Source organism: Empidonax traillii, unplaced genomic scaffold, assembly GCF_003031625.1.
Source record: "Empidonax traillii isolate 1590-97213 ecotype Southwest subspecies unplaced genomic scaffold, ASM303162v1 scaffold657:size717538, whole genome shotgun sequence".
Lineage (NCBI taxonomy): Eukaryota > Metazoa > Chordata > Aves > Passeriformes > Tyrannidae > Empidonax > Empidonax traillii.
In genome coordinates, this window is record NW_020955850.1 from 452,924 (window position 1) to 525,012 (window position 72,089).

At 41.9% G+C, this 72,089-nt stretch overlaps 1 long non-coding RNA gene across 2 annotated transcripts; it reads left to right on the forward strand.

Moving 5' to 3' along the window:
* Positions 1 to 4,290: 4,290 nt before the first annotated feature.
* On the forward strand, positions 4,291 to 10,858 carry LOC114065413. 2 transcript variants are annotated; one of them, XR_003572956.1, is made up of 3 exons: positions 4,291 to 4,318; positions 4,481 to 4,579; positions 10,767 to 10,858. It is a non-coding gene; the product is annotated as an uncharacterized LOC114065413 (long non-coding RNA). The 2 variants fall into 2 exon arrangements; XR_003572957.1 differs by having other exon boundaries at positions 4,300 to 4,318; positions 4,477 to 4,579.
* The last annotated feature ends 61,231 nt before the right edge of the window (positions 10,859 to 72,089 follow it).

Below are 72,089 nucleotides of genomic sequence, written 5' to 3' on the forward strand. Positions count from 1 at the left end.
GCCAATCCTAGTAATCACACAGCAAAGAGACATGAGTGCCAAAAGATTTACACTTCTTTCATCTGCTTTTCCACCCTGGTATTATGACCAGATCTGTAGATATTTCCCTCTTATTCTTAGAAAGTAAGTCAGTTCCTTGTCTGTTGCCTTTCATTTTACCTTCTGTGAAAGTTCCAGGTCTAACCTGATGCTCAGGGGTGCATATCCTCACTCAGTAGGAAACAAAGGTGCCATTTAAAGCTGTCTGCTCTGAATGACAAATCTCACACTGGAAACAAGACACAAAAATCCTGACAGTGAATTCTTCCTATTCCTGTATGTGATAAGGCAGCAGGCTGATAGTAATAGTGATTTCAGTTTCCTTATCACCTCCTGGGCAAGCTTTGCACAGGGTCAGATTTTTGTGACCGTTTTCCTTCCAGCTGTGCTGTTATTTCAGTGTTTCATTGCTGTACTGTCCACACTTTTTTAACATGCACTGTAATTTTCGTGTTTACTCCAGCTTTGCAGTAACATTATAAAGGCTACCAAATACTGCAGGATGCAACTGTTCCTTAAACATTTTAACATTTTTATCAGCCTTTTTTAGTTATTTCCCCTGACTCTTCAGAAACTCTTCTCTCCCTAGAGAACCACAGTAGCCAGTGTCAACCTTAAAGAGCAGTATACCTTCTTACCTTCCCAAACATTCAATACCTGATACAGCAGTGCCTGTGGTTCAACCTTACAGGGGCTCCTCCCCCCAAAAAACCCTGCTTTTCTAATTTTACTTCAGGTACAAGATAATTCTTTGGCTAACCATCACAGATTATGTGCTCAATCTGCTTAAGGGAATCGTTTATCACCATACTCTGATTCCCAGGTGCATAAGACAGAGGAACTAATTATGCTTGTAACTTCCAACAGTCTTGATCATTGCACTGCAACTACTCAAAAAAAGTGGTGAACCACAGTGGGAAACAGCTCACTTCCTGCAGCAATACTCAATATGCTGTATTGAGTGTAAATGTTACTGTATCCCACTATCCTTCACTGAAGCCTTTTCACTTGAGCCAGTTCATCTGACTGAAGCAGTGACACACATATGCTGATGCAACCTGGTGCAATTTATCCCTGCTAAGGCTCTGACATAGTAACTTCTATATCAGAAATCAATAGTGTATGTTTTCTCATTCTGTAATAAATAGAAAATATTCCAATTCACAGTTACAAGGAAAATGCTGAGAGAGGTGCTTAACCCGATCCTTGCATCCAGCTAAGCTGTATTCAGGGCAAAACTAAAAATATGCATTGAAAACCACTTTGTCAGCTGCTCCAAGCAACAACAGCTGGTAAAAATCCTTCAGCATCTCTCTGAAAAGGAAGTGAAAGCTGGGGCATCATCATAGCCAGCTGTTCACCATCTGGGATTTCCCTCACATTGGCAGGAACATTGTATTTCAGGTGGCTTTGTAGCCCCCTTGAACAGACATATATAATCTAAGACAGAACTAAGGTGCAGAAGTCAGAATAGACTGGTCATCTTTTGGATCCACAGCTTGCTCCCCCAGGTCTGAATGAGCAGTTCAGTGATTTGGTCTAGGCACTGCTCAATTAGCTCTTTTCCCCTGCTCACCTTCCTCTTCTGTCCTCCCATCACCTGCATCTCCCCTCAGCACATTACAAGGACAATAAGGTTGCCAAATTTAGCCTCAGAAACAACAAAAAACCCCAAATAAACCAAAAATCCAGACTCAAGCAGATCCTCAGGTATGGAAAATTCAGTTCAAAAAGTTACATGCTGGCTTTCTCTTCAATTGTTCACAACAGAAAGTCTCAGCAGTAATAAGCAATTCTGGCAGCCTCAAGAATAGTAAATACTTCAGTAGTGCTGTGCATACACACACACGCACATCTATTTTCATACTGTGCACAGATTTCCTGCACAATAGACTAATTTCAGTTTTCACATGCTTCACAGCTTGGTTTTGATCAGTTACAGAGAAGTGGATAAAATACCAGCGCTGAATATTTATTTGCCAGCTTATTTCATTTCTGTGGTTAAGGGGAATAGCGCATGGTTTCCTAGACAATACTTTCATCAAATTGCTTCTCAATTGGTCTGATGTCATCCAGAGTTAATGTGTTCATAATGAATAATGCATTAGGAAAGGATATTTTTCACAGATACAATAAGGAAATAATTTTAACTTCATATCAGCACCGTTTCAGACTTTTCAGTATAATTGCACAGTCAGGGGTTTTGTTGTTTGTTTGGGGGGTTTGTTTCTCTGGGGCTTTTTTTGCACGACTGCAGCATGAACAAGCCAAAAGAAAAATCTGTGTTGCAAGATGACAATACCCTGAGCTCAACTTAATCAGTCTGAAAGTTTGTGGTTTGAAAACTATACGTCATGGTAAGCTCCTAAGAGCTGACTGCAGAGGTTTCTAGTCCTAGACCTCTGTGCATGAAATCCTGTAACTCATAAAACCACTGCTGTTCCTTCTCATTTATGGAAATCCAGAACACAGATTTGGTCTCCCTGTTTATGAAGCATTCTCTGAAAACAGCTATTTTCCTTGTGAAATAATTCATAAGCTGTTTTAAGGAGCTTCTGCGATAAAGGTTTTTCCTTTACAGGGAAAGTGTTCATCACAGTTGAGTTGGATCTGACACTGACACGTTGTTTTGGAATGACAAAAGATTAAACTCCACATTTCTCAGCTTATTCCTAATGTTTTAATTCCTACTCTCTAGAGTGTCTACTTAAGAAGAGCTAGAGGCTGCAAGTTATATGGGCCAGCCATATTTAAAGGTACTCCTCAGAGCTGCAGCGAGCATTTGATTTACATGTTCTTCGAATAAAGCAGTTTATCCAGACTGGCTTTATATCAGCCAGAGACTTTCTGTATCTCACTGAGCAACTGAACTCTTTACAGCCATCCAACTAACAGCAACAGAGTCTGAGGTGCTTGGGCCCTCCAATCACACTGCAGGGGCCTGCAAACTGTTACTGTCCTTTTGAGCAAAGATTCTTCCTGGAAATTCAAACAACGTAATTCTGTTCCTCACTCTGATTTTTGTGTCACCCTTTTAACTTGGCCATCCCTAAGTGATCCATCAGAGGGGTGATGGGAAGCTCTGAGTACAGGAGTGGAGAAGGTCACAGGCTGTATCACTCTATGAAGGTCTCTCAGTGTCAGAAATTGTCATCTGGAGCTTTCCTACTCTAATACGATGGGAAGCTGCAACAATTTTTTAATGTCTTTGGTTTTTCTCACCTTTATTATAAATATAGATGTTTCTGAAGAATTCAGTCACTTTCCAGTCAAGTGTTCTGCATTTCATAAATAAAGTGATGCCTCTCGAGTAAGCAGAGACACATTTGAATGGCTGAATGTATCCAGACTAAGGCATCCAAATCAAGGAATCATTTTTGGGCACATTTAAATCCTACCAACCCCCACTGCAGGTGGGTTTCATTCACCCATAACCTTTATGATGACCAAAGCAGGGTTCCGAGTCTGTTCAGGTCCATATCAAGGGCAATCAGGATCTCCTTAAGTGTCTGAAAGCTCAGTTATGCTGGTGAGCAGGTGATGTGTCATGTACCTGTTTCCCAAGGAGCTGCACACGGCAGAGCAAAAATGTAATCATTTCATATGAAAGCAATCAAAGCATTTAAACAAGCAGAAATATCTTAGCAGCAGATGAATAAATAGTGAAGAATAAACTACAGCACCAAGCATATGATACAAAAGAAACCTTAATTTAGATGCTAATTAACCCAAACGTAAGAATTACAGGGTTAATTAAGCAACACATCCCTCCCACAATTTTATCAGCTGCAGACACAGGTGAGATGAGAAAGATCTTACTATTTGATCAAATTAGCTACAAGCCACAGTGGAGAGTTCTGATAAACATTTTTTGAAAGCATTTAATTATGAGCCCTAAGTAGGATGGATTCTGCATTGCATTACATCCATTTTTATTACTGGACATGAAATATCAAATGATCAAGAAAACAGCCACTACAACAGCTATGTAATAAATGCTTCTCCTGCAGCACAGTTGTTAAAACAAAACATACTTTTAATCAATTTAGTTATAACCAGTATGCAGGAAACTCATTAAGTTTAAATTAATTCCTTACTTCAAGCACAGTGTGACCACTCTTGGTACAGTGACTTGTTACATGGCAATTTTCTTTTAAAGCTCCATTCCGAGTTATCCTTTTCCTTGTCTGTGACACCACAGCTACCTGAAAAGCAACAATATCTGCTTACACTCAGGCAACCGGTTTGTTAGTTAATAGTAAGAGAAGCCTTCATGTAGGTGAGATTCCTGACTAGACTAAGTTTATTCCTTGGGAACTGGGAGAATTCCATGAAGATGAGTTTATTACTATCTTCCTTATTTGAGTATTGATCCTGCAAGAACCATCAGCATCTGCTTTAGCCTGTAAGATCTAAAGACCTTCCTTCCCCAACGAGCCAGTCTGCAAACAGAAGACTTGTTGCTGGGAGCAGACTTCAGGCATGTCTTTCTAGCTGACAAATCTCCCTTCTCCATTTTTACCAGCTCAGGAGTGCAAAGGTAAAGCAGCCAGGCAGGAAATCTTTCACACCTTGATGGCACCCAAAGGTGCACACTATGTTAAAACCCCCATGAAATAACTAACTAGAAAAATGGTTAGAAAAATATTGTAATTACAGGCCTTTAGCCTCAGCTGATATCAGGAATCAGGTGGCTCAATATTTTTTAAAAATAAGATCTAGAACCTAAGTTATTTTCTTCAGCTATTTAATTCCAGAAATTTAGCAAAAAAGGGCCCTGGTAGAGAATTCAAATCACAACTCATTGCTCACAAATAGCACTATTTTATCAGCACAGTAAATTACATGAGGAAAAAATATCCTCATTAAGAATATTCAGAATGCTGCACAGGATTTTCAGATTAGTTGAACTTTCATATTTAAGCAGTAATTGCTGAATTTGGTTTATCAATACTTTACCAAATGACAGAGGCCTAGACTCAGGATGCATTGGGGATTTACAGAAAGTCAAAGAAAATACCTCATCTATTATGTACCAGGAAAATTTACAAGTTGCAAGCCAGCTCAGTGTCTCCACTGCAAAACCCATCTTGGTAGACGGACCAGGTTTAAATAAAGCTACAGAAACAATAACTAATTTTCCAAAGATCATCCTGAAATAAAAGATAAAGTAGCATTTCTCCTTCATGGGTTCCAAATCCAAATATTTAACAGGATATTTTTGACCATGCCACTGTCCTGTACCAAAACAGCCAAGATAGGAAAAAAACCAGATACATTTTATTTTATTTTTCAAATCCGCTATATATTTTTTGAAGCTGCTCCTTAACCAGTCTGTTATCTTTGTATATTTAAGCTGGAAAGTTCTTTAACATAACACTAGCAATTCTAGTTTAGTTTCCTGTGTTTCCTGGAAATACCATGTTCTGCAGAAAGGAATCAACAATATTTTCACTGCTGTCCCATGGAACAGTTGCTTCAATAGTGTGCCCTGAGCTTAAATGCTAAATCACTGCTGTCTCCAGAGAACAGCCCTATTTGAGAGTTTATGCTGCAGTTACTGGTTCCCAAAGTAACCCAGATTAATGTCTTTTCAACTTAATGCTCAAACTACCACAAAGTGTCACACATAAGCTCACTCCAAAAGACTTAATGACAGAAAAACACTGAACTGAAAATTCTTATCTGTTCGATAAAAAAGCAGGTCTTACACCGGGGACAAGAGGAGAATCAAGACACAGTAGACTATGCCATATTTTTCTTTCAGCACTTCAGAGCTTGCAAACATTTATCTACCCATTTTATAGGGCTCGGTCACTTCTCAGAGCTCTCCCATAAGATAGCCACTTTAACGTTAACCAAATATTGAGCTCCCTACAAGTCAATAAAAACATTCATTGACTTAAAGATTCAGTCTATAAACACACACAATTAGAGGACTTCTGTTATAAAAGAGTGACAAAGTAGGAAGAGAAACTGGCAGGTAATGGATTTGACATGAACTTAAAGAAAAGTAATCCTTGGGCATTACTCTTCGTAGCATGCACACTATGAAGCATAATACTTATATTCACTGCAATAAAGCTTATCTAGTATTAAAATAGACATGGAAAAGTGTGTATTTACAAAGGCAGCACACGAGGTTCTACTCTGCAAACCTTAGGAAGAAGTGATCCTTGGCTCTTACAGTCACCCTCACATTGGTTCACCCGAACTGTTTATGATTATCCACTTGTTTATCATTCATATCCCATAACAAGGTGACTCGGATGAAAACCCTCCTGGTCTATGTTGGCAGCAAGGTTCTGCAGCTCTTGGGGCTGGGGGATGTCTAACAGACCCAACACCCATTTATGTTCATCAATCACTTGGGGTTTTTTCAGTACATTTTTTTCCATTTCTGTTTTTGAGACTATAGAGATTGTTGTGTGGTGCTCCTGGAAAAGGGGGCTGCTGCTGCAGCAGCAGAATTGCATTTCAGCCCAGCTGAAATTCCAAAGAACAAACCCCACATTACTCTCAGTAAGTGCTGCAGAGCAACATCTTCCTGTTATACACGAAGGCATCACACAGACCTGAGAAGAGGCTTCTAATGACTAAGAAAGTCTGCAACAGAGCATGAAAGGGAACCAATGTCTGCCAAAAATCAGTTTGGTTTTAGCTAGGGGGAAACACAAGCTCTTTCCCATAAAAACTTACTTCCACTCCTAACTGGTCCTCTTTATCAGTATTTATTAAAGCAAAAATTTTTCCCTACAGTTGAAAGGGTCTCTACAAATAAACAAAACAAACCCTCCTCTCTTTAAAAACAAAAAATGAAGTTACCCTTCTCTGTTGAAGGACCATTTTTGTGCTGTGAAATCAATAATTAACAGTAAGGTTGTGTCTGATTGTTTCAAAAAGCCACAGATATATCAACATGGTTACAAAAATGTAGAGCAGCATTGTTCATTCAAGTTTTAAGGTCATTAGAAAACATTATCTTAGGGTGGATATATTTAACTATGTGCTTTTGCTCTATCTAGTAATTTCAGCTTTCTTTCCTTCCTAAAGCCACACAGGTACTCGTGACAAATAATTTTCAGAAATATTTGGCAAATTTATAATGAATATGCACCAACTGTAATAAAGGGAAAACATTAATTGGTGTTTTGGAGTCCAAGACAGCATGAACCTAGCCATGGAGAAATTAGAAGTTCGTTGAGAATTAAAATCTTCCTAATTCACTTGTAATAGCTGCATAAAAGTTACTTGAACTTCATTTGCAATGTAGATTCCCATACCCACTGAGAAGCTGTATAGATTCCATATGCCAGCAGTAAAATCAATATAACATTCTGTAATGCATTGGCAGTGAATCACTTACTCCTCTTGCAAACATAATTCATCAGGATTCTGACAGCTTCCAGCCTCAGAGTGGATTCCATTAAAACAAGGATTCATGTTTTTCCTCTTCAGAGTACTCAAGGTCTATTCACATTTAGTAAAACCCCACTAAGTACTCTCGGGAGGGGCAGAGGAGGGGCAGGCACTGAGCTCTGCTCTGTGGGGACCAGGGACAGGACCTGGGGAATGGCCTGAAGTTGTGTCAGGGGAGATTTAGGTTGGATATTAGGAAAAGGTTCTTCCCCCAGAGGGTGTTTGGGCACTGAACAGGTTCCCCAGGGCAGTGGGCACAGCACCAAGGCTGACAGAGCTCAGGGAGTGTTTGAAGGATCCTCTCAGGCACAGGGTGTGACTCCTGGGGATGGTCCTGTGCAGGGCCAGGGGCTGGACTGGTCCATGTTCTGCAGAATCTTCAGTATGAATGCAATATCCTCAATTATATAACACATCAATCCTGTCTGTAGCACTTTTTTTTTTTTTTGTTATTTATTATTAAATCAAGTAGCTGCAAAGTCAAAGACAAACAGGAGCCACTTGGGGCAGGAGCCACTAGATGAAGTGGTAGTGAAATGAGAATGGGAAAATTATGACCTTAAAAGGCCATAAAGCACACAGTTTTCCAAAAAAAAAAAAAAAAAAGCCCAAACAGATTTCTTCATCTAATAAGCTTGTGTTGTCAGTGTTTCATGTGGAGTCACTGAAGGTTAAGGTAAAAAAATTGCTACATACAATAGCTACAAAAGAACTATAGCTTTATATTACTGGATATAAGCTTAATAATGAATCTTGACAATGAATTCTTTCAGCTTTACACATGATTGAAATAGCTCCAGCTTTATAATACTGATGAGATAATTAAAGTAATTAGAAATTACACCTTGAACAGTCAGTCAGTAAAACCACCTTGAATCATAATCAAACCTTTTCTTTCCTAAAGGAAGAATCTTTTTTCCATATTGCAGGTTTTTCATTGCCTCTTATTCATTTTCTTCAGACAGTGATTAGAATAAGCCTTGTCAGTGGTTGGAGAGAACACATTAGGAATGATTTTACATAGATAAGAAAAAAATCAATATCCCATTCCTGGCATTCAGAACCCTTTACAGCTGACCTTTTACTCCCCAAATATGCCTTCCCTTGTTTCTCAGAAAAGCTCTCTTTACAGAAACATCTGTCTTAGGCAAGACATTTGCTCGTACACTTAAAGGTATGAATTTTATAATACAGAACACTACAAGCCAGTTCAACAGAATTCATTTGCTGTGGCACTGGCAAAGGCTTAGTTACCACTGCTGCAAACGAACCTCCTGAACACTCCTTCTCCAAGCATCATCTCCTTTTCTCACCAGTGTTACTAAGGCATGCAAGGAATATAATTTAAGACAACTTGAAAATTCTAATCTCTGAAAAATTCCATAAAGAGTGCAGCAACTAAGACTGATTCAATGCAAGAGCAGACCAGACTAATTCAGCTCTCAGATTAAATGCAGCTAATATTTCATGTTCTATTCTGAAGTTCAGAAAAATTCCATCCCCTGATTTTTCAGTTTTACCACTCTTTAAGATGTCAGCTTCTTGCATATTTTTTAAATTTATTTTTCATTTTTGTTTCTGGTCAAGAAAACCGGTTTGCTAATACTTCTACCATACTTGTGTAGAGAGGTGCCAGCCAAATCGCAGCTTATTTACACTGAGTGCAAACACCCAATGTTTACCGAGCAGTTAAGGGAAAAAAATATACATAAGGGGTTTTACTGTATTCAATTTGAGAGCACTGAACACATCCCAAATTCCAAACAATCTCTACTGAAAAGCTTAAAAGTTGGCCAAGATTTCTGTAAGTAAAAGCCAAAGCCCAGAAAAAGCAAAAACAAAACAAAACAAAACTCCCCCGTTTCAGCAGCAGTTTTCCTTTTCTTACCACAGGTAACCATTTGACTGTGAAGATGATTTGACTTTGACAAGAGTTCAATTACAAATTCGCCTTGATTATTGAAAACTGCCAGACACCAACAATTTTCCTGGCCCTTAAGACAAGTTTTTCCAAATTAGAATGCTGTATTAATATCTCCTCCCATGAATCCATTACGGAAAATCACTATTAGGGTCACGCGACTTTAAAGCATTTTTCTTTGACCTTTCACACACAAATGATTGAAACAAGGTCTAAGAGACATCCTTTTCAAGCATGTAAGATTCCTACTAAGAAAAGCCAAACAAAATTGTTTTGCATTACATGCAACTTACTACAAGGAAGCCGAAATACTCGAACAGAGCTGCAGTCTGACGACGAGCGATTCAGAAATGAGGCATACCAAGTCCGGCTCCTGTCCTTGCTAATTTCTGTCTCAGTTTAAAATAATCATACGACACGCTAGCACGGTAAAAGCCACGTTCCTCAATTAAGGCACCTGTTTTTTTTTAAAAAACCCCACGGCATTCAAAGCCTTTTGCGCGGGTTTTGTACCGCAGAACCCTCTGCTGGGCCGTGAGGGGCCGCGTGCGGAGCTGCCGCGCGGGAGGCGCGAGGGCTCGGTGGTCGCGCGCCCGTTTGTCTGTCTGTCTGTCTGTCTGTCTGTCCGGCCGGCCGGGAGGAGCCTCCCCACCTTCCCGCTCCCTGAGACAAAGGTCTCCAGGGCTCGTGCCCTGCGGGGCTCTTCTGGGCCTCGCGGCCCAGCCCGTGCGGGGTTGGGCGGTGTTCCTGCCCTGGGCCGCACCGCAGCGGTCGCGCTCTTGTCCCGGGACAGGGGGGAGCTGTGCGGGGGCTGCGCCCTGAGGGGCTCCTGTCCCCACACCGGCCACAGACGTGAGGCTGGAAGCTGTTCTGTAGCTATTGCCGACTGACCTCGGGTGGTGTGCTGCTAGAGGAGTATCAGCTGCATCGAGGCCCCTGCTGAGTTATCCCTGTGGGAGAGAGCAGGGCCGAGGTGAGCAGTGGCATTTTCCTGTATCTGAAGTGAATTCTGCAGTCAGTGATGTGGTTTGGCTTGTGCTGGGGCAAATTGCTGTGGTCTCTTGTCTGGAGGATGGGAGATGGCCGAGTATTATATATTTATTTATATATAAATATAATTTTATTTGTTTATATATTTATTTTTATTTATTTATATAATTATTGTAGCCTAAGTATCTTTATTGAAGGCAGTGTAACCAAGAGCTGTGGCTGAAGCCCTACACTCTCTGGCACTGTCCAAATACAGTGTTGATGCTTATCAGCTTTTCCACTGTAGTGTACTGGAAAGCAGTGAAGTGTTTTACAACTGTCAGTGTGATACATTTGATGTAAAAGTGACTGCTACTTTTTTCCAGTGATGAAGAGTGCTGTTTTGACTTAATTGCAGGTTTGAGTCATACTTGGACCAGAGCTCCCAAGCTTGCCTTGCTCAGATCATGAAGAACAGCAAGAAGACACTGTTGTAGCTGTGGCTAAAAGGGTAAGGTGCTCATAGTGTATTTCAGCCCATGTCCTTCAGAAAGGGAAGAAATAACATTTTAAAGTAGCAATTAGCACCAACTGTAAGTTCTACTAAACAGGTGGCACTCATCTAAACTCCTTGAGGGCTACAGGTAAGTTGGACAGTCTTCTGAAGTGCCTTTATTAAACATGTGAGCAAGTGGACCAAACCACAGTTGCCACTGCATGGTTTGAATGTATTCCAGTACGTCACACAAATAAGACACTTATATATTTTCACTTATTATTCTGGGAGAGATTTTTCTGCCTTTTTTTTTGGTACCTGTATGGAGTCTAGAAAACATGTCTATTATTCTACTGATGTGGTGACGAGATAAGGAGCTGCTCTGCACATTTAATTCTTGGTCTTGCAAACTGGTGAGTATGCGAGATCTAGTAAACCATGCATATAGTTCACTGATTTACTTATTTGGCTGTGGTTTTGCGTGCATTTGTATAGTGTGCTGAACTGAAATTGCCCTGCTGGATAATCTGCATAAGAAACATATCTTTTTGAAAATCAGTAGAAAATGTTGACCAATGCTACTTATCATTCTTGAAGGAGGCACTGAACACTTCCAATTACATCAGTTGGGTGATTTTAATATCAGCATTAAGGGTATTAATGTCAAATGATGTAGTTATGCTACTGCAAGCAATATGATCATTTGAGTTAATGCCAGGGAGATCTTCCCTCCTTCCGCACCAAAGCGCATCGTAATCACACCCAGAGCTATGCATCTTTTATATGGTCTAGTTCACGGGTATTCTGCCTGGAAAACTAATGGATATGGGTTTCTGCAGTGCAGCTTGCATATCTCTGGCAAATTCTAATTTTCATAATGCAGAAATGTAACGATAATAGGGTGTGTTTGGTAATGTTAGCGACTACATTCAGAGTACAAAAATTATGGTCTAAAACTGAGGTTGGAAAGAAACAGGTTGAAGGCAGTGGAAGGAAAGGTCTGCCATATCTGTGAGAGCATTACATTTTATAATGCATTCGTGCAATTTTGGAAACTCACCACCTCTATTTGGAAATGTGCAGTGGTATAGTCCCAATATATTATAAACAATGATTAGGTAACATCCCTTTGGAAAATGTAGTTTGTGTTGATTGAGAAGTCCTAAACATGTAGAAAATCCTGTAGTGATTGTCATGTGACAGCTGTTATTTGGTGCACGTAGAAGAACTATTTCTAAACCAGAGTTGTTCTGATAACTGTCTATGTTACACTCTACCCTGTGAGCAGTGGTTGAAAGATTGCACTTTAGCACTGCCTACAAATGCATGGAACTTACACGTGCAGCTTTTTGTAGTCATTTTTTTCCAGATCATGATGAATAATTTCAGCTTAACATTTAATAAAAGTAAAAAGCGCTTAACAGACCTTTCTTGTATGCCTTTGGTACGACTGATGGAATTCAGTAATGCTTAAAGGAATTTCCTTTTTTTTTTATTGTCACTTTATTAGCTGATATGAGAACTAATGGCAATTCAGCTGCATAGTCTTAATGGCCTAATCATTAATTTGTATGGGAGTTACTTTAATAATAATTAGAGAGAGCTCATATGTTATTAATGTGGGGGCAGTGAGCATGACTTTAAAATAATAATCCAATTAACATGCATTAAGTGGAAATTTTATAGTTACCCATGGCATGAGTGGCTGCTGCTGTAATTTGAAAATAGTATTTCATGGCACCAGGCAACAATCTGAAACAGCTCCTGCCGGGTTAGCCTGGCCTCTGCGAAGAATTGCTGCCAGCACAGCTGGAGGGTGGGCATGTGCTCTGCAGAAATGCTGCCCTTACACCCACCCCCTGACTTGGGACAGGCAAGTGGTTTGCAGCCTCACGAGGTTCCTCTTGTGCGTCTGTGTTAGTGATCTGACTGCTGGTTGTGAGGGGTCACGTGGAACGGCCTGTGTAGGGACCAGCAGCCTGAAGTCGCGGTGCTTTGAAGAACAAGCCAGTGAATCCTTTGGGGGGTCAGGAGCAATGTGCTAAGCTGGTGGCAGGAAGGAGGAACCAGCACTGATTGCCCTTTGTGGGAAGTTTCTGCAGCGCTTGTTGTGTCTCTTGAGAGGCTGCAAAAAGGCATTTACTGAGGGAAGCATAATCTGTCCAGGTATGACGTGTACAAAGTACTGCTGAGGCAGGAGGGGAGAGTAATTGGTGAATTGGAAACTCTGTATTGATAAGATGATAATTCAAGCTTCTAGGCTACTCACTCAGTGAAGCAATGGTGTAAAGGCAGGCTTTCAGCTAGATTTGCTGGCAGGTGACCATGCTTTTCAACATCCTGTGCTGTTACACATTAGTACAACACTGTTAACTAGATGGGTAGGTTGCTGCTATACTACAGAATATAGCTGGATTTCTCTTGCACCATTCCTGATTTTTCTTTTATTTAATTAAATGGGAAAAATAACTTTTATTTGGATGGAAAAAGGCTTTAAAATGAATGGTCTTTTTCTGAATTTGTGTCTTGTGATAGTTAAAATTGTGAGAACTCCTGCTGCCCCTGCTATCAGTGCTGCCTTAGGTGTAGGTGCTGATGCTTTCAGCTGACTGTTCAAGGAAGGAAGGTGTGATGTACCTTTTGTCTTACAGTAGAAAACAGTCTGGAGTGATGATGTCGCCCATACCTTAAAAGGAGACAGTCTTGTCTAAATCTAGACAGATCTAGAAGATCATTGTTTCCTGCAGTCACTCCTCTGTGACCAGATGTGTGCTGAATGCCACTGGTCAGGACACCTTTAGGAAAAAGAGGTCACAGCTCATTGCTTTGCTGATGATCACATGCTTTGTGTCAGCTGGGAGGAGGAAGGTTCCTCTGTTAGTGTGGTTTGAGGTGTCTTGCAATGACAAGTCCACCTGAAACATGAGGGGTTTTGCTGTTACATTTGCCTCTGGCCCTTCCCAGTCCTGGAAGTTAAAGCAGAACATCATGTTAGCAGGGGATATCAAACAGGGGTGGTGCAGTCTTATGGGAATTAAATAAACCTCTGAATGTGGGAGGTTTTCTGGGGAAGATGCCATTCCTTATTCTGGAGCAATGAAAGAAAAGAGGATAGGAAGTTAGAAGACTACACTAACACTCCTAAATATTTGGTAGAGTTGACGTGTGGCAATACCATTTTTAATAAAGACTGGTGGTATTTCAGGTTAATTATGTCCCTGAAGATGAAATACCTGTGGGAACTCTTGCTGTTTTCAGCATTCATACTGAAAAGGCATGATTTTAGCTAGATGGCTAAACTCTGGGGGAGATAATAGAGGAAGAAATAATGTACAAGAGTCATAAATGTTGATCTGTCTCTGGTGGAAACTGGTGTGTGAATTTAAAGAAAATGTGCTGCCCTGAGTCAGGCTGAAATTTTTACTTTTCCTGATAGAGATAAATACTCAGCCTTGATGCTTCTACTTTCTCATATGCTGCCTTTTTTTTTTTTCCCCAAGAAAGAGATAGGCTAAATATCAGAGCCTTAATATATTAAAATTTCTCTAGCCTTTCCTATGGCTGTGAAAAAAAATAGTGAGGAAAAGGTGCACAGGATGAAAACACAGGCAAGTTAACCTAATTTTATCTGAGGCCAGCAGGGCCAGTGAGGTCCTGCTTTATCCTGGTGACAAAGATAAGCTTTGCTGTAGCATCTTTCCAGTGAAACCACATTTTCCTGTATCTTAGTACCCTCTTCTATGCTGGAGAAAATGATAGAGACTCCAGTAAGTTTGAATAGGGTGCTCTGCTAGTAGTGGCTGAGCTAAGCTCGCTGTACTGTGGCATTGATAGCACAACATGATGCAGCCTAAATTAATACTTATTTCTTGTACAGTTTTGAACTGTTCTGAGTGTCTTGAACGGCTCAAGATTTTGTGCTAGTCAGCTTTCTTAATTTGGCAAGTACTGAAGAAGCAAAGGTGACAGCAAATATTGTTTGCAGGTATTTAAAGTATGACTACATTTAAGGTCTAAAGTGTATATTTTGAGGTGGACTGGATTTCCACTGTAATTACTGCTGTAATTTAGCATCAAGGTCTGTGAACAGCTTTTTCTGACTGTAGAGGAGTCGTAATAGGAAGGACACTGGAAGTGAGGCAAAATAGTCATCCTGGAGTTCTGTACCAATACCCCAGGGAGCTTGTTCAAAGTGGTTTGACTGATTGCAGTGTGTATATATATATAAAATAAAACTTGCACAAAGGCAGCTTGAAAAATGGCAGTGAGAAGGATGACAAGTTCTCGACAAGTGGCTTCTTACCCACTACAGAAATTACCTTTGCTCACAAAATTTAGTTGTGTTACTAGGGCTGGCTTGAAGGCTGCTGGTGGTGTTCTGAAGGCAGCACGTCAGATCTGTAAAGCCTTCTCAACGTACTTTGTGCTGAAAGCATATTCACCTGGGAATGTTTTACCAAATTCTACATTGCCCCAAGGCAAGTGGATTATTGTTGAAGAAAGGGGAACTATTGACATAAGCTGAACAATAAGAGTCAAGAGGAAAGGTGGTCCCCAGGTGGAATGAAATATTTTTAGTCCTGTGTCAAAATCCTTGGGTATTGAAAAAATTCAAAAATTCTGTTTCATGGTTCTTATTCAAGAGGTAAGTGGAGGTGTTCAACTACCTTGTTGTTGACCTAGGAACAGTGCGACTTTGTTACCTATCCTCTTCTGTCTTTTAGATTTGAGAATAAAATAGAGGGGACTTCTCCACTTGGGCTACTTCACTTCTGGAGAAAAGCACTTGAGAGTAGAGGCTCATCTGAATCAATCCCATGTGTTTTCTATGAGGCTGAATAGAGACACTGTATCCTGCTCAGCTGAAAGAGATAAAAGTGCTGTTCCTCCTGTTGTATTTATCATACCTCTGTCATGCTCTGTGAGTGCAGTAGTGAAAATACTTTTGGTTCCTAGCTTATTAATATTTGCAGCAGCAGAAGCAAGTACATCTTGGAACTGTGTAGCATTCCCAGAGGATTTTTAGGTAAAATTGTTGTGAGGGTAAGTACGCTCTGTTCTACAGTAACCACCCATATCTCCTCCTTGAGTAATCTGCCATTTAATTTGAAGCTACGTTGTTGCTATTACTTGCTAGAGACTAGGGAGAAATGAGAAAGAAGAGTTAGCTGTGGGCCTCTCCTCTGTCCAGTGGGCCTTTGAAATTGTGTGTAGTGTCCAAGCCAGGAACAAGGTGACTTTGCAAGCAATCACCCATATCCATTCCTCTTCTGGAAATTCACAACCTTAAGGTGAGGCTTTAGTGTCTTTGTGCTGACCTCACAGGAAGCTTGTTTGTGACCCTTTTCATTGCTAAATTTAACATGGGAGTGGGAAGGTTTGCAGCTGCACCAGTTTATGGCTGTTAACGGGTGATTTTGGTGATTCAGACCAGTGTAAAAGACTAACTTCTTTAATCTGCACATCAGGACTGAATATGCAGAGATGGCATTTAGGCAGTCACAGAAGAGAACAAAATCATGTAAGCCTTTGATATTCACAACCTTTTATGACAGTGCATTTCAGTGACGTTATTAATAGTATCAAAAAGTGCTTTCTGAATTTTTAACTTTTCCGTGATGATAGAATAAAATGCATACAGCAAAATCAGAAAAAACTAGTTGTGCCTTGTCAAAGTGTTGATGATGTAAAATTCTCATATCCTTTTTTACCTTTGTAAGACATGTTTCTAGTCTCTAATCTAGCCTCATACAGGAATTGATACATATCTTTCATTCTTGTTGCCTTTCCTGTACCAGCTTAGTTCTGTTATACTCATTTTGAAATAAGGAGAACTGGAAAGGCTCAAGATAAGGTTTACTCCATGAATTGATACAAAAAACATTAATATGTCACTCCATTCTCAGTTGTTCTTTATTCCTCACAGCATTTTTCAGATCACTTCTGAATACTTTGAATAATGCATGTTCCAACACGGGTCCATCTGGGACCACACTGGTAAACTTCTTTTATCATGAAAAATTGCTTTCCTACCTACTTTGTTGTTTATCTTTTAGTGGGTTATTAATGCTTGAAGGCTGCTGCCTTTTATCTGCAACAGCTATACTTCTTTAAGAGCCTTTGAGATATCTTGACACAACCCTTTGAAAATCTGAGTTTGCTTTTACCCTTGTCCACAGCTGTCCTACTCCTTTAAAACATATCCTGATAAACTTTGTTTTCTTCCTTTGGCAGGGGTATGCCTCTTTTTACAAAGTTGTTTTAGCAAAGATATCTGATATAATGCAGAATAGTACTGAATAAAGGCTTATGGTATTATGTCAGCATTTGGAGTAGGTGGGGAGGGGGAGTGTTACCCTCAGAACTGCATGAGTATCTGGTAAAATCCGGAATAAGAGCAGCCAGAACACAGCTCTTCTTTCCTTTTACCCTTTACCATTATGGTTTGCAGCTTTGGTTCTGCTAGCCTCTTTCCTTGGGACATCTTACTAGTCATATCTATCACACGCTTTTTCCTTCCATCTCTGAGACAGCTGAACCATCCAGGAAGGTCTTTTCTGTGGGCTTCTCTGTACTGTCCAGGTTCTTGTCATCTGCAGCTGCCTTGCTGTGAAGTTCCTGGGGTAGCTCCCAAAGAGCTTTGGAAAAACACAGTAATGCTCAACAAACACCTGCTTTCATAGTGGAACATTCTGTGCAAACTGAATAAACAGCCAGAGTTAGAGGGTGTTAGTCTCATCTTGGGTGCTGTTACCAGAACATGGAGCTGTGGGTAGTAGTTACACTTAGCCTTAATAAAAATTACTGCCTTTATTGAGTGACATACTCAGCTTTCAGTTCAGCAGAATCTCAAGACCTTAAAACTAGTCCCTCTGAGAAAGTAGTACCTAATGGGATACCTCACCCTTTACAACTTGTTTTAAGCTGGCTGTTGATGAAGGAATCTAATCCTCAAAGGCATCAGGCTTCAGCTAGAAGTTTAAATTCAGTCTAAATGTCTGGCTGGGTAAGATAACTGGGTGCAGAAAGCAAGGTATTTGAGGCTTACTTTCAAAGGGCTGTGCAAGGGCTTTGAGGCTTGTTTTCAAATGGTTGTAACTCAGACTTATAGCTCTGTGGGTTTTTATCCATTAACTCATCACTTTCTGGTGGTACTGGCCTAGTAGTATATGTAGTTCCTTATCAGATTTGCCATGCAGATCATGTCTTGATATTTTTGGCATAATGCACTGTTCCCTGGAGACTCCAAAGGTTGACTCTATCCTTGTTGCTTTGGGTTGGATGAGTCTTGTTTACTGATCAGATTCTTACTAGAGGCCTCAGCTCGGATATTGAGGCAGTTTTGGGCACTGCAATATAAGAAAGATATTAAGTGATCAGAGAGTGTCCAAAGGAGGGCAGTGAAGATGGGGAGGGGCCTTGATTTGAAGCGTGTGAGGAGCAGCTGAGGGCACTCGGTGTGTTCAGATGGAGAAGAGGAGACTGAGGGGAGACCTCACTGCAGATACAACTTCCTTGAGTGAGGAAGAGGAGTGGCAGGCACTGAGCTGTGCTCTGTGGGGACCAAGTACAGGACCTGGGGAATGATCTGAAGTTGTGTCAGGGCAGGTTTAGGCTCCCCAAGGCAGTGGGCATAGCATCAAAGCTACCAGAGCTCAAGGAGCGTTTGGATGATCCTCTCAGGTACAGGGTGTGACTCTTGGGGATGATCCTGTTCAGGGCTAAGGGTTGGACTTGGTAATTCTTAGGAGTCCCTTCCAACTCAGCATATTTTGGGATTCTGTAATCACTAAAACACCTTCAGATTCTGAGTCTGATCATTCTTCCCTAAGAGACAGCAGCCAGAGGACTGAGCCTGCCTGCTTTTGCTATATTTTACAAATGTTCCGTCATATCTCTGGCCAGAGCTCTGATTGCTTCCCTTACTCATCTCATGAGGGTGTATCACACTGTGACATCACCTTGTCACATAAACTTGATCAAATACTGAATGGCGGGGTGTCAGTCTTTAGGGTCTTTTGGAGTCTCAGCAAGTACTCATATCTACTGAGGAAATATATTATTATTTCCAAGATGGACCTTTAGTTGAAAGTAAGTTATAATATACCTTCTGGTTAGGAAGCTTTTCTTGAGTGTGTTGTGCAGTGAATATTGATGTTGGCAGATGTTTATCTATAGGAGAATTGATGAAACATCTTTTCAGAAGAAAAAGTGATTTGCTTACGTGCAAGACCAGCATGTTCACTTGCCCTTGGAGGCAAATAAGGAACCAACCTCTTTGATACAGAGCTATTTTTGTCTTCCTCTGAACACTGCTTATCATGCATTATGCATGTTTTTTTTAAAAACGCTGTCAGCAGATACAACCAGCCATTAACCTCAAGTACTTCCTATTTAAAGATAGCACCTGTAGTCAGTTCATTCAATTCTGTGGGACAGAGGCCATAGGTCACTTGCTGATGATGGCAGAGACCTGATCGTGAAATGGTATGTCAGCGTTTTGCATCCTGTTCTGTTTGGGAAGTGCAGCTCCATAGATCTGGAATCTCCTTTGGTCAGGATCTCCCTGTTCTCAGTACTGCAGTGAGTTTTTTCAGTGTTGCCTCTTTGTGTTACAGGGATAGGAAGAGGGGGCTTGTTTATCAAGCAGTAGATCAAGAGGTGGTAGGAGTAGATGTGCAGCCCTCGGGCAGAGTGCCCTTGGCAGAGAGGGAACAGTGCTCCTGATTAACGTAGCATATTTGCCACTGGACAGTGGAAGCGCCCTCGTAGCATGCAGCCAAAGTGCAGCTGGAGCTGAAGTTGGCCAGAAATGTGGGGGGCAATTAAAAAGAGTTTTTTTCAAATATATTAATGGCAGTAGGCGGTATAGAAACATCATTGGCCCATTCCAGGATGAGGATGGTCACCTCACAAACAGGGACAAAGACAAGGCAGAGGGTTTAAGGCTTCTTTGCCTCTGTCTCCACCACTGCTGACAGACCAAGGGGGCCTCAGTGCCCTGAGCTGGAGGACCATGACTGTGAGAACAAACAACTCCCAGTCAACCCTGAACTTGTGTAGGATCTGCTGCTTCGGCTGGATCCCTACAAATCTATGAGGCCTGATGGGATTCATCCAAGAATCCTGAAGGAGCTGCTGATGTCATCACAGCCCCTCTCTGGATGATTTTTGAGTGGTCTCGGGAATCCAGGGAGGTCCCAGCTGACTAGAAGCTGGCAAATGTTGTCCCAGTATTCAAGAAGGGCAAGAAGGAGGACCCTGGAAACTACAGGCCTGTTGGTCTCACTTCAGTGTCTGGTAAAATTCTGGAGGAGATTATTCTGGGAAGCATTGAAAAACACCTGAAAGACAACACAGTCATTGGTCACAGCCAGCACGGCTTCAGGAGAAGCTTATCCAGCCTGATTTCCTTTTATGACAAGGTAACCCACCTCGTTGATCAAGGGAAGCCAGTTGTTGTAACCTTTTTGGATTTCAGTAAATCTTTCAATCCTGTCTCTCCTAGGATCCTTCTGGACAAAGTGTCCAGCCCACAGCTGGATAAACACGTCATGTGTGGGGAGAGCAATTGGCTCATGGGTTGAGCACAGAGGGTAACAGTGACTGGGGTGACACCAGACTGGTGACCTGTCACTAGTGGGGCTCTGCAGGGCCTGTGCTCTTCAACAACTTCATAAATGACTTGGATGCAGGACTGGAGGGGACACTGAGCGTGTTTTCAGGTGACACAAAGTGACAGGGATGGTCCTGTGCAGGGCCAGGAGTTGGACTTGGTGATCCAACTCAGCAGATTCTGTGACCTCTGCTGGCTAGGCAAGATCTGTATTGAGGCCTTGTGTCCTGCTGTGTGAGGCTGATAGGCTGATGTAGCTGCTTGAATGGTTTTTTAATGTAGAAAAGCTTAGGCCACTTGTATTTAGAGAGATTTGCTTAGAGACTAATATCCACATAACTGACTCACTGTGAGAAAGGATGGTGGTACAGACAAGAAGGTGTGAGCAGCAAGGGAACGTCATCTGCCTGAGCATTTGTTGCCTAGATTTTGAAAATACTGTTAGTTCCAATTAGAGCCATCTATTCAAATTTGTTTCTCAGTATTCTGTTTTGCCTCGTGTTAACTAAATTCGTGGTGTAGACTGACAAGATGTTTAGCGGTCCTGGCAGAATTGTGCTTGACTGATGTAAACATTTCCTGCCAGCATATGTTGAATAGCTTACATTTGTCAAAGTCAATTCATCCTGGTCTCTTCCTGTCTGGATCAGTACCAAAGCAGAGTCTGTACTTGCAGGAGTGAACAGCTAGTCAATCTGCGAGAACTCTGTGTTGCACTGCATCTCCTGAACTCTATTTGCTGCTGCTTTGTTGAAAGTATGCTCTTGTTAATTTGGAGGGAGAAGACCCCCTTCTGTTAAAATTTAGAACTGTTTAGTATAATTCTGGGATTTTAGAGTTTCACTTGGTACATTTGTTGGCAGGTGAGCAGTGTGTAGCTTTGTTTGGTGTCTCTCTACCTTGCACCAGCTGGAGCTTGACCTGATGAGTAACAGACATCTGTGCAGACATTTTAGTCCAAGCTGCTTATGTAAAAATTTCAGAGGGATGAAGCAGTTTTGTCTTTACAGCTGTTGTACCTATGCACGTGAAATATGAACAGGCCTTGAGTGTGTTAGAGAATGGATGTTTTGGTAAATTCATTGCACTGGATTTTTAAGCAGTATAACCTGCAAGTCCTACCAACTGGGGTCGGAGCTTGGCCGTGTAAAGCTGTCTAGAGTTCGTCGTGAGGGAAAACACGTTCTGAAGTGGCTGATAGTTAATTTCTAAGATAACATGCTTTGATTCTTCCCTGTGTGGAGTGGATGCTGTTTTATTTGTGTTCAGTACAGCATTCACTGTTACATCCGGGATTGACTTTAACTCAGTGTATGTGTGTTGTGGCCCATCAAAATCGTGTCATACAGAGACAGCTGGTAAGTCCCCCATGGTCCTCATGGCTGTGTGTGAGTTTCTCAGATCTTCCTGAGGCCCTCAGCCTTTCAGGCCAGGCTGCAGCTAGCCTGTGCTCTGACAGAAGATCAGTGAAATGAATTTAAAACAAGCTTTCTGTCAAAAAGTATTTTGCCTGATGCTGCTTGTAGAATCAGCATTATGCAAGTGGAGGTACAGTGAGAGTAGGCTCCTTTGTCACTGTTCAGCATCTGCTACATTTTTCCTAGCAGTCTCGGTAGATACTGTAGCATCTGCTTACATGAATTAGCAAAAGATTACAAAGTTTGCTTGGGAAATTGTATCCCAAATACTAATGCTCTAGTTTGTGTTCTGCTTCCTCCTCAGTTTGTTAAAGCTGTAACAGGAAAATTTAAAACTACCCTCTCTTGCAGCGGAAGTTGCTTTTTCTGAATAATGGATCTAAGTGTAGCTAGCACTTTCTGGCTGCAGCGTGCCTAATTCATCCTGTGATTAGCAGAAACATGGTACTCAAGCATGCAGACCACTTTACTACTTGCTTTCCCCCAGTTCTGCCCTCAGAGGGATTGAAAGTGGGCTCTCATCAAGCCCATTACAGACTTTTCCACTGATGTTTGTTGAAATGCCCTTGTATTTCCCAAGTTACAATGGCCTGGTAGTCACCTGTTTCTGATACAGAGAGGCCGGAATTGAAGGTACGGGCAGCATGACCAGATTGGGATCCTCAGCTGCAGGGCCATTTCCTTGCATGGGCAATGACAAAATGCTCATGTCCATAGTGTTTGGATCAGCCTTAGCCAGCAGCCAAGTACCACAGAGCTGCTCACTCGCTCTCCCTCCGTGGGGTGGGAGGAGAATCGGAAAAAGGGCAAAATCTGTGGGTTGAAACAGGAACATTTTAATAACTGAAATAAAGTAAGTATGCTACTATTATTATTACTACTAAGAATAATAATAATTGCAATGAAAATGAGAGGAGAATAAAACACAAGAAAAATAGCTAATGCACAGTACAAATGTTTGCCACCCACTGATTGATGCTCAGCCTGTCCCTGAGCAGCAATTCACTCCTGGCCAAACCCCCTGGTTTACATGCTGAGCGTGAGTTCTGTGGGATGGAATATCCCTTTGGTCACTCCAGGGCAGCTGTCCTGTCTGTGCTCCCCCCCAGCTCCTTGTGCACTTCCTCTCTGCCAGAGCATGGGAAACTGAGAAGTCCTTGACTCAGGGAAAGCACTACTTAGCAACAACCAAAACATCAGTGTGTTGTCAGCATTATTCTCAACACTGATCTCATACTAAATCCAAAAACTACAGCACTGTACCAGCCACTAAGAAAACACTAATTCTACCCTAAGTGTCCCAAATCAGGACACTTAATCAAGCGGTACAGCTACATGGGATAGAAAGAAGGGCTGGGATTTATTTCCCTCTGTAAAACCAAGTTGAAATATGCAGAAAAATTTATTAAGAACAGTAGAATTGGCTGTAGGCATGGAGTCACATTTATCTCTTTCACTTGTGGAAAAAGCTTATTGATTGTGATAAGTTACTGATCTTACATGAATTAAAGAAGCATTTCCCCTGTTGCTGGAGAGCAATGATGATTATTTTCAGGACAGGGAAACTTGACCATGGGCAGAAATTAGTGCTGTGCCGTTGGCCCTTTATCTTCATCATGAATAATTATCTGGTACTGCCTGTGGAGGAAAGAAGGCTGTGTATTTTTCTCTCACTGGGTCCAACATAATGTGATTCTGATATTGTACCATGTGAGCCAGCACATCCTCCTGTCCCACAGCAGCAAATGTTGTCTTCTTACAGCCCACTGAAAGGGCCAGTTGAGCATGCAGTGAGCCTGGGACAGCCGTGCTGTTGGTGAAAACAACTCAGTTCAGAACCAGGGTTACTGTCACTGTGTATGGCTACACACTGAGGGAGATGGAAAACACCTTATTGAGCTGGAGCTCTGCTGGAATAAATACAGAGCATTTTGCTGAATGATCCAAGTGATCTGATGAGTTATTGGGATGGGAACATCTCTCACCATACAATTTTTCAATGAAAACTTAGGAAAAGAGTTGATTTGATCACTGAATCTAAGTAGTACTTTTAAAGTAGTGTGGAAAACATTCGTGCAGTTGTATTAAGATTGGAGATTCTCATCTTGAATGTAGTGTGTAAATTTTGGTCAGTTATTACCAAGAATTCAGGTAGAGTAAGAATAAATGAGGAGAAAAGCTGTTAAGATACTCTAGGAAATAGATTCAATTAATGAAGAGAAGCTAGTCTTGTTGGGAATATTTAGTTTAGTGCAATGAGTGCTGGATTGTGGACTGTAAACTGTTAGGAATAACTCTGGGAATGGAAGAGAATCAAGGGAACTGGAAAGAGATGGCCCAAGAGCAGGTAGGTGCAAACAAGTGTGAAGAGGCATCTGTTGCCAAATTAGAAGACTTCTGCCTAATGGTTGACTTTGGAACACTTTCTCCATAGCAAGTGGCACCAACCCAGCTGGTTATAGTATGAAACAGAGAAACAGCTGTATTTCGTGTTTTCCTGAAACAAGAGGAGGAGTGATCCAGGAGGCACTCGTAGTTTTGCTTTATCTGTGGCTCTTGGCTACAAGTTTGACTTCATGAGGTTACAAAATTGTAGCTGTTGTCTGGACCAAAGTTATTTTTGTTGTATAAGCAGTAAAAGAGGGAGTAGTTTAGTGTATCTCCTAGCAGGCATGTTAAAGTGATAGGGAGACTGATACCCTGTTGTAACCAGGCTTAATATAGCCCTTAAATGCTGCAGAAAAAGTTTAGTAGTTGCATTGTACTTTCCTTTTAGAAGGATGAGCTTGAAGGTTTGTTCTGTTCCCCCTAAATTCTTTACAGTAGAAATGAACCCAAGGAGAAGGTGAACCTCTTTTATCTTCTACTTCCAGGATGGAAATAAAGACCAGAGAAGGGTGGTCTGGCAGGAGTACTGGGCACTCACCTCATAGTATGTTCATCTCCTTTTGTGAGCAAGAGGAACTTGAAGCCCAGCAGAATCCCAGTTCGAGCAGCAGCTCCTCTTCTTGTTACTGTAGGGTCTGCTGGATCCTGGGGCTGTGTTGATGCAGTAATAAAAGATGTGCTTGACTAACCCTTGCTTGCCTAATTGCCTTCTGGGTTTAGTATGCTCATCCTTCAAACCTAGGAAGCACAGCAGTTTGTGCCTGCTCTGAGTCTGATTTTAGTGGGTTTGGACCTCCCATATCTACTCAGACTGCAAGGAATTTGCTGGTATTTTGCCACTTTTTTTTCCTGCAGGGATAGTATTGAAATATTTCAATGATCCATTGTAAATATCGTGCAGATTTTTTCCCTCTACTTACAGATTATCTTCTTTAATTAATCACTGTAGTTAACTTGTATTTGCCTTGCTGTTTCATGTACTGTCAAATACAGATACACTGTATGCCCTCTTTAGCCATTTGTTAAGGATATTTTCTAAAACAACTCCTAGCTTTAGTGTGTACACTCCGATAGCTGTGACAAAGCTCACTGCAGAGCAACTGATGCCTGTGAAGGAGGTGAGAAATTCAGAGTTTGAATTGAGATTTCCTAAACTGCCTCCAGAATTACACCATCATCCAGTGCTTATACCCTGACACCGTTCTTAAACTGCCATGATTGTTGAGCCTTCCACCATTCTCAGCTCTGCCTTCCTGTGTCCTCAATCACTGACAGTTTGGGTGACAACAGGTGTATAACTTCCCTGAAATAAGACCTCTATTAGCTTTAGTAATTGTGCTCTTATGATATATGCTATTAGCCTTGTCACCTGTCTTCTAGATAAGCTGGTCTGTCAGTAATTTATTAGACTGAAGGAGTGCAGCATCTTTAATAAGATCTTACCTTACCTGGATCAAAGCCAGGGAAAACATTAACTCATCTACTTTGATCTCTACCACATCAATTCAAATAACTTAATGAAATTATTGGGCTTTGTTACAGTCAGCAGCTTTTTTTGTGTACTACAGTTTAAGCCTGTCCCAAAATCATGAATTTTGACCGTGCTTAGAAATTTTCATAGGTGAGAACTGTCCAGTGTTTGATACTGACCCCTCACCTCACCAACGAGTTGATCAGACTCTGATCAAACTATTGTTTTGATGAGCTTGTTTTGGTTTGATTTGTTATTACAAGTACTTGTGCACTCTTCCCTTTCAAAAGGGACAACAGGATGACTCGAGCTGAACGCTGGAGATGCTTTCATTGAATACAAAGCTCAGCTTCAAGGAGAAACCTGAACAGTTAGCTCTGGGTGAGAAGACAGCACGTCCCCAAACCAGTTATTGTCCCTGGGATATGAATGTGATCCCTGAAGGCCCTGTGTTGGGTGGCAAATGCCAGAGCTCTGCAGCTGCCTGACCTTCTGTGGTTTTGCTGTAATGAGATAGAATGGGAAGGGCATAGTTATTAGGTAATACCTAAGCTACAGCAGCAAATAATCAGGGAATGAGGATTACGCAGCAGATAAGTGGAATATTCTCACTTTTATATCAGCCCTTGTACTGTTACATAACTGTAGCAAATATTTTGAGGGTCCAGCCCATTTCTACCCTTCCTTTTGAAAGGCTGAGCCTTAGTACACTTGTCAGGTGCACTTCCCACTTTGCACACAGGTTCTATGAAAGCCTATGCAAAATTTGAACACTTGAAATATATTGTGATTCATCAGTAAAAGGCTTCTTGTTCTAATCCCTTAGTTCTCTCTTGGGCCTGCAGATCAAATCTGCAGCAGATATCCAAGGAGTGTGTTATTCACAACAACCTTGGCCATACCTAGACTAAGGAAACTTGTTAGTTCCCTCTGTGTGCTGAACATGAGATGGATTCAGGCATGTTAACTTCATTTTCAGCTGTGATCTTTTTGGCAGCAGTTGGAGCAAAGCCCAAATTGTGTTCAAGCATGTGCATGATTCTGTTATTAGCTATCAAATTACTAGAAACACTTCTGTGGTAAATCTGATTAGCCAAAATTAGACTGGCTTCACAGCAAGAGTTCCAGACCTCCTCCTTCAGAAAATAGTTGTGACTCGAGGGATGATTTGGGAAACACACTATCCTGTGGTAATTGCGTATTTTAAAACATTTCTGTGTCTGTGTAGTTAAAGGAAACCCTGTGAAGTCCAGATTTGAGTTTCCTGGAGTTTTGCAGTCAGGACTGTGCTGTGAGGTTTGCTGGAAGTGGGATTTGCTCTTCCTGTGGCTCATACTAGGGCTGCTGCTCTTCAGTCAAATGCTCGTAGCTCCTCTTTCTGATACTCCTGCCATTAAAACTGGCCATGTAAGTGAACTGCCTGCAGTCGGCCTGTGATGATTGTGGTTACAGCCTGTGTGTGATTGTAGGGGGAGATTGTTCATTTCCGCGTGTGTCGAGTCCAACCATGGAAGGCCTGGAGACAGAGCTTACCACAGTTCTGAAATGTCAACCATCATTTGGTGGATGGTAGGCAATGTTGTTTACAATTTCAAAATATGCTAGTGATATTAAATCTTTATCAAATTCCTCTTAGCAACTAGACAACTCATATAAATTGTCAGGTCATTCTTTGTACATAAGAACACAATTTTGACTGGATGCTGGTCTCACAGTGCTGAGCTAGCAAGGCTAGATGTCAAAGGCAAGGGTAACTTGATATACACTGGTATCAGTAGAAGCAAGCACTGCTGGAATCTGACACTGTTCTGTCACTGTAATCACAATTCTAGGATATTTTACCTGTGTCTTAAAACACATTCTTCCTTTATAGTAAAATCTTCTGAAGGCAGTAGTCCTTTCTGTAACTCCACAGGAGCTGGGGGAAATAGTTGTTTAAATGTGAAATGTAGCTGTTGCTGTATCTGCTGATCTGGGATTCCCCCAAGGAAACCATATTGCTGTGAGGGTCACCTGGCTGGCTGAAGAATTGAAGCATTTTGGTAACAAGGGAATGTGACACACATTCTTGGACCTAATCCTAACTTTACCCTTCTGTTCCCATAAGATTTAAAAGTCAAAACTAGTCCAAAATTGGTCTCTGCAGGCAGAAAAGTGTTTTTTCCGTGCTTTTCAACTCATTTGATGAGTATGAAGTTCAAGATTCCTTTCTGATTTTCTAGGAAAGTAGCAGCAAATGGATAAAAACTGGAGTTTGATCTCTTGCTTGCTTTTAGTATCTATTGGTATATTTGATGTGTGCAATTTCAAGGGAAACAAATATGAGAATTTGCATAGAAATCGAAAACTATTGGTTTTGTTCTGCAAAGAAAATGAGTGTTTCAAATAACTGGGCAAACCTTGCCCTCTGGGAAGGCAGCAGCATGGTGCCACTCACTGCTGAGAATGTTCTTCATTGATACAGAGCCACTTAGAGAGCCCCGTCATGTGGATGTAACAGCAAGGGAGGGAGTCTTGGCCTTCTGTCTGTGCTTAGTGCCCTGCTGGGGCTTGTATGGCAGCCTGAGACGGGAGTATTTGTGTGTGTGAAGATTTTCATGGGACACTTTCTACAGTGTTTCAGAGGAACAGCATCAGGGTTCTAAACACTGGGATTGTTTTTCAAAATAAAGCAGATAAGTGGTTTGCAATGTGTGGAATTCAGTCTTTCTCAGGGGATCTTCTACTGATTACCCCGTAGTAGCACAGAAGTCCCAGCTCTTGCTCTAAGCTAACTACACATGTCTACCTTGTTTTCTTTCTAAAGAAAACAGTGTTTTGTTAGTGATGACTTGACAACACTTGATCAAGTGCTGACAATGTAAGACTACAAAGGATTGGTAAAACCTTCTGAGATGCCTGACACAGGTTATCCAAAAGCACCAGGGGAGGAAGGAGAGGAAAGATGTAAACCAGAATATATTTTGGTGTGTGAAACCCCTGCTACCCTTAAGTCTAGAGGAAACTTGAAGATGGGAATGGTAAAATCCAAGCCAGCATTTGGGAAGCTGACAGCACTGTAAGGGATAGGCTGTTTATAAACATCACCTTGAAGAGAGAAAAGCCGAGTCTCGAGTGAATGACTCAGCAGGCAAACAGAGGCTGCTGGAGCTATCAAAACAAGTAGGTTTAGCCCTCGCTTTCCTCTGCTCCTGGCAATTCACACCTCCTCGTACCTCCAAGTGATCTGTAATTGTTGGCATGGAGATTAGGAAAAGAAGCAGAAAAGGCACGTCTAATGTACAGGGAAATGATAAACAGAGCGGGTGAATGTTTGTCAGTTCACAGCAATGGTCCTCCCACTTTGACCTGTATGTGAAAATGAAAGCATTTAATGTTCCATCGAGATAGTCTAGTTGGATTAGAATTAACAGTATTTACACGTGGATATGTTTATTATGAAAATAGCAAACTGTTCTACCTGGTACAGTCTGTTCTTATTGTTCTTACCTTTTCAGCAATCTCGAAGATATAAGAGAACGGTGTTCTGACATAAATCAGTTACATAATGTAAGGTTGACTTCTCAGTGTGGTTGTATGAAACTTCTGAATGTGGGGAAGGATGTGTGAGGTGGATCCTGCGTCTTGACTTTTGAGGACGTTGTGAAAATGTCGGTTGTTGCTGACATCCCTCTCTCTAAGCAATTGTAAAACTAAATGGTGGTTTAGATTTATCCCTTCTTTACCATGCCAGTCCCAGCCAGCATTTGAAAAGTGGAGTTTCATCACTACTGTAGTAATGGTAGAGTCCCATTTGGTAACTCATAGCTGTATTCTATTTTAGAAATGAAAGAACACTTAGGCTGAATCAGCCCATGAGTAACTGCTGCTGAGGACACAGCTCTTGCAAGGACTAATGTTGTAAGTCAGGCTTTTATGGCTTGTATTTTATTCCCCTTAAATGCTTTACTTTTGCTGTAAGCCTACTGATTCTGGGCACTCTTTTGTTTAATTTTTAGATTTTGGTCTAAATGCTAAATGGTACTTCTAATAAGATTTGAATTTCAGAAGTAATAAAGCATTTGTTTGCTAAGAAGGAAATGTAAGACACTGAAATATGCTTAAATTGCTTATTAAAGAAATCATGCTGCTTTTGCTAGGAGTAGCAGTAATAAATAAATAAATGCTAATTGATAAGTTATTTAATAAGTTATTATATAAGTTATTAAAACTGTCCTGGCCAAACCAATAACCAGATTCTGATGTCTTGTTGAGTTAGCTTTACCAGTGAACTCTTAGGAAACAGCTTCAGGCTTTCACTGTTCAAATTATATAGACAGGGCTTACTAAACCAGTGGAACTCTTCAGACTGTTCTGTAAAGTCATCTCAGAACTCCTGCTGTAACTGAGGGGTTTTGCTGCTGTTATAATTGACCAAAGAGAAGCACAAACCCCGAGCTGTTACAGGAACAGTGAACAAAGCAATGTGCTGACCTTCCAAGGGGATGTTTCCAAGCCAACAGGGCCCATGTGTGTGAAGGGCTTCAGGTCCCGAAGATGCCAGGGGACCTCTGACTCCTAAAGGAACTGTAGTGGCCTTGTTTATATGGAGTTGGAATCTGACTTGGAGTATGTGGAGGTGGGTGAGACTTTTTTGCTGATTTGGCTTCCATCAGGTCATACTCTCCCAGTGAAGCTATTGCAAATGAGATAAATGAATCTGTGCAACAAAAGCATTTGCTGAAATTCACCAATTCACTGAGGACTTGCTCTGTTATGCTGATATTTATTGACTAGTTTTTTTTAAAAAGCAAGAATAGAGTTGCACTGGCAGGGAGACACAGGAATTTGGCATTGCTGCTCATACCCTCACAAGAAACAAAGAGAAGTAGCAGGGCAAATGATTAGGATCCCCACGAGTTCCAAGAACACTAGGGAAAAAGGAGATCGATGGCATCTGATGGAATTTCTTCACTTGTGTGACCGTGACTGACACTTTGAGGCTCTGTGCACCGTGTTATTTGAAGGCAGCGTGAACACACAGAGACAAATCACTTCCCTATTTGTGTGTTTTCCTTCTGTGCTGCTTCTCAGTTTTCCTGTTTTCAATCACAACCACCTTGTCCCTTTCAGTGCAAATCAAATTTAATGCTTGAATTTCCTTTTTCGAATCAGTGCTGATTTCTGTCAGTCAAGCACAATGAAATTGAATATTCCTGGCACTGAAAGTGAGGGACCAATTACGCTGCTTGTTCCCCCCGTTTGCTGCAGACTGCAGCAAGCTTTCTCTGGGCACTCCTTTTCTGAGTTTTGTGGAATGGACAGCTGGAATGAGACTCCTGCTCTGGGCTGCCTGTAAATCTCAATGAGGGAAACTCGTCAGAGAATGGTTTTCAACACCTTAATTAGTTCTCTGCAGTGTCGTTTCTCTCCTGACTGCATGAAGTCTGACAGCCTGGCTTGTGGTCCAAAGGCTCCCTGCCCAGGGTGTTTCCAAAATATTACAAGAGCTTTGAGTAGATGCCTTCTGAACTGTTGAGAAGATATTCCTTGATGGCCACATTTTCTAGAATTGCCATCTTAAGACCAAGACCTCTGCTCTTGGAGTCAGAGGAGAGCTGAGTTGATTTCTTAGGAATCTTGCTGGACCTTGAGTAGGTGTCTTAAGGCCAGTCCTCCATGTGTTGCCTTATGTTGCAAATAGTGGAGTTCATGACGAGCAAGCCCTGTGCAATGAATGCCACAGTGAGCTGCTGGGGACACCCTGTGCTGTCAGCAGTAACTGCCTTGGTACAGGTCACACTTCCTGCAGACTTTCTGAGTTAGTACTGCTTCCTTCTGAGGGGGGAGATGTTAACAGGAATTTGTGTAGTGTATCTCCCCAGTATTCTCACTGTGGAGCTTCTTCCTTCATCTCAAACACTTTTAGGGTTTACCCTAAACCTAATGAAGTAATCAAAGAACTAACAGAATACCCACTAATAGAAAGAGTGTAATGGAATTCATTGATCTTTGGGTGTTCAATCAGTCAGAAGCAGGAGTAGGAAATACCACTGGAGGGAAGAGTGTGTGTATATATGCATATATATATATATATATGTAATTTTTTCATTATGTCAGCTGAAGCCCTGATTTGCAAATGGAATTTGCCAAGCAGACTTAGGGTCCCGTGCAAATGTAATTTGGCTAAAATAGAGAAGGGGATTTTCCATCCTGTTCAAGCGTATCAGCTGGGTTAGGATGTGCCAATTTAGTTTATTTGCCTCAAATTCTGACCTTTAAAACTGACTTTCTCACCTCTGGAGGCTTTGGGACAGAGATCCAAGAAAAGCTGAAGGGTCTTTGACATGTAAGCATGAGGTACCTGTGATAACCTATCCAAGTACCTGTTGTTCTAATATATTTATTTATTATAGGTGTGATTTCTCTCTAAGTGGGATAGTAAGGGAATAAAAGAAATATGTTCTTGGAATAGTTAAAAGTATTTCTTAATTTTCACAAATATGTCTTTGCACTAAAAGTAATTACATATGATTGATAAATACCTTTGCCTTTATAGAGTAATTATGGAACATTGCAAAGGGATAATAAAAATAACTTGTTATTTTATGAAACAGTTTAAACTGCAACAACTAACAGACAACACATTTAAGCATAAGTACAAATGAAAGAAACATTTAGTTTTACAGCTCACTGTAGCTGGGGAATCTCTTACCACTCTATACTCGGCTCATAAAACTTCAAGTGTTTCTCAAGAAAGCAAGTTTGCATTTCCTTGCAGTTCAGTAGGTCTCAACAGTCTTCCAGCACTCTTAAACTAAAAATGAATTTGTCTGAATAAAAATAGTGTTAGAATGCCTTAAGGCTCGAGCTGATGTTAGAGCTTGATGATGACCTGATTTTATTGGGATATTGTGTACAGGCATATTAAAAGACAAATTCTGTCTGAAGAATGTAGCAGTTCAAAAAAGGTCTGTGAGGGAGATGAAGGTGTGAAAGTGGATTGACTCGCCCGAGGTCACAGAACCTGTCAGCTGCAGTGCCAAACCTGGCTTTTCCTGAGCTCCAATCCAGAAAAGATCAAGCTGAGGCATGTTCAGAAAATATCAGGGGTTTTGCTTTTTTAGCACTTTTTTATTTTCAGAAAAGACAAATGAAAAGTGTGAAGCTTCTCCATATGTGTGGGTCAACCAACTGCTCTTACCGTCAGTGCTGGCACTCCAGCCAGGCACGCTGTAGGAATCTGTGCTTGAATCTGGGTTTGTTCTTCTGGAGCTTCCAAGCAGTCTGGCCATGAACAAAGGCCAAAAAAAGCAGCATACTGACTGTTAAACCTTATACTTTCCCTGAATTCTTTCCTGTCCTGAACAGATAGGAGTAATTGTTAAAAGCTCTACATCTGTTGTCGACATGTAGGTACACATTTATTCCCACACATATTGTGATGCAAAGAGAACCTTTCAGGTCTGGATGCTGATCCAGACTGTAGGTTATGCAGATTTAGTGTGCATTTTGTGTCCTTCCTTAGCTGGAGTCCACGTGGGAGAGGGAAGAGGTGTGATAAAAACCCCAGTTTATTCAGAGCCAAAAGATTATAACCTTGAAACATTTTATTGAAGCATTTTTGATGAGCTGAGATAGATGTTTCTTTCATGAGCAGATGTTCCTCCTTGCAAGCAAACTCTGTGCTCAGTTATGTGCATTGTGTTTTCATGGTGGCAAATAACTGCAGTCCAGGAGGGGCTGGGGTGGTACCACTGAGCTCTCATTTCAAAGGAGCTGAAGATGTGGTTCTAATGGTAAAGTCACAAGAACAGCTGACTTGAAAAATTACTTTTAGGGGTTTTTCTGTGTATTCTACCTGGATTCACTATAGACAGGGGATTGCTATAGCAGTAAAAAGGAATGAGGCCACTCAGTTATGGTCTCTATTAAAATAAATAAAATCTAACATCTGGAATCCAGGCTTTCAGTTTAGGTTCTGTTCTTTCTTTCTAGTAGATTAAGAGGAAGTTTTCATTATTAGTCTCTGCTGCCTTTCTCTTCCTGAAACTGAAAACCATGTTCTCAGGGGTGTCTGAGGACAAGATGTGACTTTAGCCATATTAAGAGTGTGAAGAAGGCACATTTGAGACTTGAGCTTAAATAAAATAACTGAACTGTTTAAATCCTTCATTTTCTGAACACTTGCTCTGAAATGCTTTTATTCCATTTCACACAACGGGACCTTACTAATTTTGTCAATTCACGTGTTTAAACAAGAAGGAACTTGCAAATTATTCATCCTAAATACCCTGTTGCAAGTTTGGAGGTGGTGGGGGTGGAACCCTGTTCTTGAGCTACTGAACCTGGAAATGAAGGTGGCCGGTCCCACCCCGTGTGATGGTAAATCATGAACACGAAACAGCTGTGAGAGGAAGGAGGGGTCTGATGGCTGCTTAAAAACAGAGCTGGTGCTGTGCCCACAGGTGCTGCTCCTGAAGTGGCCAAGGCTCTTCCTGAGGGAGTGGTCAGAGGACCCCTGGGGAGGAGGGATGGTGGTGAAGTGTTTGCTGACTCAGCTGCTGGCTCTGTGTATTTTAATCTCTTGTGCTGGTTGCAGGTAAGGGAGAATGGCTCTGTGGGAACCTCTTGTGCTGAGGGTTGTCTGTGGTGCCTAATCCTGCTCAAGGGGGGTAGAGGTTGAATTTTATATTTATTGATCATGTTACATGTATGCAATGTGAATGTGGTTTGTACTCATTGGCTAGCAAGATATTCCATATTTCCATGAAGCAGAAAATTTCTCACTTTCGTGATTGAAGTCAGGTGAATAACTAGCAAATGCTACTTTCCTAACTCCTGTCAAGTACAGCAGTTGGAATACTTGGCCTATATCTTCCTTTTTGTCTCCAGTAAAAATAGGTACAAATTATATAGCTTATTATTTTAAAATGATACTAAACAGTCAGACTTGCTGAGCGATACAAACATAAGCTGACAAGAGTCAATTAAAGCAACTGTGTAATTAGGAATGCATGTTATTTTTGTCAGTAATTCTGTCCATGAGACTATCCTGCATGTAACTGGGTTTAATTGCATGCATTGGAATAAAGACTGACTGTTGCTTATTTGGTTGTCGAATTCTATTGTTTTCAAAAGTCTGGCATCTCTGTACCAGAGTAGATATTTTAGAATTTACCTGCTAATGTACAGCCTTGTATTAGTGTCCATTGCATAAAGGCAGGACAGTAACAGTGCAGTTACAAGTAACAGTTGGTCTTTGGAGGAATTTCAAGTGATTTGAGTGTACAAAGGAACGGGAAGATGCAATTGGGAAACTTAGCTCTGTGCTTAGACTCTGATTTATGGTTCATGAAGTCTGTTTGTGAGTGGACTGGCACTTTTTCTCCTGTGCACAAATAGCCAGGACTTTGATGTGAGTGTAAAAACACGTGAATCCAGCCCTCTTTTCCTTAGTCCAGCTTGAGAGGCACTGAAAGCAGCAACTGCGAAGGAAGTGCTACTCAGTCTTGGATGGAAGGATGCTCAGGGCAGATGGTAACTTTAGGAAATTGAGCTGCCAGATTCTAACCTGTCAGTTCAGAGCATGGGCAAGCAGCAGCTTTACAGAGGCTTAACACTGCCAAATTTGAAAGATTTTAGAGGGCTAAATAAGCAACATTTCTGACAGCTTGATAATTTCCAGTCTCTGCTCAAAAGCAGATGGATATAAAAGCTTTTAGACTTAACAGTTGTTTAAAATTGTTGACAAAACAGTGTTCTTTCACTGAAGAAATAAACTCTCTCTGCGTGGTTGGAAGAAAAATCCCAAGTCTGAGACAGTCTTCGTGGGAAATGTCATCCTCAGTGACTTGGGAAAGGGAAAAGTGATTAAATGAGGTCTCAAACACGGCAAAAAGGTTAGGCTGCTTTGCCTGTTAGTGCTGGCAGCTCTGGCTCTCTGATAGGCATGGAGCACAGGACCCTGCTGTGGCAAGGACTTGTGTGCCCGTGTCCTGCTGGCTGCCAAACGTGAGCTGCCAACGCTCTGCTTCGGCCGGGACTCGGACACTTGGCTTGCGATGCCTGCATTGCACCAGCTGTTCAGTAGAGGGAGTTTGCTAAAGGAAGAATAAGCAACAAGTGAGACTGAGTTTGTCATTACCTTCTACTCAGCCTTTTTCTGGAGGAGGTTGCAGCAGCAGCTGATCTGGATGAGATGGGTAAACACTTGTACCCGAGCCCCCAGGCTGCACAGGGGCTGCACAGCTGTGGGAATTTACAGGCTGATTGCAGACACACCAGGGTGTCCGGGCTCTGGCTCAGCCAAAATGCCTCCACAGCTCGATGGAGGTTCAGGGTTAATTAGAAGCTGCCTGCTGAACAGGAGATTGGGCAACATTTGGGGGATTGTTTTAGAAGGGGCTTTAATGAAGGCACAAGAAGAAAGAGCTGCTATTGAAATATAGGGGGGCCCCAGGACTGATTCCAGATCTAGGACAGCAAAGAGACACAAACATTGGAGTTGAAACCTGTTGCTGTTTCGTTGTGACATCTCTGTGTTATTGCTGTTTTCTCCCCTAGCCTAGAAGGAGATTAGAAAGTTTCAAGATGAAACTTGGTGCAGGTGGAAGAATAGAAGTGGCAGAAGTGAATTTTTATGAGCCTTGTTTTTTCAGTGTTGGGCCAGTTCATATTGTTTTTTCCCCCCCTGTGCACGATGGAAAAAACCAAAAAGTTTCTATCACTTGCACCATCCATAACAGGATATCCTGTAAACAACCTAAATATGCCATCTGGGCTGGACCTGTTCTTGGGTTCAGCTTTGTGAAGAGGTTAGCACTATTGCATTGCACTCTGATATGCTACAAACAGGTTGCAGCCAAGGTTGACTCATCTCATGCTTTCCTATAGTTAAATATTCAGCTGTTGGCTTCTATAAACTGAGACCATTAGGTATGTTTTCAAATTCTGCTGTTCTTAGGAAGACAGGCTCCTTGCAGCATTCCATTGCATCTTTGGTCTGGAAATTTTTGGTCCTGTGGCTTGTTTTCTGATGTCTTACTATCTGGTCAATTTATACAGGAAAACCAAAGAAAAGCCACAGGGTGAAATGGTTTCCTGCTATTAAATCATGCATTTACAGCATTTTATTTCTCTGATACTGTATTTTTATTTATCTTCAATCTGCAGTTTGTTCTGCAGATGTGTTTATTCATTGTCACGAAAGTCATTGTTCTCAGATCTATGTGCAAAGCGAAGTGTAAATGGTCTGCTTACTAACATCAAAGGAAAAAAATTTAGGTTATTAGATTTCTTGATATTGAATTCTGTCTGCATATTCTTTCATGCCTCTGCTTCTCTTGCTGAGTGCTTGGAAAAGGAGTTGTTCCACCTGAAATGTTTTATAAATACTATATGGTAAATTTTTCTTCTTATAAGGCAGGAAAAATCAGGAGACTTTGCTCATGTTTAGATTGGTGTCAGCAAGGTTCAGACCTTTCTGTAGATCTTACATCTTGTTGACTGCTTGGTGTCTGGAATTTTGGAATGGTCTGTAGCAAAAATGTGTCAAACTACGCAGAAGGATATTTTGCAGGTTTTAAGGAATGTACAAAATCCAGACTTCCAGTGCAATTCTTAAAAACCGTGACTGCTGCTTAAGGCATTATCAGTCTGAAGGGCTGTCGTGTTTGCTTCAGCTCCGGCTGGGGGTGTGTCCCTGCCGTGTGACTGCTGCTTCCAGCCCCGGGGCTTGCATTGTCTCTGCCTTCTACCTGCAGCACCAGAGAGAAGTGTAACCAGACACGGTTGGATCTCTGCCGAGGTTGTAGTAAAAGGGGCCTTTGACTTTACAGATTCCCAGTTCCATTCCCCCAGTAACGGCCCCTGTCACTTGGACTGTAGGACACGAAGCTCTTGGGAAGACGGAGCCAGCCTTTCAGACTGGCACAGAGAGGTGCAACGGGCTGGCAAGAGGTGACCGGTGTGTCAGGGGTGGGGGTGCAGAATGTGCTGCCTGGCAGCTGCACTGCAGCTCTGTGCAAAGTGGGGATGAGGGAGCTTCTGGCTGACAAGAGAAAACTGTGCTTAAAGGTGCTGGGCCTGATCTTCAGTGTGTTGAGTTTTGTAGTACTTCCAGCAGACTGGGGCTCTCCAGCCTATTGCTAAAAATATATGCACATTTTTATAGTTTATTACACCAGTTGTGAAGGGATTAGGCTTATACTCGTATTTTCTTATTAATTACCTGTCGACTGAAGCAGACAAGTTGGAAGATTGTGTACTTGTTTCCTCTCTATTTGCTTCTGTAGCTCTGCATCAACTTGCGAGTTACCTTCTGTCAGTGACAGTCAATTGCCTGAACCTGCAGCAGACTTTCAAATGTTAGTTTTTATTTTTCCATGTACCCTGCCTACCTCCTGTCTTGTGTTTGTAGTACCTGGGATCCCTCTCTGGCCCTGTTCATGTGGGTTCCAAGGAGAAAAGTGTCCAAGCAGAACATACATTTTGCAACAAGTGTCCCCAGCAAAGTGCAAATTTGAGAACTTCAGTGAGTGAAAGTATTTTAAGATGTTTAAACTGAGATAAAATGGCCTGCAGTGATCTTGAAATTGTGTAACTGTGAACAGTTTACATCTAAAAGGAGCCAATGTAATTAGCGAAGACAAAAATAAAGTGGCTTTTTTTTTAAATCCTCTGTGTACGTGAGATTTCTGAAAGGACAGTCCTGTGAATACAGTTTGTATTATTCTCTGTTTTATTCAAGTGCACAGCTTTGAGTTGTGCTGCTGTTTTGGGCTTCTTATGGAGGATGATTCAAGCTATGAGATAATTGAAGTATGAAAATTACCTTGGAGGAAACAGTGCTATGTGAGTGGAGTGCTATTCCATGGTGATGACCTGGAATTCATTCAGAAGTTTTTTTATGGAATACAGGCTTAAATAACTTCAGAAGAACTTTCAGGAGAAAGCCATGAGGAGGCTGTAACACAAAAAGTGCTTTTATAATTGGGGAACTAAGCTGCTAAAGGGGAATCAGAACAGCAATAATATGGCCTTGCAGTTAAGATTTTGCCTTGGGATTTCATGTCCCAGGCTGGCAAAGCTGCATCTCTGGTGAGTTGGGCAGCTCAGTGGCTCTGCTGTCAATGTTCCCCTGCTGGTACAGATGAGTGCAATTCTGACTTGATATGGAATGCATGTGAAAGGGCAGAGATGATCTGAAATAAAGTGTATGTCTTTGTGGGGCCAGTTAGTGTAACAGGGCTTCTAACCCCTCAGTGGTACCAAGGCAGAGTCAAATCTCTGGTCTGGGTGGAAATAGTAATTGGAAGAAAATTCCTCTGACTTCGTCATGGGCCCCACACCTTTCCTCCCCACACCCCACTCTTCTGGAGTTCCTTTAAGACCTTTTTTGTTTTAAGCCCTTCTCTGAAGAGCAGTTCTAATGAAATCTTTTCTTGTGGCTTTGTTCTCATGCTCAAATCCTGCTTAATGAAAACTTTTTTTTGGTCCTGAAATAAAGACATTTAGTGCAGAGCAAAGGCTTGGCTGAGGCTGCAGATTTCCCTTCAGCAGCAATTTCTGCCCTATTACTGCTTGTGTACCTGAGGCTTGCAGGAACATCATCTCTTGGGGGCCTTTCCTCTTTTGTTGAACTCATCTAGGTCTACTGGTTATATGATTAAGGTTTTGTGGTGAGATAAGTGCAATAAACCTGAGTAGCAACTCTTCATGTTTTCGTCAGGTTGTCTGTTTTTGGCTGAAAGTAAAATTTCTGATTCAGGGGCTTAATGACAAATATAATTAACATTTTCATTAAGCGTTATTTTATTTAAAAACCATAATGTTCAAGAGCTTTGAGCTGTTCTTGCATATCAAGGTGCCCTTACCTTAAGATAGCTCTAGCTATTGGTGTTGGAAGACATGGTTTGTAATTATGTTTCTTTAAACAGCCTAAAGAAACAGGGAACTTCAGAGATGATACTTTATCTGCCTTTTGATCTCCATTTTTGTGACAAGAAGAAAGCAAACAGCCTATGTTCAATGAACTTGGTGAAACTCTAAGGAGCTAAATCAACTTTTCTGCAGGTTCTTGAGAGGATACTAGAGAAAAACTGGGATTCTGCTGAATGAAATAACTTCCACAGAAGGGAAGAAAAAAGTTGGGTGTAGCTCTCTGAGACTACATAGAGAAGGTCAGTCTTTGTGCTGGATCATGGGAAAGGGGGAAGGTTTGGCTGAATAGTGTTTTATCTGAACTGGTTCTCTCAACCCAGCTATAAATCAAGGCCTGAATTGTGTGCTGGTGACTATAAGATACTGAGATATAAATCAGGGCTTGAACACTGTACCTGTGAGTATAAAACACTTGATGTTGTACAAGTCAAGGCTCAAAACCTGCCTGTGTGAAGAGTTTGGGGAGATAAATGGTGGCACTTGAACAGTGGCTGTTTGGAATATAAAACAGGGCTATATGTCTCATTTTGACATTAGTTCTTGAACACGTGTACATCACAATTGCCAATTCAAAAAAATACTCCAGTCTCACACCTGCCTGCTGAGATGGCAAGCACTTCAAAAGTTATTTCCTGCATGCAGTCTTCTTAAAAATTAATTTCTTGGTGTCTACTGTACTTTGCCTGAAAGAAAACGTTCTTCTGATAGCATTATCTTGTGTATTTTGGTATCCATGATAATGAGGATTTCTTACATAATTTAAATGTATGTTTTATTGAAAGAAGGTGGCTGCTTTTCACCTGCTTACAAGGTGGCATGTTTTCAGCTGGGGAATGTGTTGTCCTAAGATTTCTAGACAATCTGTTTTGAAGAGGGATTGTGACTTGGTTGCCAAGCAATTTTCTTTGGCTAACAGTTCTTTTACCTTGTGGTTCTGTGGGAGGCATTGTTTGCCTCCTCTGCTGAGGAACACTTATCAAGGATTTTAGCTTTGGCTCCCCCCTTCCCCATTCATACCGATTAAATCATCTGCTTGTAAGGACCCCACATCAAATTAATACAGGATGGAAAATTCTGGGTGGAATCTGAGGGGACGTAATGAGTGACAGATAAAATGTAAACATCCCTTAATTACTCTGAGCCTCATTCACGACCTGGTGATCCAGGCAGTGTTGCAGTTGTCAGTCTCCTTGAGATGCTGGGAGAGTCAATAAAGGAAGCATTGAAATTTATCTGCTTTTAATTCCTTACTTCATTTTCTGTAAATGGCCCCGATCTGTGATGTAAGGCTCATGTGATCTCTCAGTGATTTAGTAAAAATGTTATGGAAGAGATGAAATACCTATATTGGCAGCCTTCCTGAACATTCTATGTTAGTTATTAAAACTGTTTTTATTTCCATATTGTTGAAAGTCATGGCAAAGTTTTATTGCTTCCCTCCCCTCAACATCTTGTTAGCAAGCCAGAGATTTGCCATCTTTCTAGTTTCCCAGGTTTCTGATAGAAAGAAGAGTGAGATTTACTGTGCTGTGCCATCTGTGCAAGGCAGGAGACATTAACTTGTTTGGCTGTAATACCTTGACTTCAAATTGAATTACAGTTCAAATTTCAGCGTTGCAGAGATGCATTGCAGCCTGTGCTTTAGAGAGTTGTGGCTTACACAAGGTATATGAGAATAAGGCAAATAACTCAGGGTGAGTGCTCTTTGTTTAGGTGCAGAACCTCTTTAAAGCAAAGGACACTGTCACAGTACAGAAGTCTGGAAAGCCCAATGGAATTATTAAGTAGCAATGTGGAAATGGTACCTCTCCATCCATGCATGATCTCGTTTCCAACTTCCCAGTCTTCTCATAAGCATTAGTAGTTCTCTCAAGAAGAAAACTTTAATCTTTCCTAGAAGTGCAGATGGAAATTTAAAGGTAATTGGCAACAAAAATAGAATAGTAGTATACTTTTTAGGTTCATTAATGCGGTATTCCTGTGTATTTGAGGATTTTTGTGCTGACTGTGGCTCAATTTATGGACAGAAACAAGTGTATCTCTCCTGTTTTCTAACCTCTATAACTAACATTAGCAGTCTTCATTCTGGAAGATGTTGATTATCTAATTTCTAATGGTGGAGAATGGTTGAAATGACCCTGAGGATCATCCTTTCCTGATATACCAGGTAAATATTCTCTCCTTCAAAGAACTCCTTAGTGGAAGTGAATGAGAAACCCCCCTGCACTGCCTGTAGTTTTATCTCCTGTTCAGCACAGTAGCAGAAAATCCCAAATTCAATTCCTGCTGATTCTGAACACAGGAGGTGTGGGGGTTTTGACTGCCCACTGCATAACTTGAGTGGCAGATAGTTCGTGTTCTCTGTACAGCAAACCATTGCCCAGTGATACAGAGAAAGTGAAGCTGTCTCACCTCCCCACATTAGCAAAGTGCTAAGGCAGGGAGAGGTCATGTACTGAAAGGGCTGGAGCTGGGTTTAGATCCTGTGGGACCAAAGTCAAGGAGAACTAGGATGGAACACTAAGACTGGTATCTGTCAATAGTTTACTCAGTTAAGGGAGAAAAAACCAAACTGATCGTGTAATTAAGGACTAACTTGCCTACAACTAGACCAAGGATGATTTGTAGCTGTAACTCAGTCTGGGTCTTTCCTGACTTCTAAATTACTGACTTTAAGCAGAAGTGTAGATTTAATGCTCTCCAGATATATTGTTCAGGAACCTGTTTGCATGTCTCTAAATTTTACAACTTTTTGCTATTTCACAGCTCAGTTTGATTGCCTCCCTTTGTTCTTTCCTTTGTTGTTGTTTAATCTCATTGGTGACCCCGGGCTGAGCAAGTAAATGCCAAATCTTAATCCATTTCCTACTTTGTATCATAAACGTGATCACAATTCCTCCTTTTCAGAATATCTCTTTAGTTAAGAGTACTCATTTTTATAATTGCTACATGGAACCTCTCATAGCAGTTATAACTTTTAACCCTTTCTTGTTACTTGGTTCCAGCTCCTGGATATCAAAACTTTTCTGTTGACAGAAGGTTGGTCAGATGATCTGAGCTGAATACAAAGCAGGAGAAAAATGCACATTTAGATTCTTCCTTGCTGTAAGGCTGCCAAGCTCGTGACATCTTTGCAGAGTCATTTGAATATTGAAAGGTATCTGAGCATGGCAGCAGCTCTGCTACCTTTTCTCCTTCCTCTTTACTTGCACTTATGTGGTTAATATTAGGGGTACGATCAAGTTTCGGGGCATCCTGATCACTTAGACTCTGAAAGCTGTTAGTTCTTGTGCTGAAGTGAAGAAACAACGTTTTCATACCAGCTGAAATAAACACAGTATTTCTGCAACTGTGTTTACACAAGGATTTGTGCTGAACTCTATTATCACAGTTTGAGAAGCATCCTAGCAAATTTAGGAGTCATCCAGGAAGGCTGGGATAATTGTATTTGCTGTAAGTAATGGAAAACCACCAACAAAAAAATAGCCCCACAACTCACAGATGGCAGTAGAAACAACAGTTGCAACTGAAACTTGAGAAATTCATGGCCTGAAATACCTGTATGGACCATCCATCATAGGGGCACCCATTCAAATGAGTTGTTTGTGAAGTATCTAATACTCAAGGTGCTTGGCTCAGTTAATGACAGGACTGTGGACAGCAACCTGTTCAGTTCCTCCTGGGTATGGGATGTGTCCTCTGCTGTGAAAACTGCAGTGGCAGCTGAGAGCTGGGTGTGGGAATGTTCCCCTGGAACAGGTGAACTCCCTGCACTTCCTTTTCCTCAACAGGAGGAAGCATCTTTCAAAGATCCATTGAACTCAAAGGCAATTAATCACCAAAATAGTGGTTTGGATGATTTTAAGTGGAGTTCTAAGGAAAGAACTCACCTGAGGGCTGAATAAATGAATATTCATTCCTTGGAGGAAGGATGGAAGGGAAGGCTTTTTGAGGTTAAAGAGATCAGTGGGCAGATTTTTGGTAGAATATCAGTCTACAGATTCTAGACTCTTATTTTGAACATCATAGAGCAGAAAACAGTGAACTTCTTCATAAGAGGAGGGAAAGGGTCTCAGTTTGAAGACACAGTTGTTCTTGTTAGAGAAAGATTGCTCAGAGGAGTGCTGGCACTCCTGCACTCTTCCCAGAGAGGCATGGCTTTAGAAGCAGTGATGTGTCAGCTGCTGTGTCACAAATCTCAGTAAGGCAGGCTCTGAAGGAAGGAGCACAGAACACTGCTTATTCTTAGGTTGCTCAGAGATGGTATTGTTATGGTGTTTTTTGAGGATGCAGTTAATCACAACACCCTGATCTATCTAGTTCTGTGCATTGTGAAACAATAATCGACTGCTGCTGAAGCCATTGTAAAAGCAGAGGTGGTTTTTTTTTTTTCTTATTCACTTCAAGTAAAGGGATTGTTGCTGTTCTTTTCAGTCCTTCATTTCTGCCTCAGGTTCAAGCTCAGGATATTGAGCAATTACATGAACAAATTTAGACCCTACTGCAAAGGGGGTTCATTTCCTTCTGGCAAATTTTAGTCCTCACCTGGAATTTCTACCTGAAGAAGGCTGATGACCTGCTGGCATCCTTATGCTTTTTTTCCTTGTTTTGGGTTTTTATTTTCCCTGTGAGAATGCCAGCAGAGAATTAGCTAGCACTCTCACACACACAAATTAGAACTGTCTCTAAGTATATATGCAGGGTCGGTGGTTTTCCCATTTGGATTTTTGAATTAACTTTCTTCCCTACTTCCCCCAGGCTTTTACAGTGTCTAAATTTGAGTTAGCTTGCTAAGAATCCATGCTAATGTCATCCTGTATTCATGGACTCAAGTGTATTTGTGCAGTGTAGGTTAATTCAGATTAGCCCAACTGTTCCAACCATTGGTGTTCACAACCAGGAAAATCTCTCAGCTACCCCAGTGTGGCTCTATTAGTGCAACTACTGAAGCATGAAATAACCCCCTCAGCCCTAGCTGAAAATGAAGCTGCAAGAAAGACCTCAAAATCAGAGTTTTTGTTTTCAGTGTAGCTTTACCCAATATGCAAAGGCATCACGGGCTTTATCTACCTCATCCCTTCTCTGTGTGGTTATTGATCTGTGAGTTATGTGACTGTGCCACACCCCTGATAATGCTGCTTAAACACATGAAGGAAATGAAGGTAGAATTTTACTTGGAAATCATTCTAACATTTGAAGAATTATGCACTTTATGGTGAATTTAGTTCCTCGATCTGAATCACATTTTATTTGGAGTCTTTAGGTGCCCATCATCCAATTACCAGTGCTCAGTTCAGATTGATGTAAGGGCTTGTAAATCACTTAAGCCTCAATATTTTTTTAACTAAATGACTCTTCTAACACACTGTCCATGATCACCTATGGTCAGAGAATGAGTGAGCTGAATCTTCCATGAAGTGTGGGAGTATTTGACATTGCCCATGGGAGGGGATTAACTATCTCCTGTTGCTGGTGGAAATGTGTCTAGGTGCTATCTGTTTGGTGGGTATGTACATTATCTGTCTTAGCTACAACAGGATTACTGCTGCATCTTTTAGCATGCACTTGGAGTTGGCTTGGGAATTTTATTTTTTGGAGTAGTACTGGGAGACATCTCATGAGGAAATAGTAACACAGGATGAGGAACAGCAACTGAAGGTCATGCCATGGTTCTATGTGACAGCCCCTCAAGAGGATGCACTACAGGGACAGTGGAGTGCATTTAAGGCCTGTTTTATCTAGTTGTATGTGGAGATGTGAACTAGTTATTCTCCTGAACTGTGTGCAGCAGCAGGATGCCTCCAGAGCACTGGGTGCCTGCTCTTGACCTCTGATAAGACATCTTGTGCCTCTCTTTGACAGTGGAGCTGCTCTTTCTTTTATTTTTCACTTTCTTTCTAGCGTAGTTTGCCCCCTTGGGAAGATTCATGCAGCCTTTGTAGCACAGGTATGAACTCTAACCTGGACAAAGCTTATCCAACCGCTCTGTGCAGGGACAGGATCTTCTGGGTAAGAAGCCCTTTTTAGAATCTGGGAATAAAGAGGAAATAAGAGGAATCAGCTCCTTTCCCACCTCTCCTTCTCCTCAGCTAGAAACGGACCGATTGTCCAAACTCGGCAAAGGAAATTCCCGTGCAGTGCGTGACGAGTTTTGCCCGTGTGAGCAGTTCTGTGTCTGCAGTGTAGACAGAGCCCCATGCACCACGTGTTCCAAAGGCAGCATTTTCTCTCTGGGGACTTGTCCTTTGTAGTTTATGAAATCAACCTTTGTGTAAGTGTGAAAAAAGCTACAGGAGATTTTTGTTCCCATGGGAAATCAAGTTTCTTTTCCAGTACTGGAAGATAGAAAACCAGCAAAATCCACCGTTAGATGGGAAAATAAAGCTGGTTTTGAGGAAAAGAATGCAAATAGTATAAAATTTCAACTAAAAAAAAAGGAGTTGCTGCCTGTAGAGTGCTGAGGCGAGTGGAAACTGGCCATCTGAGATGAACATCTGGATACTACTGTTAACACAGCCTGACCTGCAAGAAGGAGAAATTAAGTTGCACGCATTGAGTATAAATATTTTTATTAAAAACTCTGTGGAATCTAGTTTGCATCTTCATAGAAGTCAGTCTGTCAAGCAATGCCAGGCCTCTCTGTGAGGGCAGGCAGGGGCAAAGCTCAGTTACCTGGACTGCACTGTCCATCTCTGGGGGTACTTGGAATGTGGGACAGGCAGGTGGAAATCTCACAGCTCTGAGAGAACGAAGAAAAGCAGCACACCCCAAGAGCAAAGTCTAAAGGATGAAATCAGGAGGAGGTAGGAGTAGGGAAAGTAGTGGCTGTGAAACGATGCAGTGTTGAGGCTCAGGAGGAATTAAGGACCATAAGACAGCACAGTTGGGGGAATCTTCTCCATTTCTACCTGCCCTGCCCCAGCATCCTCCAAGGGTTGTGGTATGGGTGGACTTAAGCAGGAGAACAGCTGCTGCTCCCTTTCCTACTCTTATCTTTTTTCAAGCTTTGTATTGATATCTCAAGCTGTTTTTTGTGGTGCTGTGACACTGCAGTGCTCTAAAATATCTTGAAATGTCCCTTTCTCCTGCAAGGGGGAGAGATGTAAGTACTCTGCTATTCAGTAGGCTGGGATACTTCTGGAAGTATCTTTAACATCTCTACTTGTTTTTCCTCACAGTTTATGCCTAAATTGTTGTGAGGGGGTACTCATCATGCCTGCCTTGTTTTTCTGTTTGTTGTACTGCATCACTGCAAGGTAAGACAGAAAAAAAAGAGGCAGTCTGATGTCTGATTTTTCTTTCTTTTATGTTAGAAGTAAGGATTTAACCTAAACTACTCAAATGAAGGCTTTTTGCCCTTTAATTCTTCACCTTGATGTCTTGGAGTCAGCAACAATCACATAATAAAGTAAATTGAGAGAAAAGGAGAAGATCCAATTGGTTTCTCAGTTGTAGTGCTAAATCCAGCTTGCATTTAATTATTCCTCTGATAATAAAACAGCCACTATTGTTTTTCTTACAATGTTCCTTGAGTGCAGTTGGCTGTATCAAGATGTTTCAGGCAAAATCCAGTCTCTTCTACTTCATGTACCTTGGAGCTGACTGATCACTGGGGCATTTGAGCTACTGTGTGGCAAAGGGAGCTGATAAGCTGATTACTGAGAGTGCAGAAAATTAATGTTTTTAAGTTCTGAGCAGAGAGATAAGGGCTTCCTGAAGATACTAACATGTGATGTTCTTTCTTGGCCTTATCAAATGGTTGGTGAAACTGCCCCTTCTGTGCCGAACCGTGATGTCATCCTGTTCTGCTGGGAAAGGTTGGAGCTGGTGACTTGGTGGGTTTTTTCCAAGTATTCTGTAACATGTAGTTGTTACTGCCACGGAAAATTCAGCAGCTGGTTGATTGGCCTTTAGCAGGGTCTTAATTATCCCCAGCAAGAGACATCTTTGCTTTAACAATGTCCATGCAAACACTGTTAGTTCATAGCCTTTAAGGTCTGTGTAAGCTGCAGTACCAGGAGGTCTCAGACAAATGGTATTTCTTGCAGTTTTGAAAGTCTTAGTTAACACTAATACAGCAGTTTTGGGAAGGTTTGGTGATTGTTTGGAAGAACTTGCTATCAAAATGGCGGAGGAGAGGGAAGAAGGGAAACAATGCGCTCAAGGTTTCAGAGCTCTGTGACAAGTGCTTCCTTCTAGACCAACTCTGGTCCTGTCCTTTCATGTTCTCAGAAGATTTCTGAATCACTGATTAGGAGAAGGCATTGTTGTGATCTAAACTGGGATAATCCAGAACAGTTTGTAGGTGTCCAAAGTTAACCACGGGTAAAATGATATTAAGATGGTGAATTAACAGACAGAACCTATGGACAAGTTGATTGATGAAAGAAAATTAGTAATAGGACCAAGGCAAAATTTCCTGAAATTGTATAAATTCTTTCAATGTAATGGCAATCTCAATCCCCTCTCAAAAGCTGCCCTAGAAAAGTGGTTTTTCAAGTCAGTGTCATTAGTAGCTGTTTTCAGGTACTTGAGAGTAAATAAACACTGAAGGGGCAAAGGGAACATTCAGGACCACCGAAAATAAATTTTTATGTAACTGCTGACTAGATTCTTTCCATAACTGCAGCCTAAGTTGATTGGTAGGAGGTGAGCGAAGCTGCAGCCTATTTCTGGACAGGGATGGTGGCAAGAACTAGCTCTGCCTCACTGCTGACAGCTGACAGCCTGCACACCGGCCTGAAAGGGGAATTGCAGCATGTCTGCTCTCTAAACATGGGAGTGATTGGATGGTGATATTTTGAAAGCTCCACAGCTCAGATATGAAATAGGAAAGCCACGTAGGATGGGTTATAAACTAAAGCAGGTTCCTTGTCACGCTCAGTCTCGGTTCCCACTGAACTTACCCCGAGCGTGCAGTTCATTCACGGTGCAGTGCTCTTTGTGCCTTATTTCACTGTCCTCTGAGAGGCTTGCAAGTTGTAAAATTGTTGGTATTAGTTTGGCCTAAGAAACTTGCATTTGTTCACATGAAACCTTCTCATCTGTTCGACCTGATGACATTAACATTTCACTGGCTGATGCTTATCCCTGTTCTACAATGCAGGAAATTGTTTTTCTGCACAACCTTTGCATCAGGTGGGACAATGCACTTTCCACAGGAAAGCAGCCATGCTAAAAAGCACCTTTTGCTTTTCAGAGCCACAGGCCCTGTCAAATGACTGGAGTGTTGGAGTCTGAGGGAGATAAGTATCTGTCACTAGTAGGTCTGTGTTAGTGTGTAGAACTCTTTAGACTGATATAAGGACTGGAAAGAAAAGAAAGAAAAGCTCCAGTAACATTCAGTTCTGAATTGTAGGGGAGTTGGGAATGGCTGGGATGGCTGCTTGCCTTTGCCTCTGGCTCTCTGCTCAAAGCAGATTCAGTAAGAGCAGGCTGCTCAGCACCTTGTCCAGCCAGGTTTTGGAGATCACACAGCATCCCTGGGCCCTTGTGGCAATGTATCACCACCTTGGTAGTGACTTCTTTACTAGGAACAGACTTAATTTTTAACTAAGATCATGCCAGAAAAATCAATCACATTAATACTATTTTTGTTTTACCTAAATCCATATACTGTGCATTTCTTACTTGAATGCAAATAATTGTGCAGAGCCCTGATTTTTGGCCATAGCTCAGCCTAAAGCAAAGTATTCTGTACTTGTCAGACTACATGAATTGTTCATAAAGGATTTATATATGGAGATCATTGATATTTTTTGTGGATGGATCCTTGTTTTTGTCTGGAAGCATTATCCTGTGTGGGTTATTTGACCTTAACTCAATACTGGAACAGGTCATAGTTGCTTTTCAGATGGAAATCAGTCTCAGTTGTATCCTCTAGTAACACTGGTCCAAGTAATACGAGAATGAATTGTTTGTGCCTGGAGATACAGATGCCTCATTTACTACCAATTTATTTAGCCAGAGATATTTACAAGACTCAAGAATTCTTTCTTTAAATTCCTTAATATTAATCTAGGACTGATTCATAGGAGGTATTTTGGACCCATTCTTCAAGGTATGCATCAGGATAGTTTTGACATTGAAAATATGTTTTATTCCCAGTGTTTGGTGTTCTATTAAATATCCTCCAATGAGGGAATGGAACAGTAGAGGTGATTTAGGTGACCACTTTGACACTGAGGTAAACCAGCGATTTCTTAAGTGTTTATGAGGGGCTCAGAGTTTTTGAATACCTTTCTCTCCTAATTCAGGTGACTTCTTCAAGCACTCCACCATTTACTGGTGCCACTGCCAACGAGCAGAAAAGCAAAGTAGCACGCATTTCCTCTTAGATTAAAGAAAGAATTTTTCTGTGAGTCTAAAAAGGCACAGGTTCCAGCAAAACAGGCTGAGAAATTAGCCCGAGGGCTTGTGTAATGTATAAAAATACTGTGCTCTGCAGCAGAACCAACCTGCAAATTTAGCTCTAAATATCAAAGAAGTGGTGGAAGAAGCCACGTGTGGGGAGGGGTGACGTGATGCCTTGTTGGGAGGACAGCATTTCTGTTAGTGGCTGTTTTTGAAGTGACTAATTTTGGGGCATGGGAAGCAAGACTGCTTGAGGAGTGGGCTGCGTGGCCAGGGAATGTGGATGTGCCAGATGTGTGGATGTGCCAGATGCAGAACACTGGTAGTGTTGCAGGTGATTGTCTGGCCATGCTCTGATAAGGGCACGAGTCAGATTCATGTCTTTCTCTTAAAAACCTGAGTCACTGTGAAGACAAATTGATGGCTTCTACCCTGCAGATTAGGACTGATAAAGTGTTTTAAACTGTCATATCTGTACTTTCTTACCCTTTAAAATGCTTTTTAAAGGATTAAAACATTAAACATGTTCACCATAATGAAGCATCAATTGCTAGAATAACAGAGCTGGAAGGGTTGGTGGTCTGTTAATTATGAGCTTTCTGCTTCTGAGAAGATAAGGTGCTTCCCTGCAAGGTAGACTTGCTGAATGTTATTGTTTGTCAGCTTGATAGTGGTGGGTCATTGACCAATGGCTGCTGCCTCCTGGAATGATCATTTAAAGTCAGTGTCACAAAAAGCATAAGAAAAATCACATGAAAATGGTTGGAATGTAGAACTTGCTTTGCCTTCCCCCCATCTGATTATTCTCTGATGTTTTGCTTAAGAATCAAAGTGTATTTTCCTGTTAAAACCAGCAGCCTAATGGCACTGAGCTGAGAACAGAAGCAATCCCCCTGTTCTTAAGTTTGCTTCAGCTGGGTTTTATGCAGCCCATCATGCTGTTTTGAGCCTTAACCTGGTCTCCTGCCTTATATTCCACCCCAGTTCTAGATACCTGCTCTCAGCCCCACTCAGCTGTTTCTCTGGCTTTATGGGAGACTTTTCTCTACTTTTCCAGCTTGTTCTAGAAAGTCAATTTGCTTTCTTAATTCACCTTGTCTATCTTGCCATGTTCTCCTATCAGAGCCACTCTTGCAGTTGATTTCAGGCCTTTGCTGTTTGGTGCACACCCCTAAATTCTGGTTCCTTCAGTTTTTGTTCTTCCCTTTGATTTCCATTTTCCTGGGTGAGCACACTGTGTCCTTTTCTGGAGATTGCTGTTACACAGGGACTCACTGCAATGCAAGTCAGGACTCTCCTCTGGGGAGGGCTGTCCCACTGCCCAGGACTTTATCACTTCTCCATTGCTAGCTTGTGTGTGTTGCTATAATTTAAATCTGCTTGTGCTTATCTATCATAACCTTCTTCAAACGCTTCCATGGTTTCTCTCCTGTTACAAAAATGGCATTGCTGTCATTTGCATTTGCATGGTGGTACCTGTGTGTGCTGTGTCTTGTATCAGCACGAGCCATGTGGCAGTGCAATGTCCAGTCATGGAAAACATAGAAAATGAGTTTTAAAAATTGTCCCCAATCTGGGTGGTGGCTCCACATGTACTGAGAGTGCAGACAAGCTGGGACATTGTGAAAGGCATGACAAAGATGGCAGGAATCCTGGGAGCTGTTCAAGTGACACTTAAAGCACAATGCAATTTCTACTTGAATGCTAATAGTTTGTAATAGTAAAATACTGTTAGTATAAGTAATTTCTTATTTTTTTGTTTCTGTACTGAATGTCAGGGTGTCCTCATATAGGCCCCAAGAGTGGCAAGTTGTTGACCACAGCAAGAATAGTTTCTGTTCCCACCCTACTGAGACACTTGACCGAGTGTCTCTGCCAAGCACTGGCTGTAATAATTTCCTGGTACTGTCCTGAATTTCCCAACGTGAAGAAATGATTTCTAACTGTATCAAAGTTGTCCACAAGCCCTCTTCTTGTGCACTTAGTACCTGGCTGATATAAAAAAGCTACCATATATTTCCAGCTGTGTCACTGCATAAGAACTGTTTGGGTAGATGCCAAGCTGTTTCTTTTCAACTTGTCTGGTCACTTTGGTATTTAAAATTTGAGAAGTAACAATGGAAAAACCATCACAATTCTAATTAGGCAATATTTCTGCACAGCCTCTGCTCTGGTTTACTCCTTTGCCTTAGGAATGGGTAAATGAGATTGAATTTGCCCACTAGCCATGAATCCCACTTCCTGCTGATTGGTTTGGTGTCCTTTTGAGATCAAAACACAGCAATACCTCATGTATTAAACACAATTTTTCCACTTTAACAATGTGAAAGCTGAGAGGCCTTTGGGATCTTTCGAGTTTGCTTGCCTGACTGCCTTTTTAGTGTTTATCCTGTGCTGAAGTTTTCAGGGGATTAAAATGAATTGATTGTGCTGAGATTCACTCATACTCTGATCAGCTTCTTTCACTGTAGAATGTTGTCCAGTGTAAAATCGAAGAATACTCCATTTGCTTCAATTTGTTTTCAGGAAAAAGGTCAGTCTGTAACCACTAACCAGCCCCTGCTTTTGTAAAACAACACAAGGAACAGCACAAGCCAAAAATATTATCTGAAATTTAAATGCATTGATTTTAAGGGAAATGCCTGGGTTCAGTGGACAGCGACTGGAGCTTCTGGAAACATGCCTCTTTGAAAGGAAGTCTCATTTCCATATAAATATGATGGCTGGATCACACTGCATATTGCTTGCAGTAGTAATGGAGTTTACTCAATGAAGCTATTGTTTTCCAATACATTTATATCTCAGGGAGAGGGAAATGTTTGGAGAAATAGAATAGGCACGGTAGCAGTGCTGTCCTTCCACTGCTAACCAGAGGACATGAAAATTAATGCTGTAAACTCCCTGTGAGCGATTCTTTGTAAAAGCAGTGTTGGAAAACAGTTGCTGAAGTGGCACCTTCACACTTGTGAGCTCTCTGAGGGACAGGCCAGTAATGCAGTGGTGTCCCTGCCTGGGGCTGGAGCTCATAATGCAATCTGAGATTCTGAGAGAGTAGGGGCAACAGACCTCCCATCTCTGTTGTGTGCTGGGGGAGGGGTGGTGTCTGTGTGTGGGGTGTGTTTTTTTAATTTTATTTTTTTTCATTATTTTTGTCTTTTCTGGAGTGATTTTCAGTAGCTGCAAATAAATTCATAGTGTAGAGCTTTCCAGGAAAGCACGTTGATGCTTCTGTATCTCAAATGAAGTTGAAGCTTGCTGCCCCTAAATTGAATGGCTGCAACTTCGTGATTCTTTAGAGTGAGTACTGCTCTGAGGCTAAGCTGTTTGCATGGGGGCAAGACTTCCACGTCTCTCAGGATTTTCAGTGACAGCACATGGAAAAAAATGCATTGGGCAAGGAAAAAATTGGTTAAAATTTCATTTTGTGCTGGGAGGCTTTTATTTAGAGATCACAAAGGTGCTTTGTTTAGCAGATAACTTGAAAGTTGGAGGTCTGTGTGACTGACTGGGATGCATTTTTTGCCTTTTGTTAAGAAGTCACTGAATCACAGCCTCTGTTAGGTGTGGCTTCCAAATTTCCCACTGAAGACATGAGGTATCAGCCTGTAAGACACGGTGCTTTGTGCATCTGCAGGTCATTTCTGTAGCTCCTACTCAGCTGGAATATAACATTATTGAGTGCAGCACTGGCAAGTAGTTATGGAAATCTGAGTGGTTTGTGTTGTGTATTTAGATATTGAAGTTGAACCACTGTAGCAAATTTAAAATTATAATTTCTTTTTTCCGTTGCTGTTAAATTATGTAATCTGGTAAATCAGAGTTGAAAACTCACATGTGCTATGATTTTCTTTTGCAGTAAATTACCAACCTTTAATATTTGGAGCAAATTAAGAGGCAATTAAGAATATACATAGAAGGTACAAGAATGTGCAAGACAGACACCCCTATACTTCTCTTTTGAGCTGCCCATGTACAGTTCCATTAACCTTCACGCTGAAAGAGATTAACAACTGTCTTGAAGTGGCTTTTTCTGTGCTTTCCATCCTGGGAAAACAAGGTTCCCTCTGTCCAAGTGGCTCATTGACAGTTTTGGATCCAATAGGTTGGGCCAGGGAGAAAAACTCTTAAACCTGCATTTAGGATGATATATTTAACCTTGTGAAAAGTCTGCTCTGCTGGGATCTGAAGGAAACAGGACTTTCATGGGGGTTTGATTTTCATTTAAGTAGTGCAGTTCTGTATTGACCTGCCACTATCTGTGTTCTGCTCAGCCCCCACTACCACCAGTGGGGTGATTTGCACATTTTTTTTTTAAGTTTGGACTTGTTTATCTACAAGTCAGAGCATATCAAACGAAACTCAATACTCTTCTGAAATCAATTACGTTGTAAGTGAAGCAAATTTAATTCCAACTGCTTTTCTTAAAGCCAGGAGATCTAATAAAATCAGTGCATCTAAAGATGCATGAAGTTTTGTAGGGAATTTTGTTTAGTTTACGTACCCTTGCAGAAATAACATCCCTTCTAGTGTTATATTTTCCTACTGAAAAAATATAATTTCTAAAGGAGATATTTTGGAGTAGACTACTATAAAAGGGGAAAGTATTTAATATTTTGTAATTACTTTAGTTTTGCACTAACAGCTGGTGAGTGGTTATGTTTATCCATGCTATTGTAATTGAACTTCCATGGAAACTTGATAAACAAACCAGCCTTACACACCACACAGCAAGGGATTTGTCTGAAAGTCAGACAGTACTTCAAGAACTTTTTCTTTGGAAATGACAAGTGTAATGCAGATTTGCCTTAAGCCCATTAGGTTTTTATGCAAATAGGATAACCAAACAAGTCCTGACATAATCCATTTATTTTACATCAATTAAAAATACAGTCATTGGTGCAATATCTAAGGGAGTCTGGCACCTTTTCTCCAGACAAGCTTGCAAAGCTCTGTACTTGGAGAAAGGTTTGCCTGAAAAAGAAAGTGGCAAAATACCTTTACAATTAAACATTAATTTTCTGTTCCATCTGCATCTGTTAGAATTCTATGTCTGTCTTTTAGGGTGCAGCTTTATGTAGCTCTTGCAATGTGTTGTCAGGAGAAACTCCAGATAGCTCAAAAAGCAAATTTGCCTCAGTTTTCTTACCAAAAAGAGGAAAATATTTCCAAGGAAATGACAGTAGCTTATACATAGCACTTCTTTGTGTCCTCGGGATGCAAACATTCCTTAGGTTGCCACCAGCATCAAGTCCCTTTAGCTCAGAATTTTGAGCTGCACTTCCCTTCTTTCTGGAGCATTTAAGCCTCCAGAGAGTTATGAGAGCTGGTATCACCAAGTGGGTGCCTGTACCCCCTGTGAAACTGTTGCTGTGAAGGTTGAACTCCTTGTGCTGGTTGATGACTGCAGAGGGTAAATGCCATGTGACAGGGAGACATCCAGCCATTCACAAGTGAAGTAAAAGCACTAAGAGGTCTAGAGATGAGCACAGAGATTTTTCAGTTGTATTCTAAAGGCTTGTGTGAAGCAAAACACACCAATAGCTAGAGCAAAGCTACCAGAACCCCTAAATGCTCAGTAGGTCACTCTGGGCACGTTTTTCCCATTATCAGTCAATGCCTGTTCCCTGTAGATGGCTGAAGCACTGGAAATGTTGTTTCTTTGCCAAGTTCTGGAGCATGCTTGTGGTTTTGGAAGCAGCTGAGGTTGAGAAGTAAAGGACGTTTCTCTGTTGTATTTGCATTGAGTCTATTTTCAGATTAGCTTGTTCGAGTATGTTAGACCTGCTTTTAATGTGGGAAAGGCCAGGCTCTGAAAGCAGGTTAATTACAAGAAATATATGCTAGAAAATTTATGAAGTAGTCTATTCTGGGGTAGCTGGGTTAAGTAGCTGTCCTGTATAGGATTTATTTAAGGAGAACTTAAAACTTAGGGGAAGGTGATCCCTAATGCTGGGAGAAAAGCACAAGGAAGAATCGCTCCAGAAAGCTGGAGGAGCTATCAGGGGTGGTTCTGAGGACAGGTTAGACAAGTGTCCATCCCAAATGTCCTCATGCTAGTGCTTGTATGGTGGAACAAAAAGGACTGGCTGCCCTTGTTTTTGTGCACTTAATTGTGCTTGAACTGTTAGGAAAAATGGCTCTAGTGCTTGTGTGTGTTTGAGTTCCCATTTCTGAGGAACTATACTGCAAGATCTGTTTTTTGATGCCTGCTGTCAAAACCAGCCTTTTTATGCAGCTGGGGGACTGGTACTGCTCTCTGAGCTCTGGATCCCGGAGTCTCTGGGCCTGATTGCATTCCTGCCTGTGTGTGTAACGGGGAGTTGAGTCAACTCATGCCAAGTGATCAAGCTCAAAGTTGGGCACTGCTTTAATTTGTGCCATTCGGTTTTCCATCCTGTTTTCCTCTGTAGCTGCTGTGCTGTAGTGAGGCTTTGATGAGGCGTGTATTGTAACTGTATCTTTCAGTTCAGGGATGAGGGTTAAGGGAAATCTCACCCCATAGATCCCACGGCAAAAGCAGAGAACTGTCAATGCTCTGATTGCTGAGGGCCAGCTACTCAAGAGCTACATGTGTGTTTGTTAACTGAGCACTGTCAAGGTTAGCCCCAGCTCCTTAACCAGTCTTACATCCTTTTTAATTCCAATATAAAACTCATATCAACACCTAGCAAAAGCCCTTCCTGAGTTACTTTCCTTGGTTTAACGAGGCACTACAATGGTGGACTAAAATTAGACCTGTCAGCTGTATTTTGGTTTCTGGACAAAGATGAGTTCAAACAGGTCCCGCTCTATTCTGCCAGTATGTTTTGTTCTCAGCAGCAGCAAAACTACTGAAATATAGGGGAGAAAGTATTTTCCAGTGTCAGAGAGATGGTTTCTTGTCACCCTGGCTGGAAGTAATGCTGTTTCCATTCTTGGCATTGGTAGTCACCCTTTGTACAGAAGGAGGGAACAGATGTCTCCAGAGGGAGACCTGATGTGCTGATGGCATATGAGGAGTTGGTTCATTCACGCAGCTTCACGTGCCATGGCCTCTGGACTGAGGGCTCTGTGCACTGGGGCAGTGGAAGTTGCAAGTACGGTTTGCATCTGAAGTGCTCTGGAATTAAAATGTGCCCAAAGCATCCACGCTGAGAGATGCATATAGAGTGTTTCCACCCAGCATGAGGCTTAGCATTCAGTAGTAGTTAAGAATCTGTCTTTATTTCATCACAAGTAGTTTCTCCTTGGCAATGCTCTTTGAAGAGGGCTTTGTGTTCAGAGCAGCATCTTGTGCATTTCCATGAGTTACAAAGGGTTATGCTTTGGAAGAGCCAAACAGAGGTGAAAGCAGCACTAACCCAGCTGCTTGAAGGACATGCCCATATGCTTGGCTGGTGGGCATTACAAACAAAAAGGCACGATTAAGTTCAAGAAATAAAAGGAGGTGTAATCATGAGCCACTGCAGCAGCTTGGTGATGAGAACTATTCAATCAACTCTCTAAACGAGGATGGAGTGGACCAAAAATTTAAAGATGAGTGGCACCTGTGCAGTGCCACTTGGGAAGAACCCATGTTTTAGTTGTTTTTAGGAGTGGGTGGATGCTGAAAGGGTGTCTACTGCCTTGATTTAAAATCTGTATTTCTGCTTGATGGGAATTCTGTGCTTTCAGTAGGATTCAAGGCTTGTCCTCACCCGGCAGAACTGGTGAAGGTGCAGTTTGACTCGGTAATGTCTCCATCAACAAAGCCAGCATGAGAGGTTCCCTCTTTCCACACAGTCATTCCTGCCTGTGCTCTTCTGTTCATCATGAGCACAGGTGGCCCCACAGGCTGTTGTGGGGTTGTGCTGTACAGCTGAGAGGGAAATGCCGTGGCCTGAGACATCCCCACGACTGGGAACAGCGCTGCAGCTCGGGTCTGGCAGCCTGGAGCTGGGAGGATCTTTGCCTGCAGAGTACTTGAACTGTACCATTACTTGCAGCCTGTAGTCAAAACAACACTCTGTAAAGCAGGAACTTCAGAATGTTATTCTGTCCGCTGCTGTTAAGCGGAAGGAACTTTTACTGATGAGAAAATAATTCCTTTTTGTAGTCAAAGAATGCTGATAAGGTTTGTTGCCAAGGGAACCATTTAATGTCCATCCTTGAATTTGATGGTGTACCTGTGCAAACAATTATACAGTCAGTGTCCCTTTATTTCTCAGGGCAGAGGCCACCCAGGGACAGAAGTGGCTTTTAGAGAGAGAAGGCATCATGTCTTTCAGCACATGTGGTTGACTGATTAAATGAGGGCATCTCTTGCTACCTTCCTGTTTTCTGTATTGGAGAGGATAAATAATTACACTGCCCTAAACTCCATTTTGATAGAAATTCAGGAATGGAGACCAGAAGGGCATTTAATACAGGCTTGGGTGGAAGTGGAGTTTTACCTGCTGGCTCAATTAGTGTTGCTGCTGTGAAGAGCTGCAAACTAGCAATGAGCTTTGTGCTCTCTAAAGGAGGCTGGTAGGTTGTCATGGGCTACTTTTGGGGATTGTGATGAGAGTAGGGGACACTTATGCTGTGAGTGTGAGGGCTCAAGAAAGCAATGTTATTGCACAGAGGAGAAGGCTGGAGTGAAAAAAAGTCTTTGCTTTAGAAGGGCTTTGCTTCAGTCAACTGCTGCTCATTGAGTCAGGGATCCATTTAAAATTGTTATCAAAATATTTAATGCGTAGCTTTCTGACTTAATGCCTTCCAAGCTTGTTCTGAAAACAGGGTTTACTCTTCTTTTGTAAGAAGCACTTAGAAAAATAATATTTGATATCTTTTAAATAGTCTTGTTTCTCTGAGATTGTTTCCATTTGATACAAGAGGAAGGGAGTACAAATTGACATTTACTGGAATAAAAGCTGGCCTTGTGTGTTTGGTGTTTTTTTTACGGTACCAAAGGTTTAAAATGCAGCATTCCTTGATTTCAGGCTTCGAGTGCTTTTACTTTTTAAAATTAAATATATTTTAAATCAGATATGAGCTTACCATCAAGTTGCAATTAGAAATTAAAACATTTTGTGTAGACTTAGATCTATCAGCAAAAAAATTACTCCACTGTGTTACTAGCATAGACAGAACATTACCTTTTGGTGTTTAGCTCCTGTCAGTTGAATACCAAGTTTCCTGCTGCTGACATGACCAAGTCATAATTACCTTTCTTCACTGGCTGTATTATTACTAGCAGAAGAATTTAGCATTTGCCACAAAGGTTTGGTTACCACCCTGCAGTAAAACACGATGCTCAGTGCAGGGTCTGTCTGTGGATTGTAAATCATCCTGTGCTTTTACCTTTAATGACTTGTGGAATATGGATGGATACTTTGGCATAATTTTAATGTCTGATTACAGGCCAGTATAAAGAAGTTGATGTAAATGAAGTGGCTGTGTATTCAGGAGCAGAGTGGTTTGCAGTGCGGAGCAGAGCTATAAAACCCTCTTTAGCTCATGTGGAACTGGCCGTGGTTTGACTCGGCTCAGCTGGACAGGTCACCCCTGAGGAGAGCAGTGCTCGAACAGGAGGATGTGTTGAACACATGGAAACTGTTCCCAGGCCTTGGATCAGGTGTGGGAGGTCTGCAGAGCTGGGTAAGGCAGGTGTTAGGAGATGGAGGGAACTCTACTGCCCTATCTCCCATGCTGGCTGCTGATTCTTGGTCTATGCAGAGCCAAATTCAGACCTTGGCAAAAAACACAGGACAGCTGTGCACACGAGCAGAATCAGAGTGCTGCTTCAAATGGCAGAAATCATGGACTGCCAGACGTGTTCTACAGCATCTGTGTAGGATGAAATGACCTTGACTCTTTGGTCATGAAGACCCGACAAAATTAGCTCACCCTCCTCCGTGGCCTGTGTCCTCTGGGAGATAAGTTTGTGTTCTTCAGTAAGAGTGGGGCTGTTTGTGCTTACTGAAGCAAGAAGGCCGGGTTGGGTCACAGCTCTGGTTTGTGTTCATGTCAAATAGAGGGAGCAAATCTTAGTATTTCTAATATTCCTGTGGGAATTGCTCAAATGATTCATTTTTGAATGACTCTGGTTCTGCAGTGGGAGCTGAAGGATTGGGGCAGAAACTGAGTTTTAAAAATAAACTGTGAAGGAGTCCAGCCTTTGGGTGTTTAGTTCTTTTTAGACTGTAGCACTTCAGGCAATTCTTCTCAATGAGGAAACGTTACACACTCAGGCATTCCTTTTGCTGTCACTCCCCTTTTCTTCTCAGACTTCGAAATATTTTTAAGAATAATCTCAGTAAATACTGGTAATTAGCAATTTTGTAGCTGTTGAAGATGTATAACGATAGGGCAATAGCAAGGATTCTAATAAAGCCAGTGTCTTTTGCTTTCTTGAGGTATCCATGGGGTCCCACCTTGCTGATGGTCTCCATGGTACCCTTGCCAAATAATTTCACACTCCCATTCTTAGTATGCCTGTGGTGATAGGGACAGACTAGTGATGAAATGGAAGTTGATACCTTGCTTATCTGATGTTCCTTCTCACGGACTCACTTTGAGAGCTACACTAGATCGAGGTAACTGGAGTGAGCTGTTCAGGATCACTGGCTGCTACAGATTTAGTGAAGACCAAGTACTTGGAAAGCCAGAGGAGAGGTACCGATTTCTTACCTGATATTAGAATGGACAGTGGAATGTTCTTGTAGATCAACCTTCTTGAAAGGAATGCCGAGTGGAGCTCTTGGAGCTGAAAAAGCATGTGGCAGGATGTTTTATTTCAGCCTACAGTTTGAGGGACACAGAAATTGGGTGAAATTTATGTAGATTAAGGGTTTAATCTACAGGCACTGTGCCTGTCCTTGGGAAAGGGCAAGGAATGAGCTGTTTCTGCTCAGCCTTACCTAAAAGTTGACTCTACACTTGTGTGTGCTGAATGTAGGGAGGGATGGGAAAGCCCCCGTTGCTGGTAGGCTCAGTATTGAAAGAGCTCTTATTAAATGAAAATGAGTGAACGATTAATGAAGATTGGGGTCATTTTCCTGAGAAACCTTTCACCTTGTACTTTCTTGAGGTTTCATGTGGCAGGGAATCAGTCACCCATTTGCACTTCAAAAAATGGCTCTGGCAAAACATTCATGATGCAAATAAAAATAATGGCTTTTACAGCTGAAACCATAGGACTGTGCTCACAGGAGAGGTACAGCAATGCAAAAAATAAACCCAAAGACAGCATCTTCCTGGCTTCTGATTTTAATAATTCCAGTTCTTCTGTTACTGAGTGGAAATTGAAGCTGGAAATGGATATGGTAGCTGCAGACAATGCCATTCAAAGTAAAAATGGGGCAAGGGAGTATCACTGGGAACATAAAAAATGCTGGCAATGCTGTAGCAGCCTGTCAGGCGAAGTGGCTGGGACAGACTGGATCGATGCAAGGAACAATTAGATGCCAGCCTCTGAGGAATAGGTAATTAAAAAAGAGATCTGGGAGGTGCAGCCATTCGAATGGCTTTGTTGGTCCTTCAGCTGTGATTCAAGGCTTTTATGAAGGTGTTTTCTAGTTCTGTGTTGTCTAGTCAACTGAAGCGAGATTAAATCCCAGGCATGCTGTTGATGTTGAACTTGCAAACCCTGCTTTCAGATGTCTATACCGAAAGTTCACTGCCTCCCTGGCCCCCTAAATGAAAGCTGCTCCCTTCATGGTTTCTCTACAGCTCTTACCTGATTCCTCAGTCAGGTTCAGTTGTGAATACTTGTTCTCCTCTGGGCTAGTAATGCCTTCAAGTAAGGCTGTTTAACCTGGGGAATAGGGACTGAGCAAGGTGGAAAGGGGGTGGGATTGATTTCTGACAAGAAATAGTGACAATGCAACCAACCAACCAGGTTAAATATTAAAATTAACGAGCATTAGGGCAAATGGTAAGTTTGAGATCTGAAGTCATTAACAAGTCATAAAATAAAATTTTTCTCAGGAACAGCAGCTTTATGGCTTTTTGGATATCCACAGAGGGCCAGATGGTGAATCCTGTGCTTATTCTCTTATTTTACAAGTTCAGTGCTGAAATCCAAGGGCTGTTGACAAAGCCAAGGCATTAGTGAGTGCCAGAGCCTTGCTGGCTGGCAGTGCCTGTGGTTCAGGTTTAGCTGCCCCTGCTCCTCAGACATGCTGCCCTCAGCTGAGCCCCACGGCCCGAGCACAGATCCTGCTGCAGTCTGGACATGAAGGCAGAGAACTGAGGTACAGGGAGAGATGGTTTCATATCTGCCAATGCTGGATCTTTCTGCCTGCCCCTTCCAAAATGTACTGCACCAGCTTCCTTTTTTCAAGTTGGGGCTGGTAAGGAAGAGTTTTAGGAGTTCTTTGATGTCACAGTCAAGCTTCCATGTGTACCACTGGCACATAAATGCTGATTTTTCAGGGTTGGGTGTTTATTTCTCCCTGACCAAAACTGAAGATTTTTCTGGACAATTTTCAGCCATCACGGTCATTTCAGAATGAGCAGTGTTTGAACACTGAGCTGAAAGCCATGAGGACACAGATAAAGCAGGGAAAGAAAAGACTGAGCCCTATTTATCTTAGTTATCCTCGGGAGTAGAAATACAATATGGTAGCTCTAAATCCAAGAGATGGTAAAAAATGCTAGAGCCAGCTGGCAGCTCAGGAAGATTGAGGTGGGAAGATTGCAATTGGCTGTGGGTGATGCCATTAATGTTTGCATCTTGGCCTTGCAGTCTAAATTGAGAATACCGAGAAGCCCTTGCTAAACCACCTTAGCCACATGTCAAAATTTGTGAAAAGCAGAAAGTTAAGTCTGCATTCACACTTTTTTTTTTTTTTCAACTAGTAGCTGTGTGTAAAGGTCTTACATACTTGGAGCTCATTTGCTTTGAGATGTTTCTTATATCCCAAAATCTCCCCTCAGCACTGACACTTAGCAACTTTTTGAAAAGAGTGATAGTTCTAGAGAATGTTATTTCTGTGAAAATATGTGAACAAGGAGATGTTTCCAGGAGTTATGGGCTGGAAATTAATACAGTGATGTCAGGTATTAAGATAGGAAGCAAACAAAATAAATACAACTGCAAACAGTAACTCTTTGGTACAACATTTTCACAACAGGGCTGCAGGGAGCTGCAGTGCTTCCCGATTCTGCAGCTATTCCTTGTGGTGTGACCTTCAGGCTGCACTGCAGCACTTCTGTGAACACAGCCCAAGAGTTTGTTTGCAGTTCCCTTAGTCTGAACAAGTTTTGGGCTCACTGTTGCCTGTATTAACAGGCTAATTGAGGCTGCAGTCATGGAGACGACTGCAGTATTCCTCGTTGCATTGGGAGGTTTTATAGCTTCCAGTTGTTGGCTGCAGCAATAGAATTTTCCCTGAGTATTTCATGAAAGGGACACGAACGCTCTTGGTGATAAAATAATGTAACAGTGCAGGTAAGGCAAACCCTGAGGTAGCTCTATATTGTTTGTGGAACAAATATAAGAACCCCTTTGGAAAATGATGCGTTCTCTGGAACTCATTTTCCATTTTTCTCCATCTGCTTTATTCCCTTCATATTTTCCAAGCCCTTGTTTTTTTGGCATCCAGAAATTAAGTTTTTTAGACCTATGTTTGTATTCCTAACCTTGAATTTTGAAATGATACTGTAATGAAGAGGTTAACAAAACTGATGGGAAGTGTTTCATGGCAAGACCTACGGGCAGAGGAAAGAGTATTGATAGTGTAATGAAAACCCATAACAATACAGATTTTCAGGAATAGGAAAGAAAAGCTACAGTCAAACTGTGCAGTGGTGTAAGTGGCTAAGACACTGGAATCTTATCTGCTGAACAAGTAAATCAGGATTTAAAATCTTCATTTTGAGTATTCCAAATGTGTTATTGTCAATTTGTACACATAAATACACCAATAGTGCTGGAAAGCTTTGTGCACAAAATATATTGGGATTTTGGGATTTAATATAATGTATGTGGCGTGTATGATTCAGTGTGATCAGGTTCCCCTCCCTTAGCAGAAGGATCACGTTAGAATGGAAAGAGGTTAGTGTTTAGCTCCCTTGAGGATGTTCTGGATTGTGGGATACTTCAGGAATCCCAGTCTTTTACCAGTGATTGTCTTCACTGCTTTTCCATAAGGAGATCATCCATGCCCTCCTCCCAACCAGCCCAAATATAAGAGTCTCTGCAAACCCTGTGGAAACTTCCACAAGCTTCCACCCTTCCCTCTGGATCACCCTGAGAGAACTGAGTATGCTCAGGGACTCCTGTATGCCTCCTGGATAAAACCTTCCTGGGAAAAGCTGGGAAGGACTGTCAGACTCCATCTCAGTTCTCTAGCACTGAATTTCTAAATGCTCTTTTGCAGGAGTTACTGCAGTGGAGGAAGTGACCTAATAGTTAAATCCCTTGGCAATACACACTAAAATATTTTTTTTTAAAGTTTCTTCACTTGAAACTTACTGCTTGGAGCAGTAGGTAATTAAGCAGCAGCCCTTAAAATGTGGTACTGGCAGATGTCAGTGACTAAATCTGTCAGCATGATTTGATGGAGGTAGTGGGTGGCATCTCCCAGCCTCCCTGCTTTTGGCACAGGTTTGTAAGGAGGAGCTTGAGCAAGCCAGAGAGTAATACTTGGAGGATTATGAGGAGTTAACCTGGACATGGATCCTTTTGGCTCCTGGGGAATCTGAGTGCATCTCCTTGTTTGGACTGGGTTATAGCAGTACAGAGCAGCCAATGTAATTAATTGGTCAAGTTTTTCCTGCTGTTTCACAAAGAGTCAGGGTACCAGTGAATCTACTCATCTCTTGGGAAATTCATGGTGGAAAAAAACCTAGAGAGAAAGTTGGTTGTTTCAGCAGAAATGGATTTGCAGCTGCTGAGGAGAATCTGATTATGTGCTACTTCCAAAGAAACGTGATCCGTCATTTGCTCCTGGACACAATGTCTCTTCTGTGGCTAAGATTTTCAGACAGCCCAGGATAGCTGGGGAATAGAACTGGATGTTTTCCTTATACACTAATGGTTTCTTAAGTTCCAAGCATGTTAGAAGCATGTAGGCACTGGGAAATGTTACTGTTTTCTAATAATTCAGTAAAATATTAAAAATCTCCAGATGGGCTTCTGGCTGAAAAGACGATGTCTGTGCTGACTTGAGATGGTGTTGTTCATCTGTTGCAGTACTGGCTCTATTATCAGCTTGTAATGCAAGAATTAGGATGCTAGTTGCACAGGAGAAATCAGCTGTAGTTTTCTCATGTCTCAGAGGATGAATGTTCATCTTGAGTTTTGCACACACAAAACTCTTGTTCTTCTACTGATGATTGGAGCATTACGAAATGAGAGTTGTGTTCACTCACAGAAATGAAGCAAATCAGTAATGTGGTAGTTTTGGCTGTAACATCAGGTATTTATTGAAAATGTTGGTGGCTGTGGGAAGAGTATTGTGTTGTTAGAAATGCTGGTGGAAAACAGCAAGAGGCGTTTTGGCAGCGAGAATTGCACCATGTCCCAGCATGTCCCTGCTGAAATTTTCAGCCTTTCTCCAGAACAGGCCTCCCAGGAAGCTCGGACTGGCCCTTGAACAGTGATGCTGGGGCAGTTCCTGGGTTGTGCAGAGCTTTTCCACTTAACAAGGCGGTGCCTGGGAAGTTTTACCATCTTCCTGATATCCCCAACAGTGGCAGCACAAAATTAGTGGACTGGGTTTATCCCAGCGTAGACTCTGCTGAGAGAGGCCCCTCCCAGCAGATGGGGCTCGGGGAGGCAGCGCTGCCTTTCCAGGAGGTCACACAAAGTGCTCTGCACGGGAAAGCCACAACGTGAGAGCCAGAACAGGCTGAGCTGGAGCCAAGCAAGTCGAGTTCATGGAATAAAAATGCAATTCCCCAGACTGAAATAGCACCACGTCCTGCAGGATTCTTTACTGCCATCTGGTTGCTGAGGACACAGAGCAGAGCCCAAATTACGCACCGCACTGGGGAGGAACCAGCACAGCAAGCAACTGCATCCCATGTTCTGTGAGGGGTTTGTTTAACTGTGTCACTGCCTGGGTACAACTTGGGGAACCCTTCAGTGCATTGTGTTACTGCAGGCATGACTCAAGTGGAAATCACTTCTGGAAGAACTCTCCTTTTTCTTTTGTAACAGTAGAGGCATCGCAGACAAATCCCAGGGAAAATGGAGGAAATCCACCATTAATTTTATCACCCAGGGGAGTTGAGTTTGACTACAGCTTATCACTGTTTTCAGTACAATACTGCATTTGTTCTTGGTTAGGGAAGCAGCTGTATAGGTCAGATCTATCCAAAAGGTTCAACCAACACACACCTTACATCAGCTTTTGCAGAACATTTGGCATAATGAATGAGAAACCACATTTTTTTTTTGATCCAATCCTAATTTCTAATTTGCTTTAAGGAAATGAACCACCTTAATGCTAAAAAGTCCCCATTGTCATGTCATTGTTCCCTTCTGTGTCTGAACAGCTGAGGATTTTTTTTCCTGCTTGTACCCAGAAATGATAACTAAATTTACTGTGATTTTTAATACTACCTGAGAAAGCATTATGGATAGCTTTATCTTAGGACACAGACACTTTGATTTGGAGGAGTCACTGTTACTGGAAGAGTTTACCCAACACCTCAGTGGATTGCTTCCGTTCAGTGTTGTCCTTAAACCCAAAATGCACGGAGCATTCATATGGGATTGCTCTGCACAGGGAACAGATGAATTTAAATCTAAGTACTGTGTACTTCAAAGGATTCCATCAAGTTTCCTCCTACTGAAATAAACCTTTTGTTTACATGCCTTGTTAGATCTCCTTAAAATTGTTAGTTTCAAGTTTGGTGCAATTCACATTTGCATGAGACTGGCCAAGTAGACACTTGAATGATTTTCCTTCTGGCAAAACATAATTGGACACTCTTCATGGAGTATCTTCTGAAACTTCTTTGTAGGTGGCAAATCAATGATTTTAACTTGCTTTACTTGCAGAAATCCAGGTAACAACATCTTACATAGTTGAAGGGTTCTAATTGTTCCCTGGCAGGCAGATTTTAAGCCCGGCTGAGTTCCTTCCCCAGTCCTTCTTCATCTTTTACACAGGTCTTTCTGTGCAGGCATCAGTCCATGTCTTCAGTGTGAGCCTCTGCTCAGGGCTGGGAAGTAATGAGAGGGTGCTGTAAGAAAGATGCAGTGTGGATTATGATGCCCAGGGAAGATCTGGTTGGCTGAGAAATCCGCACAGTTGTGTCTCAGCTCACACACAGGGCCTGTCTGTCCCTGGGTGGTGAAGCTGCTTGATTTCCCTGAGTTGTGATTTAGCCAGGTTTGCACCATGTCTGATGGGAGTCTTTCCCAGGGGACCAGTAGTGCAGAGGGACAATTATGGTTCACTCTACAAGCCCTGTGATCTGTTTTGAGTTTCAAACCATTTCATGGCCACATTGAGAGGATGAGAGGGAAGGCAGATGCCTTACTAGTGAGAGAAGGAAGGAAAATACACATTAGTTGAATACTAACAGAATTTTAAGTGGTTCCTTTAGCTGTAAAAACCTCACCACCCTCACTTCCTGCACATGCTCACAGTCTTCAGTGTTGCAGAAATACACATCTTGCACCCATTAACAGTTTAGTGATGACTCTGTGCAACCCTCTTTAGAGACAGGGAAAAGAGTGTGGGAGCAGTTTGGAGTCCCAGCATCTGTTATCCCTTCTGCCAAATTGCTGCAGCATGGCAACCAGATGGGAGTTATGCCATTTCTCCTCAAGAATGAACCACCCTTTGAGTAAGGCTTTTCATTAAGGATAAAGTCCTGGAAACTCAGGCACAGCTCTCCCACTGTGCCTGGTGGGGGGTTTTTTTTGGAATGTCAGTATATTTTGATTAGAGACACTGTACAGTAGAGAGTTAATTTCATAGGGTTTATGTTTAAAATAAAATTATTTTAATCTTGTAAGAAATAAAGGAAGAGAAGAAATCAAGGGCATACAGCATATGGTGAGCAGGAAAACCAAAGCATTATTCTTTGATAAAGGTGCTGATGTTTACATTCAGTTTTAGCCACATGCTTTCAGCTTTCCTCATCCCTTTCACATGGTAGCACGGGTGACAATTTTTAATTAGTTTTAACATAGTTGCCTTAGTTTTAAGTGTGGCTAAACATTTGGGACACACTGTTCAAAAGTGCCTTGTAACGTAAGGTGTGTACAACTTGTGTACAGCAGTGACCTGCAGAGACACCTCTGGGAATTTGAACAGAGACTGTTCACTCAGCTTGTCCCTGTAGTTATGGTGAGTGCATGTGCAATGGCAAGAAAAAGAGCCTGAGCTGTGGACACTTTTCCTTCAGGAGTCTGTCTTTAAGTTCCATAATGTGTCTAGATATTAGATTTCTAAAGTCACGCAAATTCAGTCCAGGCAGTGATCAACTGCTGTTGCAGGTTTCCTTAAGCATTGAGTAAAGCCATTAGCCTTCAAGGTATTTGCAGAGTAATTTCATGTACAGCTTCACATACTTGCAAAACTTTTGCCAGCAGTGCATTCTGAGTAATTTCATCCACATCTATATCTGGGCAAACCATTTGCTGAGGTATTTTCTGCCCATCTGTGAACATTCATCTGCAGTTTATGTGCCAGATGTGTGTTGGCAGCATACATGCTACCAAACCCAAGGATCCAGCACCATAATAGTAAGCTGTGTTGCAAATAGAGAAAACCTTTTCAATCTACATGATTCGTTTGCTAAATGAACGCGCTACATTTATATACAAAGAGCAAAAAAATTCCCCACTGCTCCCCTCTAAATGTGTGTCCCAAGGAAACCATTTTCACAGGTGCACGAGTCACAGCAAATGGGGAATCCTGTTGATTCTAGCTGGTCTGCCCTGGTGACATTTAAGTTCTTTTCCCATGACTTCACTATCCCAGTTGTTTCACAGCATACTGTGTGTTGTTTAACCCTGGCTCCTGTGCTGAGCATTTCCAAGCACCATTGTGGTATTGGATTCCCGTGATAGCACCGCTGAACCCACTCCCTTTTTTTTTTTTCCTTTTGGTCAGTGCAGGGGTTGAGGGGACAGCCCTGTAGAACCCTGATTTAGCACAGCCTCAGAGAAAAACTCTGTAACAGAGATTGAGGTAATGCAGCAAGATATATATATATCTATCTATCTAGGACAGGGTGTGGTGAGAAATTCTCTAAATGTTCAAGTTGTGTGGGAGGTCTGCATACAAATCCACTTAACAGTGGAGTTACTGTGAGGCATATTCTTCCCACACAGTGTATTGGAAGAACTGAGGAGGTGTATTTTAGGAGAGCATAAGATCTGCTAATAAAAGCCTAACCCACAGGCCTGCTAGGAGAGTCAGTTCATGCAGAGCCCTGTGCTCTTGTGGCTAAACTAAGTACCCTGTGTCTAAATTTAACTTTGATATCTTTATATTACCCATATCTGTGACTGCAGCAGACATTCCCTAGGGCAGCACTTAAGCTGGCGAGGCCCCCTCATGAGTAGGCATGAGACTTTGCTAATGAGTCCTGAAGCTTCTCGAATTCCTCCTCCACAAGCTGCTGGCTGTTGTGGGGTGTCAAAGGTCTGGCTGAAATGAGACTCCGGCTGAAAGGCAAATGCACTGCCCCAAGGATCAAAGGAATGCTTTGTATAGCCCGGGGAGCAGCTCGAGCACCACCGGAGTCTTTCTAATCCTCAGTTTCTGTAATCAGGGCTCCTTTAGTCTTTGTTTGCTCCAACAGCAGTACTCCCACATCCTGGGTGCGAGGGCTTTCCAAACATAGCTGCAGCCACCCCGGCTGAGCTGTCTGCAGCCAGAACTTCTGTGGTGTGTGGTGTGCTCCCGAGGTGTGAACTGCTCTCTCTGTCTTGGTAGACTAGAATTATGGTAGATACTACCCAGGAACCCTGCAGTAAATTTGGCCCTTGCTGAGGCAGGTGTGGTCCTGTTGCAGGGAGGTCTCTCTCCTTCTCACAGTCCTGTTCTTGTGTCACACAGCTTAAATTCAGTCTTTGTTTTCAGCAGTTCCATAGTCTCTCTCTATGCTCCCCCATTCTGATTTTTCTAGAGGAAGAATCTGTAGTTCAGGTTCCTGTAGCATAGCCTTTCCTGGGACGTGCCATGGAAATCACAGCAAATATGTAGGAGAAAGCACCTCTGGGGAACCAGTTTCTCTAGCCAGACGTACGTAGTGGTGGTGTCCACCCCTTGGACTGGGCTAATTCATGTCTATGTTATCCAACAAGACCATTTTTATGATTTACGGGCACTCATTTCGACGCGTTGAACTAAAATGGATTAAAAAATGCACTTATTACTTACATTTAAAACAGCTATTTTAGTCACAGTAGTTTAGTCATGGCTTATAACCACTTAGTCCTTCTCTGCACACCACCTTTAACCTCTGCTGCTTGTGTTTGTAATATGCGTAAAGCTGCTTTTCGTTTCATTGGAATTTAACAAGTTACTCATATAGGCATTTTTAAATTATGACCTGATTCCTTGAAGTCAGCTTACCTGGTGTTTTAAATATCAGCTCTAGCACTCCTTTTAGTGTATAAGACATTATCTCTATTTTAATTGTTAAACTTGTAATGCTGAACTTTGTACATGTTCCTGTTAATTGTATTTTCATGGTGAACGCTCTGCCCTGAGTTGAACAGATGATACGGGAACGCTGGCAATGCAAGCACCTTACTGTGTGTGAGGTGTCCAAAGGCAGAGGATGCTGTACATCACTGTCTGAGGTACAGCATGTGGCTGTGTAGGTACAACAATCAGAAAAAAAAGGTGTTTCCGAATGCAGAAGTGGGAGTCACTTTGCAGGCACAGCTGTTACGGGGAGCTGGGGCGTGGGTTTGCACGTGAGGTGTGTTGTGGCCATGCTTCATGAGACGCAGGCTTGGATGGCTTCTGGACCCCACTGGGTAGGAGTCTTTAGGTTATCCGTTCCTGTTTGATTCCATGCAGTGTGTGTTTAGCAGATTGCTCAGCTGTCGCCGGGAAGCCTCGGGGCTGGCTGCTGGGAGCTGCCGATAGCCCTCCCAGGGTGCTAATGTGGCACAGCTCAGCCTCCTCCTTCGGGGCTGTTCGAGGAGAACCTTTGCTTTGGCAATGACAGGCCCGGCCGGGGGGCTTTGCAGGGCTGGTGATGTGTGGAAATCTGCTGCATAATGAAGTCATAGAACTGAGATTCGCTCGGTAAAGGTAAACACGCAGCCAGGCTGGTTGAGGCTCTTCCGATGTAATTTTGTTTCTTGGGTGGAAACATTTCGATTTTATGGGATTTTATTGGTCAGTTTTTCTGTTTCTTTGCATGTTGTGGTAGGGCCAGGCAATACCTGTTCCCTCTACCCATAGTTTATAAATGGAAATTAGTGGAGAATTGGAAATAGGAGCACAGCTGCTTTTCCAGTGTGTATGAGAAGCAAATACTTGTCATAAATAGCTGTGTTTATTTGGCTTTATCCTGGCTGGTTTAGAATCTATTACTGTTACCTGACACTTGTTTTTCAATTTTCTGCAAAAAAACTGCACAACTGTGTTTTGGAGGTAAAATAGCACAGGGGAAAAAAAAAAAAAAGGTGATTTTATTGTCAGGTGATAGCATATAACTAACCCAAAACACAGCTGCAAGAAGAAATGACTAATTAAAAATTAGCTACTGGGGATAAGAAAAAGAATGAGTTCATCTGATGGCGAGAAATGGAAGGACAATTTCCTAAAATCGGGAAAGGAAAAGTAACAGTACTTCAGCATAAAATGAGGTGAGTGCAGGAACAGCACAGTCAAAACAAACAGTGATGCATGAAAAGGAACGTCAGGCTGAGCAATACCACACACAGATGTGTCAGTCTGACTGGTCTTTTTACCTTGCTTTGTAATGAAGAGCTGGGCAGCTTGGGGGTAAGGGATTAAAACTCAATTTTTTGTCACTGGCTTTCAAGCCCAGTCGGTGGTGACTAATATTTGTGACAGCTGTGATGGCAGCCTTTGGATTTTTCTGAAATTATTGTGTGATATCCCAGCTATTACCTGACAGAAACCCCTTAAATGTTGGTCCCAGTGAAGAGGGAAATTAAATGCAGTGTCCTTTGA